Genomic DNA, 72,089 nt, shown 5'->3' with positions numbered 1-72,089 from the left:
TTCTTTTTCACTAGCATAAATTGAAACTACTGCCTCTACAGTGCAATATATTACATTAAAATGTAAACCAGATATAACTGAAGGGAATAAGAGGAAGGAAGAAAGGCCAGAAATCTGTGATATTAGCCAGGATGAATAAACTTGTTTTCAAATGTGTTTAATTCCTCTAGGCTTAAGTTACCATGTTTTAAAGCACCACTCATTTTCTTAAAGGTATTAGTTGGGGTACAGCACTGCGAGATAAAAGTAAGGTTGGATAAATCTGTGTCTGCAGCTCAGATCAACATCCGTTAAGCAAGAAGCTGCCTGTCATTGTGTCTGCTTTGTATGCCATCACTGTTGATCCCCGAGTGCAAGGATTCATGGCATTATCACAGCTTCCTTCTCTAGACCTAAATGCTGGCTTCAACACCATTTGGTTTTTTATTATTATATAGTAGGAAAATTGAATGACTCACACTGCCCACGCACACTGGCTCGTGCATTTGTACGCAGCGGTCAGAGCCAAGGGTTGTCTAAACGATACACAGAGTGATGCTTTGAAAATTCACGTTAAAATGAGATCCCCCTCTCATTTCTAAATTACTGTTCTTCCTACTTGCAAATGCATATGAAGCATCCACACTAGGAAATGAGCCTTTTTGCTATACCAGGGCTGATTATTCGAGTGAGGACTTTTTTTCCCCATCAAGCCATCAATTTAAAGAGAAATATATCCCTCTCTGTAGGATTTGTTGCTCTAGAAATGTATAGTGAAAACATCATAAAAAGGCTATTAATGACTATTGTTTAATTCTTCGGGGGATTAGAGTAATTTCTGTAAAATGCTATTACATTTTTATTGAACTTGTTCAGGTTTTTTAATAGATTTTAAGGCTAGAAGGGACCACTGAATCATTTAATCTGACCTCCTGTATTGCTGATAAAATAGCATCCAGTTAGTCCTGTCTTGAGCCCTTTGCATTTGTTTGAGTCACACACATCTTTCGGTTTCAGCTCATTCATTCTAAGGGATCCCTGGGTAGAATTGCCTTTCAAAAATATGGATGGAAGTCACATTTGAATTGGAAAGAAAGGAATCCTAGCTCTCCTTTCCCAAAGAGAAAAAAAAAGACAGAACTTTTAAGAAATACAGTTCCTGTAAAAAGTACTGCAAAACAGGGGAATATTGATTACCGAGATTCCTCTTAATAAGTAAAGCTATAAATAGCCAACTGTTGTCCCCAAAGCCTAAACAGCCTGTTCCCTGGCCTGAACTAATTTTAGTGACCTAATTAGATCACTGATTTTGAAACTTCCAGGTCTCAACACCTCTTGTATGTTTGAGGTATCTACTCTGGTATAAAATAAATTGCATCCCAGAAGTGCCCAGTTTTCTTCATTAATTAATGAAAGAAGGTGATTAGCTCAGCTACAGACAGATACATTTGGACAGATGAGTCTCATTCACAATGACTTGGTATTTAGCTGTCAAAAGAAACAAAAATTAGAAGACCATATAGCATTTCTCTGCTTCACATAAAGCTCACAGGATCTTCAATACAGTGAGTATGAGATCCTGGGGTAAGCTTCAAACATAACCTGTTAAAGGGGTCTGACAGGTATTGCTGTCCTGCCTAGAAGAGGAAGTCATCATGAGGAATAGGCTAAAACAGTTGCTTATTTCAGGTTTAGAAGCACCTAAGAAGTACTAATGAGAAAAATGCTTGTCCGTCGACAGACTTCTTAAAAACAAGAGTTCTGCAAGAAACAATTCTCTCTCAAGGTCTTGTCAGCATCTACACGCAGCCACGAAATGGTGGGGTCAGATGACATGGACTAAAAAGCCAACAATCCAACAATGACATACAGCACTGCATAGTCTTCATTATCCCCCACCTTTGCTCAAATCACAGCTGCACATGAGTGATGGCTGAGCCCACTGACTGTATCCCCAAACTCGTAATGAGCCACACATCACCACAAAGTATAAAAGATGCCATAAGTGGCAACGCCTTTGCTACTGTTAAGAAAAAAGTTGGGGAGAAGGGGAGGGCGAATCTACTGGCATCACCACCTGAGCCAAAAGTAGCTCATATTTGAAAAATGACTGCACAACCTGGAACTTGTGAGACACGGAGATTATGTTGGAGGCTCTGCAGCAGACTTCAAAAAGTTTATAGTCACTGTGCAATATCCTTTCTTTGACACTGCATGCCCACAGTATTTAGTTTAGGTTTGGATTTCTCATTCGCACCAAGCTCCCAAGGAGCCATATCCATCGCTAATGCTTTCTTTTATCTCTGATTGGTTAAAAGACTCCATCCTAAGCAAGTCCATCTTAGTTATATATGCCATCATTAACTCCCATCTGGATTGTAACAGTGCATTTTATTTGAACATGAAGCAATCAGACCTTCAGAGACACCTACTAGCTGATTACAGTGAACAAATTATATTACTTTCTCCACTGACTCCGCAAAATATTGAATTAAGCTCAAGATTGCAGTGTTTATATTCAAAGTACTCCCCGGACCTTGGAAAGCTCTGTCACAATGAAGCCTTACAGGGTAAGAAGAAAAGTTATTTGCCTGAGAAAGAACTGCCTTGTGATCCAGTGTGCAGCTCCTTAATCCCACAGGGCATCCCACCGCTTCCTCCAAGGTGTGTTTTATACCTATGTAAAAAAATTAAAGATTCTACAAAAACCAAAGCTCATGAGCAGCCCCACTGTTCCCCAGGGGTGAACTGGGAGAAAAAAAACCCAAGTGACAAACATTACTTGTGGCAGTAAATACTTTATGATTTTGATGGTAGTAAAACTGCTACTACAGTGGACGCATTCTAGATGTTGCCATCTCTGATAAAAATTGTCATGTTCAGATGGATTAATAATCATAGGAATTACAATAATTCTTCTGCCTTAGCTACATATTATTCAGCTATTCTTTTCCTGACTTTTATTGCAGTTCCAGCTATGGGGTGGACCAGAGAAAGTATATGCAAAGTAATCCCTTCTTCCCGTAATGAAATAAAAAGGCAATATATACTGTGACTAACTTGCTTCTATCAGAAGTCACAATTCTTCAGGCAGACACATGAAGGGCAGATTTTGCCCAGTATACCTCTGCTCAGGAAGGACTCACTTCTCCCCTTTCTCCGCCAGACCACTCCTGAGGTTTATTACTAACTGAAAGATTATATCTGTAATAATATTATTTTTCCACAAGGTAGTGCCCACCAGGAATAACAGATTAAATAGTGTTCTAGCTTAGACAATTGTTAACACACACCACATGAATTCTTTCCTGCCAGCTTCAATGATTCTGCCTGAGTGTTTACAGAGCCTGTTTCACAAAAGCGCTTACTTCCTTTGCAAGCCTTTCGCATATAGGAAACTGGGGGGGGGGGGGGGGGGGGGGGAGAGAGAGAGAGAAAAAATAATTTGCCCTACACATAAGGATGAAAAAAGACATAAAAAATTTACTGTCTGTAAGGGACTGGTACTAGTTGTGAATAGTGATTTTGGGGAGATCTCAGTGATTTGCAGGATCCTCTCCCCCAAGCATAGAATCTGTTTTGGGGGAGATTAAAATCCATGGGTTCTTCTTTAAAGGCTCACTTAAATAACCACCACTTCAAACAATTACTTCTTTCTTTCTCTCTTCATTAGTAATCCCCTCACATGCTCTTTGCTACAGTGTTGTTTCATCTTGTGTTTGTTTGTCCTAACTAATTTAGATATTAAGTCCTTGGTGACTGACAATGTGTCTATCTATGCAAAGCACACTTAAATAAATAAATTTAATAATAATTAATAATAAATATGCCAGCTGAAAGCTGTGCATCTGAGCTAGCAAGGACGACAGTGACATTGATGCGTTTGGTTTCAGGAGCAGTGCTTGCTGTTCCTCTGCCACGGCTCCTTGGGAAGCGCTGTTAATGGCTGCTGCACTCTGAGGGGTGCCAGGTCCCCCTCGCACAGTGCTCCCCATCGGAGAGTCACTCTGCCTTGACCCTCGTCACTCGCCAATTTGAAATCCAGCCTTCAGAGCTAACACTCTCCTAAAGGTGGGCAACATGACCATTACAATAGTCTAGGCCAACCATTTGATACGATGCAAAAAGCAGGCTGCAATGTCAAAATGGACACTCACTGAAATATTTCAACCTAGGTCTTGAACCCACTTCACAGGTGGGATTCAAGTCCAAGTCTTACTGCTTATTTCCCTGATTTTTTTTTGCTTCCTCATGAATGGAAAAAAAGATTCAGAAAATGAGGGCAAAGAGGTTTTCCTGATACAGGAGAAGAAGGGATGCAGACAGTGAAGCACAGCAAGGAGAAAGGTGAAGGCAAGGGAACACAGCAAGAAGGGGATGGCCCAAAGGGACCATTCAGAGGGAATCAGAGTATGTACACTCGGGTGAGAAACATGCAGGGTGTTCCTAGGATACGTAGCCTTACAGGATTTTAGTCACCTTACTATTAAAAGGGCTGCAGGTAGAAAGCTAGTTCCAGAATTAGTAATATATGTTTAGAGTAGCTGAAAAGGATAACACCTGTATCAGCAAAGCACCACTAGATAAAGAGAGGAAGAATGAGTAGGACATGAAGGCCAAATGAGATCTAAAATGTCTTTGGCTCTTTAATAAAGAAAGGCTTTTACCTGAGGTCTTTTTCATTTCCAGATAGAACAGACCAGCAATTTATATCATTTATTAGATAAACCAGAATCCATTCCTCAGTGGGTGACTAGAATATATGTTTGGATTCTTCCAAAAAATGATAAAGCAGTAGAAGGGGAAAGTACATGGACTCCCACGCTTTGAAGGTCAGCTACTTTACCCCAGAGCATCACATAGACATACCTGGCAAAAACAACTGACAAAGAAATTACAGGAGAATAAGGGACTTTCCAAAGGTCATTTTCTTGGATCTATTACCTCTTAAGTGCATTCTTAAAAGATTTCTTATAATCTTGATCCTGCTGTCCCCTTTGGTAGGTATCTCAAATTGGTGACCCTTAATTTTCTTTCTGTAATACCAAAGCTGTGCTTTAGTAGAGGTTCCCTAAAGCCCAAAATGGCTCATCAATCACTGGGGTTTCTGGTTGCTTTACATCAGAGTCTGCAGGTGTTTCACAGTGCATGTGAGCTAAGTCTGGCCTGTGAAGAGGTGAGTCCAGCTAAACAGTTTTCTTAGGCTTCAGAGAAAGAGCATTTAGGAACAGAAACAAAAGCTGGAAGCCACGGGGCAAATATTTTCAGTGTCTGCTACTCTTTGTGTGATATTCCTCTGCCTTCAGAAGTACAATTCTTAAAATTGTCTTGTATGGCTTCGATTCAATCTCTGAAGTGCATTTTTATAACAAAGAAATACTGTTACCGGGATCCAGTGTCATGGGAAACAAGATTCTCAGTTTATAGGGCATACACACACCTCCCTCTCCCGCTTGTAGCTACATAGCTCACTTTTCCCCCTGCAAAGATGACTTGTGGCACCAACAGCAAATTCTGACATGGAAAAATGATGTCGGAGAAGCATTTAATCTCTTTTCACCTGTTTTTTATGAACTCTAAGTCCTGGAAACAAGAACCATACCCATGTTACTAAATATCCCTACCAGCAATCCTATCTATGTACTACTGGCAAACCACTTCACTGTGATTCCTTCAAGCATATTTCTCCCATCCTGCAGTCTCAAGAGCCTGCCTAAGACACATGCTTATTCTCCTTTTTAGATCTCCAACACATTTGAGACATTGCTCCCAGGTCCAGAACACCTTCCCAGGGCATTGGATATATTTTTCTCTCATGTAGAATTAATATTCTTCATTATCTCCATCAAGAAAAAAATTGAAATCATCTAAAAGGACCTGCAGAAAGTGTTATTTTAGGCATGCACATTTGCAGGAAATTTCCAGGATTCAGGGGACTTCTTTGTAATGGGGGAAAACAGTAGGAAGAAAGACGCCTTTATCAACAATAATAGATAGACATTGCCCAAAAGCAGAGCCAAAAGCTGAAGATGCTATTATGTCATTTTCTGGTTAGGGTGTACAGGCATTTAATAGACCATAGCTTTATGCTTTGAGAAGATACAGTCATAGAGAAATTCTTTGCTTGGGATCCAATGCCTAAAGAAAGGGTTCCCATTTGTACAGTGTACAGAAAGTCTGAGTAGAAGTGTCTTGTGTAGCTCTTCCTGTCCCACCCTCATGTTACCACCAGCATAATAATATGACCATAATATCGACAACAGATCCCACTGATCTGCTTTGCAGGCATTACTTGCCAGGTGACTAGTGGCCCTTCGGCTCTTCTTTTAGCCCCTACCTCCTGTTCCCATGCCTCCCACATCCTCACCTCAGCATTGGGAAGTCACATATTCCTAAAAAGACGAGTATTTTCTGTCCCATTTTCACCCCAGCAGGACCAGCTCTATCCTCTGACCTAGAGGCCATGAAGGGAAGGCTGTAGACATTAGCAAACAAGGCCTGATAGTCTGCTTGTGGGCTCAAGGCATTCACTCTGCCTTGATAAAGGATTATATGGTACCACAAGGATGCACCCCCTTACTTTGGGACTTGCTTGGAGTCTCTGTCACTTGCCTGATGCACGTTGTAGTCCCTGGCCTGCCACGAAACACAAGAACCTGGAGTGGGATGCTATTTGAAAGGAAGATTTGAAAGGTAATAGCCACACTCAGCTCTCAAATGTATTTCTTCCATTCATGAACAGTATATAGAAAACCTACAAAAAACTAAATAACTTATTTTTTAAAAAGCTATTAGATATCACCAAACAAGGCATAGATTACTGGGTTTTAATGTCATATTTTTTTTTAAATAACAGTTAAATGTGAGCCTCCAAATGCATTTAAAAACTTAATTTTATATAACTGGAGCCCATTTAGATGTCCGTCCCCCCCAGCTTTTAACTATAGATTATGATGATGCTTCATATCTTGTACGACCAACATCTGTACAGTAACTGTTTTTTCAAGCTATCTATGGTATATCCATGTACATGGGATGAATAGAAACAGCCCACACACAGAAAAATAATGGATGTAAAAGCTAGATCACAAAAATAGGAGTTCATGTTTCTAAAACTGAGCAGCCCCAAACCTACCCAAGTACATGCTTAGCTTTGAGCACAAGCATGACTCAGTGGGTCCTAGCGGCTACACTGATACTGGTGAATAAAATGGACCAGGGCCTGTCCTCTGCTCTTGAGACCAATAATCACTGCACAGCCTGCATCAATATAGCTTAACTCTCTTCCCTGTAAAGCACAGGCTACGGTCAAACCCTGATAAACTCTGTCTGGGGGAGTACTTGGTGTCCTGGGCCTGCCAAGGACTATGCTGACCATTTGACAGCATGCAAACCCCCAGACTAGTGCTCAGGCCTCTACCATAGTAGCCTTATTCCATTTTCTAATATAAGCTATAAACTACAGTAGTGTAGTAGTATAGATGTGGCCACAGAAATTATGCAAGTTCTCAAATGTGATGGTGGGTGTACAAACACATGGAGCTGTTCACAATAGATCTTACACACCCCCGCAAGCGACTGGAAGAACCCCATGTACTGCCACAGAGGTTGATTTAAGCAATTAATTATGTTTTGTTTCTGTGCTTGATAGTGGTTAGGTCTGTTTTCAGGGGGAAAACTGCATTCTCCTGAATATTTAATGTTTTTAATTTATTTTCATTTCTATAATTAGTTGTAGGTGTCTCTTTACCTACATGTAACTAAAGGGGAAAAAAAGATATTAATTTCTGAATAAACTTACAACAGCTATTGTTTTAGTTTGAAAAACAAGGGAGTCTGAAATAGACTAATTAGATTTAAAAAATGCAATAAAAGGTGAAAAAGTCCAAACAGCAATAATGGAATTTTTCTGACAATCACAACTTGCAGTAAAATCTATTTTTAATGAGACAAAAAGTTAGGAAAAGAAAGCACACCAAAAAAAGAGTCTTAAGACCATTCTGCTAAGAAATTTGATTCTAACACTGCAACTGTCTTCTTCGCAGGCAAAAATCTGTCTTTAAAACATCTGCAGAGGGTTACAGAAATAAATCAACTGTAGCCAAAACAAAAGTTCTATAGTCAGTACCACAGTACCACCTTGTGGGGAAATAAAAATGGCCTCAGTATTGACTTCTTCCACTGCACAGTTTCAGGAAATACCCATCACATAAACATAAAATTGTAACTAAGACAAATGAAACAGACTCAGGCACCAGCAGCATATGCAATGCATGATTTCTTCCAGTGTCAAATTACTTTTTTTGAAGAATCCATGTTCCAGCCAAAATCTTTGAGAAGCCTAATGTAAAAACTTCCTGGAAGAAAAATGTCTCCTTTTACATTTGCTTGCATTCCTTTCTTGACTTCCATTTGCTGCAGATTTATTTCTCTAGTTACACTGACTCAAGAGAACAATTGCATCAGGCATGTCAAATTCCACTCCCACAAAATGCTTCATAAAGTTAAAGGCTATGACATAAACAAACTAATGCCAAGATCTTTGAGATGACTTTTTTTATTGCTTTTCTGTAACTGATGTAGAGATTAGAGACAGTAATATTCCTCAGTACTTTTGAAGAAATAAGGTTATCAAATCTTCTGATGCCCAAAGGGAACTATCACCTGCTTTTCTCCATTTCTTTCACACAGTGAAAGAAATTTGTATGATTAAGTAATTGCTGGCTGTCAGAAGAAACAGTCACCCAGTCGTCATGTTTTAAGAGCTCTATTAAATGCGATTTTCACACTTTCAAATATAAGTTCTTCCAGGCATCTCTGAATTTAACGCCCCTAATAAAGCAGAGTAACTAGTTCTTTCTTCCCTAAGTGGGTTGAGTGTTGGACACACCAACAGGCAGTCTTCCCTCTCTATTTTACCAATGGGCAGCACTCTTAACATTAGCTCTTCCTGACATTTCATTTTGGGGTATTCTTTGCTGGACACCAACAGTCGGGTCAAATTGGGATAAACGGTGCCAAAGCATGTATAACAGTCTTTAATATAATGTTATCAGGGGAGGGTGAGGAGTATTATTTTGGGAGATTTTTGCTTGGTTAGTGGTTGGAGGTTTTTTCCAATATAAAAATAAAGTTTAAACCTGTTTGCATTCATGCTGTGGAAAACCTTCCATTAATGGAAACAGTGCAGGATCAAACCCACAAGAAACAAAACAAATTGTATTCAGCTTTACTCTTCACACAAACCTAGGCTGTGAACTTAGACGTCGAGTTCAGGGGCTGGTCCACCTGCAGCTACTGGGTTTAGCTGGGTGAGGTCAGATCCCAATGCTAAGGTTCCTCTCACCTCACTTGAAGTAACCAGAAATTAGGCGATCAGTCCAATTGCCCGTACATACCTATCTAGTGTCATCTCGGATTCCACAGGATATGCTTCCTGGACCTTCAGCTTGTGACCTATGTCACATTTACCAGCCCCATGCAGAGGTCTCAGAAATCTTTAGGGGCCTCCAAAGTCACTAGATGGCCATGAGTGGGAAGCTGAATCAAGCCCTAGCTGTCTAACTGAGGTTTGTCATATAGGCTCCATCTACAGTCAGTAGAGAAAGAGACATATCCAACAGTAATTCACAACGTCCTAACATAAATGTCTATGACAGATGGGAAGAAATACCCTCTGAAGATGCCTATCCCTCCTTATTGACCAAGGAAGGCACTTGGAAACCAGATGTCTAACTCTCAGGTGATCACATTCTGCTGAGATGAATCCAAAACCTAATGTACAACAGACTATAGACCTTCTCCCTATTTTTGCATCCTGATAATAAACTCCAGGTTGCACACTGTATACACGATTTGGCTAACGTGATCTGAACTATACTGTATACATTGTGCCACAAGCCTCAGAAGAAGGATACCAAACAGTCAGCTCAGGTCCCACCATTAGCGGTGGCAGTGAGTGTGGCCTTCAGCAGCAGCCGTAGCAGCAGTTGTGGTCTGATTGCCAGGTAGTGTTCATATGCAGGAGCAAAGCCTCTGCACCCACCTGCTCTTTTAGGATCCCATGCTCTACAGACCCATCTTCTTTCTGTGCTCTCTTCCCAACGCAGGCAGCACCTCCTTTCTCCAAACACGCATTTCAATTGGCAAAAAGACTTCAAAACCAATGACTGCTGTGCGCTTCCCTCTCGCCATGCTCTCCACCTCCACAAGCCAACACCTTGAAGACACAGCCTCCCCTGAATTTCCCAAGTTCAATCTTCACATCCCTAGTGTCCATCAGGGTGGATCTGTCACACATGCCAGGAGTAGATATTGTTCTACAAAATGCAGAGCTATGGCTGCTGCCATCACCTGGCACATCTCTGCTTACTGTGCCACCAGCCATAGATGCTCCACAGACTGGGAGGTCAAGAGCGTTTCTCAGAAAGAATACACAAGTCTCAAAGTTACAGTTTCAGGCTGGCTGTGAATCTAGACATCAGCTATGTTTGGAGTTTTTCTCCACAATCATGAGATCTATGTATTTAATTTTTTTACAAAAGTTCATATTCCTTCCTCTTCAAAAGTAGGGGGCAGCAGATTTACATTCCCAAGAGGGCATAAGCCTCCATGCCTCATCAAAGTAAATGAATTAGATATAAGGAAGCAATTTTTTTATGATGAGAGTGGTGAAACACTGGAACAGGTTGCCCAGGGAGGTTGTAGATGCCCCAACCCTGGCAACATTCAGGGTCAGGTTGGTTGGGGTTCTGAGCTGCCTGGCCTAATTGAAGATGTCCCTGCTCACTGCAGGGGGGGTGGACTAGATGAGCTTTACGGGGCCCTTCCGACCCAAACCATTCTGTGATGATTCTATGCATTAGACAATGAAATGCCTTTGCGAATTTGATCTATCTGACTCCAGAAGGAAGTGATGTGGGCAGTGGTATTTTGTTGCATTTCAATGCAGACTCTTCCTAGATGCAAGAGGAGAAGAGCCGCAGAGTGCCATGTAGCCACAGCAGCAGCAAAGGGTCTTTGGAGCTGCACCTCCACTCCTCCATCACACGACACGAGGCAGTACAAGCTTCTCAACTTGACAAATTAGCCACTGATCAGAAACATTTGCACGCGGTGTTATTTTCAGCTTTTAAATTCCTTATCTTTAATGTTCTGGTTTAAGGCTTTTGCAAGAAAATCAAACCAAATTCTGTGCTGGACTGACCAACGGGAGATAGAAGAGAAGCAAGTATCGCTGCTAGAAGCCCTTCTTATCCAATAGTTCAGTCATTGTGCAACAGACCACCATCCACATCCTTCCTCTGCCTGAGGGGATTCAAACATTCATCTCCCAAAGATGTCATTAAATATTATTTTTAGGGCATTATAAATTCAGCGTTCTTCATCTTGTCTTGTTCCGCTTTGCATAAAATACTTAAAAATCAATCGAATCAAGGAGTAACTACACATTCTTTAGACTCCATCCTTTGCTCCAGTGAATGGCGGACCACATAGGGTGGGAGAGCATCAAGGGGAATGGCTGTGAGCACCTCCCACATAAAACATTCAGTGACTTCGGGGCTGGATTCTCCACTAGAAGGCAGCAAGTGTAGGTTAAAATTCTCTCAAATTTTAAAGAAATTGAGCCTTGAAGCAGGTAGTAAATTTATGAACTACTAGGTATGAAAAATAATACTGATTTTACATTCAGCACCTTGACCTTCACCGGGAAGAAATTCTCTAAAGTGTCATTAACATCTGCCCTACTGGTCTGATACCCAGAGATGGATATATTTGTGCTCACTGAAGAATGATACGCTTAGATACTAAAACTTGTTGAGGTTATGCCAAAAATTAGGCCTTAGCAAGTTAATTGGCTCAGCTATTACATTGATCTGGCTGCTGGAAGTAACGGCTACAGTAATGGCCTGAAGAACCACTGCCCTTTTGAAACACTCGGTTACTGACAGTGGTCAAGTACCACCTGACTGGAAGTTTCTAGGGGGGACAAGAAAATTTCTGGTCATTTGTCACTTTCAGCTTTACTGTGACTTTTGGTCCTATCTGATCTCATTTAATTGGGAGCATCATATGTCTTGCACTCCCAGTAAATCAGAAGACAATGTTCATATTTCATTACCGAACAAGTGATACAATGATATAAACCACTTACTTCCTCCTTCTGTAATTGTAGTTGCTTTATTCTTCCACTGGTGAGAACATGTTATCTTGATTAGATGATTTTGACAGACCGTTTTTTAAGACACCTTGTAAAAAAATACACCATCCTAATGACATATGGCAAAGCACATTAAAAAGAACCTGGTTAAGAGCCAGATCTTTGTGATTTGTATTCTACATTACAAAACACTGACTTTCAGCGTACTGCTTATATAACATGTGAATCGGGTATCAATTAGAAATATGACTATTTTGTGGCGTCTTTGGGTCCTCCACATGCATACACAGGCTGTTTGCCACACGCACATCCACAAGCAACCAGAAGGCAGAGCCATCCCCAAGGCACGCCTGCACACGGAACCAGGCTGGAGCTGCAGGTCTGCATTTGGCACTCGTGCCGTTGGCTATTGCGAAGAGCACAAGAATCAGGCTGCCACCTGCGGAGATGTTTCTAGCCTGCTAGCATATTTCCTAGAAACATGGAACAGCCCAGGTTGGAAGGCACCTCACAAGACCATCTGGTCCAACCTTGTGTGGGAAGGGGAGGCTAGATGAGATTAACCAGCACCCTGTTCAGTCACATCTTGAAAACCTCCAGAGATGGGGACTCCACCACATCCGTGGGGAGGTTGTTCCAGTCATTGATTGCTCTCACTGTAAAGTATTTCTTTCTTATATCAAGATGAAACCTCTCCGGGTGCAACTTGTACCCATCGTTCCTTGTCTTCTTCCTGTGGCTCTTTATAAAGAGGGAGCCTCCATCCTCTTTGTAGCCACTCTTTAAGCACTGGAATACTGTGATGAGGTTCTCTCCTGAACCTTCTCTTCTCCAGGGAGAAAAGACCTAAATCCTTCAGACTTTCCTCACAGGGCAGGTTCTCCATTTGACTTACAGCTCTACATGTTCCTTGTTTCTATCAGTTCTAGCTGGTATGAAACCAGACACTAAGCACACTGAGCACGTATTCCTGTTTCTCATTTAAATAGCAGAATAGATCTTCTAGAATAGAAAGACTTTGAAGACAAGTTCCTCATCCACTGAAGCCTCAGTGTACATGCGCTCAGGCTACATTCATTGTTATACTCATTATGTGATAAAAAGTCATGAACAGTCTCCCCTCCTACTTCCAGACTACTGCTCCAGCACTTTGTGGTACTCCACCCGCCTACGTGTCTTACGTAAAACATACAAGGCTGCCATCTCCCTTTTCTAATATTGTTTAAAAATCATACCTGCAAGAATTCCCTCCACTTGTTCCAGTTCACGAATGTGAAGCTTTAAAAGATGAAAAGAGATTGATATTCCTTCTCCAAGAAATAAAAAACAAAAATCCCCCCTCCCTTCAAACTTCACCTCATACTTCACAACAAGGCCTTAACTCACGTACTTCTATCAATATAATTTTTACTTCATCTGAAGAACATACCAGTTCATTTCAATATATACTCCTCTAAAGAAAGACCATGATAAGAGTTCATTATATTATTTACACCTTTAATAGCACTTGTTTGGCCAACATATGATTGGAAGAAACTTCCTTAGGCAACAAATACAGTATTATGCTCTCACAGAGAGTTAGGACAAATAAATGATTTAATTCATCAGGCACCATCCAGTGAAGCGACTTTTGCCCTGATGGCAAGAAACCTTTTTCAGGTTTCTAATCTGCATGCGTTAACAGGATTCGTGTCGAAAGAAGTTTCCTTTTGCTTCAACATCACTTTTCCATCAGTACTGTTTACCTCCCCAGTATCTTTATCTTTCCAATCTCTTTAAAAAGAGGCAACATATATCCTCTCTGTCTTTGCTTTGCAGGATTAAACATACCAAGTTGTTTTATTTTCCCTTCTGTGGTAAGCTGTCTCTTATCCTGACCATCTTGGTAGGTTTTCTCTGCAACTAGTTAGGCCTCAATTCATTTTTCTTGGAAAGCAGATAACCAACCCTGTAGAGACTTTCAGATGAGGTCTGCATACAGCTTTATTGAATATATCATACAGGATATATAAGCTTGCATTTTTTTCTAGGCGCATTATCTACAAAACTCATAATGCAAGTTGTATTCTTCTTTGTCTCTTCCCAATGAGGCTGTTATAGAATAACAAGACATTATGAGTTCTCAAATTAATTCATGAACTTGCACTCTAATATTTTAAATATTAGCCACTTTATTTCTCTTGTCCTTGGAGTCATCTAATTTTTCCCATTTGATATTCTTATCCTCCTCTCCATTAACTAGGCTGTCTAAACTTGTGTAACCAGAATCACTGTCACTCTCCTAATTCTCTTATCAAAATCATTAATGAAATTATTAAGATTAACAAGGTTGCTCTCAAAATTGAATCTTAAAAAAAAAAAAACTATTAGTAACTTCATTCCAATACTTCCTTTTTGATAGTCCCCATTGTCCTCTGACTACTCCCCCACTCTCCTTAGCCACTTTCAATTTTTTTAATGATTCTTATCGTGTCCAACTTAATTAATAATTTCCCACAAGGCAGTATATCAAATACAATCAAGATAGAATAGTTCTATCCATTCCCTTTGCCTAAAAATACCACATAATTTATCAAAAATGATCTTTCGTTAATCTGAGATAATCTACCTTTGATTAAAAAGATGTGACATTTCATTTCATTTACCTCCATGTATTATTCTCTCCACATTTTATTTTAAAGCCTACTGAGAGCAGACCAACACATACTTAGATGCCTGGATCAGTTTTTGCACCTTTCTAGAATACCTTTGCTACTTTATAGTTACCTGGTAACACTTCTGCCTTTCTCTAACACATCTTCTATCAGAAATTTCACATACCATGTCTTTCAGACCTCTCAGTTGAAGATAGGCCAGTCTATTGCCATCTGTCTCTCCTTCTCTGTTTGTTATATTCTTTAGTATCTTTTTCCCACTGGCCATTTAGTCAGTCATCCAACCCCAGCTGCTGATAGCTGCAACAGGGGAAACACGTTAGTTTGGTTTCAGGAGCGCATCTAGATTCTCTCTCACCTTTACTTTGCCCTTACTGCACAGTGGCTGCATTACATCTCTTTCTTAGCTCTCTTGGGAGTTTAGGCTGCTGGAAAACTTTGAGAGATCTAACATGCCTCAGATTAGGAGGCAAAATAAGGTTCAGAAACAATTGTGACCATTTGAGTTCCTCTAATGTTCATAGAAAAGAACTTCTTTTTACCAAAATGAATACAGTTCCTTGCATACAGTTGTGTTTGGTATTTAGCAAAGCAGCTCATGCATTTATTTTGCAAGGCTTTTTTTTTTTTTTTTTAATATATGTATTTTATTACAAATGATAAGGCACACCACAATTGAAGGAATTCATAGCTTTTTAGAAGACTTTACATAGTGTGAGGAAGTCTTCCCAAAAAGGGAAAGAAGTAGTAAGAAAGCATGAAGCGTGTTAGGGCTGCTATCTCAGTGTATTTGGGAGAAGACACCCTCATGCTGCTTTGCAGGAGTTTGCAAACCACTAATGCAAGACAGAATTGGTGAAATCATCGAGATTCACAGTGAAATTTGACACACAAAATTTTGCAACCTGCTCTTGGGAAACCTGAACACAAAGAGCCAAAGGAGCTACACGAGAAGAGCGGATTAGGCAACAACTCTGCCATGCTGAGCAACAGAAATCTTTCAGTATCGTCATGGTGATTTGTAGTCCGGAGATATTTTCACTGTACCTGCATTGGAAGAAGCGGGCTTCTCCAGGGTCCCTCCTGGCTGGGACCTGAATTTGTATGGCATGTGTTTCATGGTGTGCTCCACACTACTGGTCACCAGGGACCTGCTCTGGCCTCACCCTTGCAAGGCAATGTACAAGACAGTTCACCCACCAGTTCTTGTCACTCAGTCATCCAGGCTAATCCCTCTGCTTTTAATTCCTGCAGGTTTCCTACGAATAGCGTGCATCCAGACACCTTCCAACACACGTGAGATGAGGCTGACGACTCACAATCAGTTCTACAGCTGGTATCAAGGTCTTTAATCACACAGGGTTCCCACGAATATGAAGTGACATAACTTCATATTTACAAGACCATATTTAACAAGAAAAAAACAGTCAAGTCTTGTCAGAAGCCCAACTATTCCTGTGCTTAAAGCTAAAAGGGAACCTTTCTTGTTGTAAGTATGCCAGTTGTTGAGACCATCCAACAACTTCCACCACTACATTCTAGTATCATTCTTCCATTGCTTAAAATGAGATATTTTAACCAACTTAAAAAAATTTGCATATGCTGGAAATACAACACAAGTTGAAATCTTCTGAGAGAAGACATCACTTAGCTTTTTTCTAAACTAAGTTAAAGAAGAATAATGCTGGTTTGCTTCTCTTAAAAAACTCCTACAACTGTTACGTGGAGTAACTTTAAGGGAGCTGGACAGAGGGTAGCCAGGATAATATATCTGCACCTTTGTCTGTACTCATGAAAATGTGCCCAAATTCTAAGCTGCAAGATTCTGTATATGTTGGATAAATTCTAGCTAAGATATCTAGATGTTTGGACTAAGTCTCAGGTCTGTTAAGTTGGCCCTGGAAACTTAATTTATATTTCGCATAAGACCTACTGCCTAATCTTTTGAAAAAATATAGCTCTTAAACCTGCTCTATGACAGGAGCTCCGCAGCAGTTACCTCAGGTTTGAGCATTTGTGTGTGCTCTGACCACAGCATCCTGAGAATTCCAACCATCTTTAAGTGCACACCTTCCCAGAAGTGTAACCTCTTTGTGATGTTAGAGACAGGTGAGTGAGACCCAGAACGTGGGCTTCCCAGGTTCTACGTTTTTCTCCTTAACACAAAAGCCACTTTCCTCCCAGATAAACACAGCCTGTGCAGGATGCAACTCTTCTTTTCCTTCACCCTTCAAATGTGTTTGTTGAATAAATATTTAAAATGTCCTATTTTGGGGGTGTACAAGTTATACCCAGTCCCCAACACACAGCTAATTAAGACTGTGTCAATCAGAAAACAAAAAGAAGTAACATCACAATTACCACACCCTTAAAACCCTACCTGATCTTCAAAACAGTGACATTTTGATAATGATGATGACTCTGCCTTCACAAAGAGAGAACTCATTATTTTTGAGATACATATTTCTACATCAATTTCTGAAAGGAAATGAACCCTACAAGCAAATATAATTGGAATGCTCTCCTCTGCGCTCTTAATTCTCATCAACAAAAAAAAAATAAAGGTAACAGAAAAATCTCACCACTAACATATAAAAGACTGCAACTGTCACTTGCCTGATATATATCCTCAAGAGAGGTCTGTGAAGCCTAACAAAAAGACAAATATTCAGTTATTTTTACTAGAGATCACCAACTGCCACCTAAAGGACCACCAACTCCCTAGCCCACTTTCCAAAAAGCACTGAGGTAGTTCACCTTCCCCAGTGCAGAGCATATGTGTCCAAATAAAATATTTTTTTTAAAGTTTCAAGTTCAGAATTCTGCCCGACACCACGCTCAGGATTGCAACTAGGTACCAAGACCAGCAGTGACAGATTTTCACACATCCTTTTTTTTCATTCACTCCTGTTCCTTGGTTTGGGTTGACTTTATGTGTTTGCTGTCTTGAATCCCAGTCTTAAAAGTGTTTAGAGAACTGAAGCAATTCATCCAGCACTACGAATTTATCTGAGAGGAGTCTGGTTTTGATCTGATGTGCACCTTCTCAATACCTCAGAAATCCATATTCTTCAACTTCCAAAAACCAATAGATTGCACACTCAGCAGCTGAGACAGTAGCAGCTGCTTATACAAAAGTGATACACTTTCCTTTAAGATGTTGTCAGGTCCAGGTACAAACATGATACTTTGTGACTCCATGTCACAGTATGATCAAGATGTGTACTAATGGCGGCTTTCATTAAAACAAAACTTTAATGCACCTCTGGATATATGCCGGTGCTAGATCTGAATCATCCGGAGACTAGGTCTCTGGAGAGCACCAGGGTCAATATGAACTTCCAAACCTGTGTACAACCTGAAAAACTAGGGGCTCTGAATAATCCCATTGCTGGATGAAGAAGATATCAGTCAGATTTTGTGGTACCTGGAACCCTCCCGTGTCTAGCAAAAGCCTCTTTAGATCCTTCTAGACCAAGCCACATCAGAAAATCAAAAAGCAACAGGAACTCAACCCATTGAGGGTACGAGTCTGCTCCTCACGTGCACACAGATGGCTTGCACGATGTAATCGCACCAACCCAACCTGTTCAGGAGGCTAGTTTCAACTTGCATGCAACACAGTCTGCCCGTACATGCACTACGTCCGCTTGTCTGGGATTTCTGGATTGCTAGACATCTCGAAATCCTGGACAAATTACTAAAGCTGACAGAAAAGGGCAAGAGGGGAGCAAACAGCCCAAAGTGACAGCCTGTCACAAGGCGCAGTAGCTCTGACAGAGGCACTTTCGCTTTAGTTTTTCTAACAACAGCTGAGCCATCGTGACAGTAGGTCACTGCCCATATTCATCCTTGATCCTCTCTCTCCTAGTTAATTGCTTAAGCGGCTTTCTCAGGCTAGCTCTGTAAACCAGCTCTATCTCCCATTTACGAGACTTCACTGTGAGGGACAGACATTCACTAGCATTTTAGCAGAGGAAGATGTAGGAAAGCTTACCAGATCACTAAAATGACATACTATTAATAGTATTGTACAATAACATAACTTTTTCTATATAGCCCTGAGGCTAAACATATCAAAACGAAGCACAGCTGTTTCAGTGAAACACAGCAGCTACATCCACTCATCCCAGCACCGATTCCACACTGTGCGTCACCCTGAAGCCTCAGCCTGGGAGATTTACCACCGAAACACTGATGCGCGGCTCCAGCCAAAAGCAGAAGCAGGCGCTCGCTGTTGGAAGAGCGGGACGAGATTCCCATTAGCTTGGGACTGGAGAGGGAGCGGTTAAGGTATACGTTCACTCCCGAGTCCCCTTATCGCTATGTGTTTACATCACTCGCTTAATTACCCCCTGCTCCCCAGCCATCCTCCTACACACACGCTCCCCCCCCCCCCACCTCCGCCCGAGAGCACAGCCCAGCCAACGCTGCGCTTCTGCCTTCAGAGAACGACATCCCGGGACGCACGTCCCCCATACGCACACCTCTTCCCCTGGGGAAAAACTACACGTGTTCGGAAAGGGTATAAAAATCCGGCACTCGAGGCGCGCTGCCCCGCACCCGCACGGCGGTAACGCGCGGCAGGCCCGGGCCCGGGCCGGGCCTAGGCCTCGGCCTCGGCCTCTGCCCCCGCCGGAGCAGCGGCGCCCCGGGGCGGGGCGCGCCGGGCCTGGCAGCTGCCCGCAGCCCGGAGAGGTCCGCCCGCCCGCCCGCCCCTGTCCCCTCCAGCCGCGGCCGAGACCCGCCGCCGAGACGGCGACGCCGGCGCTACCCGCCCCGGCTGCCGGCGGCGCCGGCCGTAGGCGGCAGGAAGAGGAAGCGGGGCCGGCGCCGGCGCCGCGGCGGCTCCCCCTGGCGGAGGCGGGCGGCGGGGCGGGGCGGGGCGGGGGCGGGGCCGCCGCCTCACCGCCAGGCCGTGGCCCCGCCGCGGCCGCCCGAGCAGCAGCCGCTGCCGGCGCGTTTCCCCTTCCCGCCCCCTCCCTCGGCGCTGCCTCTCGCCCGCCTCCCCGGCCGGGGCAGCAGGAAGCGGCTCTGATGTCAGCGCCGGCGGCCGCGGCGCGGCTCTGAGCGGCTCCCCCGACCCCGCCGCGGCCCCCCCCCGACCCCGCCGCCGCCGCCGCCGGGGCTGGCGGAGGCGGCCAGCTTCGGCCCCGGGGGCGCCCCCTCCTCTCCGCCGGGGACGCGCGGCCGAGGCGGCTCCCGGGCTCGGCAGAGGCCGCGGGCCTAGGGCGGGCGGCGCGGCGCTCCGCGGGGGTGCGGGAGGGCGCGGGATGCGGAGCGGCGCCGCCGCCGCCGCCTTCGCCGGCGGGGCCGCCGCCCGCCGCCGCTGAGGCCCGCGGCCGCCGCGGATGCGTCCTCGCCCCGCGCGGCGGCCCAGGCGGCGCCTCGGCCAGGCCCTCGCCGACCCGCGCCCGCGCGGAGGGCGGGAGCCGCCGCCGCGCCCCGCGTAGCCCCGGCCCAGGCCCTCGGCCGCCCGGCGCCGGGCCGCCCGCCCCCGGCCTGCCCTGGCCTCTCCTCCCCCAGGCGAAAGAGGAGGCATGTCCGCTGCCGCCTCCGCTGAAATGATTGAAACCCCCCCGGTCCTCAACTTCGAAGAAATCGACTACAAAGAGATCGAGGTGGAAGAGGTGAGTGCGGGCCCCGCCGCCGGCTGGCCTCTCCCCACACACACGCGTCCCCGCTCCCCGGGCGCGGCCTGCCGGCGGGCCGGGAGAGAACCGGGCTGGCCCCCGCGGGCCGCCGGGGTTGCCGTCCCGCCGCAGGCGGAAGGGGCCGCGGGGGCTCCCTGGGTCAGCCGGGACACCCCCCCACACCGCAGTGTACCTGCGCCGGGGGCTGTTGGCTTCTCCGCTGGATGCTGCAGCGGCTGGCACCGGAGGACAAAGGCGGTGTGGCTGGGAGCGGAGGTGCCAGCTTACTTCTGCCAACCCTGGTGCTGTGCTGGGGAGGAGGGGGGGGGGGGTACTTAAGCGGGGTAGATTTGCTCAGGACTCGCAAGTTTCGCCGCCCATTTTGCCACCCAGCTTTAGTACGGGCGGCAAACGCCGTTGTCAAACGCTGTCACAAGGGGCAACTGTTAATTCTGATGTTCCTTTCGGATCTCTGCTTCTGTATGCCGCCGCCACTTGCTCCACCTGCCACCGAACCGAACTGCCGTATATATAATCATCGTACCGGTGTTAATTATTTGCTAAATTTACAGCTCTGTTAGCAGTAAGGACGTACAGATCTCTCTTCACTCTTTTGTCTTAACGTGGGCTAGGGATGTTGCACTCGTGGATCTGTAACGTTTCACTTCTGACCTGTGCGTGTTACCCAGGAACTGACATTCGGTTGTGGTGTAACGTAGCTGGAAGCAAGTATTTCCCCTTCTTCTGTAGAAAGTTATATAGTGAAATGATGTTACTTAAGTTCTTTGAGGCTGGAATGCGATGGATAAGGTACAGAATTTCATATGTACCTTTCGTCTGTCTGGATTTCCTGTAAAAGTAGGATGGGTGTGATCTAGGATAGCTAACGTGCTTTATTAAGGAGCTCAGTAGTATGTATATACCACAGTGTTGTTTAACTCTTAGAATCGCACAAAAATATTGCCACTGTTAGATTTTTTTTTTTTTTTTCTTCCTCCCCTGCTAACGTCTCTACAGGACTGAAGTTGCTTCATGCAGATCTGTGCTGAATTTGATGGGGCCAGCTTGGACCTAGCAGACACCCAAGACTGTTGAAAACAGTCCTTGTGCTTTTATTCATAGATTAACGTCTTTCTCTTTCAGTAATAATTACCCTCCTTTTCTTAAAAAGTTTATGCGGAAGTGAATTTAGTTTTGTGTAGTAGCTTTTATAGATATGACAACCAGTGTCTCACGTTTTTAAAGTGGTTTGCTAGCTACTGGTTTGTTCGTAATTATTATGGTGGGCTCACATGGCCTGGGAGAGTTCACAGAACATAAAACCTGCAGTGTTTTCTTAGAACACCAGGGCACTTTCTGCTGTATTCAGGTAGTGTTGTGGTAACTTTGGCTTTCACCATAGCAGACACTGGAAATTCTCAGAAGATGGCATCTTCCAAAAGATTCCCTTTTCCCCTTTCTCTGAACGTGGCAATCATGAAGATTTTTGACTCTGTAAGTCTAATAGTTCCTCTTTCCTTTATGCATTTAACGTTCTGAAGTGAGAAAATTTTACGGTGTTTGGGAACTGAAAGTATTTTCGCATTTGATAATATACTGATGTTTTTGCAACACTTACTAATGGACAGGAATCAAATCGTCTGCTTTGGGAGAAATGGCTTTTCTTGCCCAAAGAAGAAAATAAAGTTGATAGGAATTTATCCATCATAAAAAGGCGTCCTGTGATGGCTCCTAGAAGTGAGTAGCACATCTCATATGTTACACATAGCACTTTGAATTAATAAAATGCTATACAAATCTTTAATCTTCACGACACCCTGGGGAAGGCTGTTAGCAAGGATTATATCGCTATTTTACATGTAGGAAATGTGGAGCTGCATAGTGTATAATTGGTGTAACTAGAATTTATCATTCTAAGGGTTAGTGTTCAGAGCTTGTACGTACCTGCCTAGCACCCGCAGAGACAGGACTACATGCAGAAAAGTGTATGTAGAGACGATGCCTAAGCAGTAATTTGTGCTTTATTTAATGTAGTTGTTGCATTATCCACAAAGTAGTATCTCTGTTGGAGATGACAAAACTCATGTGATGTAAACAGGGCGAGCTCTCCTAAAGTCACCTCTCTGTGAGAAAATCTGATGAAGATGACGGCTGGTGTAGCATTTTGAGTTACGCTCAGTGTACCTGTCCTACCAGAAATTCTTACAGGCAGTGGGGATACCGTAGTGCTGAACACGGTCTAAATGCCATTGCACAGAGGAAGAAATAAGATCTACTTTACGATAATACAGGTGAATTAGAGACCATACTTAGATGTTGCTTTTCTCAACTGTGGGTATTGACCTCTTACTCAGGATGCAGTTTCAGCACAAATAGTAAACTTTGCAGTCATAACAAAACATACATTGTTACTGAGGATTTTCTGTGCTCTCGCTTCAGGCTCAGAAGTTTTCAAGAATTTTCAAATGGCTGTAAGGACTCAAAATGGTCAGATCTTAATATGCTTGGCAAACTTCACATGTTTCAAAATGGAGTGTCAACAGATCTACACTGGGAACTCAAATGAATGCTTGTATAATCATAGCTTTGCTGTTGTATTATCAAGGCTGTCTTGTCAGCAGATAGCAGTCCCACTCTGCCACTGGTTTATTAATAGATATTGAAGTTCTGGAATACTTGCAGGCCCTGAGTCCTTGCTAATAAATGTGAGATCTATAAGTGTGCTTTCGTTTAGGTTTGGCTGAACTCTACTGGATAATACCAAGAATATACCATATTTTGTTTTAGCTACCACACACATGACTAACTGTACTGTAGTGTTACTTCCCACCAACATGTCAAACGTGTCTCCAACTTCAAACTGCCTTTTCATTATTTAAAGTGCTTAGATTGAAGTAAAATATAGAGATAATTATTATGAATGAGTTGGAGTCAAATCAAAATTGATGTAACACAGTGGGAGTATCTGCAAAACTAGATGGGGAAAAAAACTTAAAACTTGGGTTCAACAGAAATGTTCCCTACTTTACCATGCAAATTTTGGGCTGTGATAATGTCCCCTCTTAAGTTTTCAGGTAGTAGATGGACAAATCATTAGAAACTGAATAAATAAAACTACAGAATTTATCTGAAAACTTAATGTAACTGAAATCAAGTCAACAATAGCCTAATAGCCCTATTTTAAAATCTCATGTTTAAATCTAGCCGAAATACTGCTGTCTCTTCTTCCCAGAGGTGCTTTCACATCTAAGCAATCAACAGACCTTGGTTTTGAATTGTTCTGGCAATCTGCTCCCTGCCACTCTTTCCTGAAAATCCCACAGCCCTTCCTCCATCATGTAACTTGATAACAGTCCCATACATGACCAAAACGCAGACCTCTTCATCACATGATGTGTGTATGCCTTGGATCGCACAGCCAAAGGATGCGTGTCTGGTCATGTATGCTGTGGCCCTGCCCAGTCACTGTCTGATGTAGCCAGGCTGAAAACCTGTGCTGTATTTGCATGGTTGCAAGTTACTGTCAAACAGTCTGAAAGTGTAAATTAGTTGGAAACTGTTGTTTAACGGTCTGCTGGTATACTGTAGTATCCACTGAAGTTTATTTTCAGCAGTCTATTTGGGCAACAGCAGTTAATTCTAACAGGATTTAGGGTAATGTTTTCTTTAAGATGAACAGGTAAGCTTTCTAAATATTTATTTTAAAAAACCTACTTAAGGTGCCAGCAGCTAAGGAGATGCAATTTATGGCATGTTCACCTACCTTAGACGTTTTTGAAAGAGTTGAATAATGTCATTTACTGTCTGAGAAGCGTGCTGAGAACTGCATGTGTTCCTTGCAGTTATGGAGCAGAGTAGCTCAGAGACGAGAGAATGAGGGATACAGCAAGACAACTGAGTTCTGCTCCCCTTTATAGTAGTTAACTTTTTAAAAGTTAATGAGATGCAGTGACTGATTATGTCCCTTACACTACAAGGTAAAGCGGATTTGCATGAGCTCCTGCTGAACATGGAGTTGTTACTACCTCCATTGTTTTTATCTCCTGGGGGATTCTGTCCGATTGTAGAACACCAATCTGCAAAATTGGAAGAAGTTTAGATGACAACCACAGGTGTGATCTGAGATGTGAACAATATTCTTGGATATCTGACATGAGTATGAAAAGTTTGGTTCTCAAGAGCCAAGGGTGGTAGTTAGGAATCTCTTTGAAGTCAGTCGCATCTACAGTTTCTCAGCCTTTTTCAGAAAGTAAGCCTTCAAGGTGCAAAGCTGGGCATCCAGAAGCAAAGGCAAAAAAAATTAGTACATGCTGAAAACGTACACCAGAATTTTCTGTGATTTTACTCTAAATACATTTCTGATATAATTCAAATCACCATTTAAATTTTGTTTAGTGATACCAGTGGAAGATTCTCTTCATTCATCTACATAAGAAAATAGCTGAAGTGTCAGCTGGAGTGTGAGTTTATGGTGGAAGTTACACAACACCAATTTCATGTGGATGAAATTTAGGGTGCTGTAAATGTTAGGAGGTGGCTAATAAGCTAGTTAAACTGTTAATGTAAGACTTTACACTTATTTCTACACATGCAGATTTATTTAATGAATCAATTTGCATCCTGTAAAATAAACTTCTATTTTACTCTCCTAAAGAATGCATGGGAAAGAAACCTCACAGGTTGTTCTATTCCAGCGATGAAAGCAAGACGCACGTTTGAGATACTAATAAAGTTCCGTGTCTAATGCAGCAGCTAAGGTCACAACTGACAGTGTAACTGCTATCAGGAATTGGGGGCGGGAGGAAGGCCTGTCCCAAAGCAAAAACTGAAAACAGCAGAAAAAGCTTCACGTGTCCCTTATTTATCCCACCCAGTGGATTCTAGCAGTATTTTACTGACTGCAGAATGATTATTTGTTTTTCAAAGACCAGTAATTTTAGACTGTGCCAGCCCAGCAAGCCCAACTCAAGTTGGAGCACTTTACCCCAAGTGCCTCATTTCACAGCATTTTGCGTATGAAACTAGAATCTCCTGTCTGGGGTGCTGGAACAGGACAAACTGATTCATACTAGAACATCAGACAAGTGTTTTGTTAATGTGTTTAAATTATTGGTAATTAAAATGAGTTCAGTTCTTGAGACAGATGCGTAAAAGGCTATCAGCATGTAAAAAGCTGGAATTAAAGTATAACCTGATTAGCTGTTATCTTTGCTTGAGATGCACACATTTCTTAGAATGACTGAGCTATCAAAATGCAAAGAGGGTTGGTTGCGTGTTCAGAGCAAAGGAAGAATTTCTGGAAACACCCATAATTTTAGGAACATATGTGATGGTACTTTGATTCTCCATAAACATGTTCTGAAAAAGTTGAAAAGAGAATGATATCTTAAAACGGAACTAAATTCAGAGAGCCGTGTCACTAAATAATAACTGTACAGTGTTGTTCAGCTCTAACAGATGATGCCCTAAATATGAACCAACTATATTAGTTTGTGGCAAGCAGATGTTATGTGTATTTATTAAGAATGTAAGTTGATTTTTAATAACTGATCTTTTTCATTAAGAAATATCTTTTTCTTACAATGTTTTGCATAACTTTAAAGTTGAAACTTGGAAACTAAATCTAAACTAAGTTACTTAGTTCACTTAAAATTAGTGGGATTGCTTATGGGGAGTTTTGGGGGGTGGGGGCTAGGAAGGGGGGAGTGATTTGGGGGTTTGGGTTTTTTCATTGCTGTGTGAATCCCAGAAAGTGAAAGCAACATTTAGAATTGGGTTGAGCACTTGTACAAATAAACTTAACCAGTCAAAGAACATAGCTGTAAGAATTGGCAGATCTGAACTCCTTCCTAAAAGTACTGCCAGGGTATTGGCCACAGTTATTTGTGGCACGGGGCCGATTCGCTTCAACCTGCTTAATAAAGCATAGCACACACAGAGGAACCAAAGTTGGAATTTGAGGCTGGTTGAATGAATGATAGAAAATGTAGGCATATATTTTTAGGGGCTGTAAACTGTTGTTCATGGCTGCTTTTGGCACTTTTTTTTTTTTTTTAATCTGTATGCTTTCTATGTGTCATATGGGCAGATGTGTGAAAGTGTCTAAAAGCATTAGTATGCTTTGTTGGTACTGCTGGAACTGTGGTAGATAGAAAGTAGAAGCAACTAAATTTTAAAATGTGTTTCTGTTTTTACAAAGCATTGTAGAACATCTTTTTTTTCTTCCCCTTCCGTCTTGCATTGTGTCTGAAGCTTGAGAGATCCAAAAGTTCAGTTTGCATAAACCTTTCATTTGCAAATATACCAGTAACCAAAGGGACATAGATATTAAAGACAATTTAGAGACTGCTGTTTGTTTGGAAGCACAGATTTTGTTGGTGTTGTGTTGGGTTTTTTAACTGCTTGTCTTCCCAAAATCGTAAACAAAAATGTCATGTAGATACTGCAAATTATGAAGACAATTCTCCAAAGAATACTACATTTGCTAACCAGGGAGCTATTATATTTTATTGCTCTCTTACATATCCAGCAAGGTTTTTTTAGAAAGAAAAGCATTAGGTATCCAGCATGCAGAGCTAACTAACATGGAAACTTCATGGACAGAGATGAAAACTTTGTTTCTTTATATTTTTGAGTGAATAGAAAACCTGTGCAGTTAACACAAAGTTGAAATTAATTCTTCCAAAGTTTTGACATTTGACAGGGGAATAGGGTGCATCTGAATAAACAGAGATGCATTTTTCTTGTTTTACTTGGGCAGGGGGGGTTATTGGTCACATCCCTTAGGGTGAAATACATCCTTGAGAGCTTAACATATCTGCAATCTCTATTTCCTGCATGATTTCTAGTCTACATACTTACCAGTCAGTATAGTCTACATACTTACAAGTCAGTATCATGTATCTTTGTTTATGTACAGCATTTGATTCTATTTGTACGCAGAGGTAATGTTTGTTCCAGGGAGCTTGCGTGGTTCATATTCTTTAAATAAGACTCCAAATACATTATCTGGAAAACATGCAAACGGTACACTCTTTCACCATGTCGCTTTGTCGCACAGTAAAACATAGCTTTTTACTGGTATGAATTTCATAGGGAGAGGAATAAATTTGTATATACTTTTCAATCTTTAAAGCTCTTTAAGCATTTCTACCAGTTTAAACTGTGTCGGTGTCATGTACTAACCGAGTGGTTCTTAACAAACTTAATTCTATTATGTGGAAAAGTAGAAGCACTGGTGTTCTATTTCTAAACGTGTCATGCCCTATATTTTCCTTTTTTCTCCTAGAAGATATTTAGAGAGATAAAGTCTTTTACCAAAAGAATGTGTTTATTTTTAGATCGTTTTCCAAACATACACAGTGCTACAGATCAACTTCTGTTTATTGATTTGTTGTGTCAATAATTCCATTAACTGTGCTTCATATAATTCAGAATATGCACTACTGCCCAAACATATGGTGTGGCACCAACAGCAGGGGACAAGAAGGAATGAGCGTGAAGAAACTAAAGTTCAGGCAGCGCCTCCCTCCTGTGCTATTAAGTTACTTAGTTCCAGCACACGGTATTGAAGGAAACTACATAGTATTTAAACTGTTCTGACAAATTCTAATACCTACTCCTTTAAAGTATAAGTTCAGTGAAATCTTGAAGGAAGAAAATGAAGTGTAAGTGGAATCCACCACAAGCTTCATTCTGTCGATTGTAAAGGATGTTTTTATGATGAGTAAGATATTTTTTCCAGATTAAGTAGGAAAGACATACTGGGCTTTCACATATGGTAAACTTCAAATTTGTATCAGATCCGTCATTGCTTCTGACGGTTGCTCCTTTCGTATGCTGTCCAAGAGGCTGAGCTGCTTTAATGGAGGATCAGCTCTTCTCTGTTTTCCCTGTATCCTAGGTAAATATTCAGTGCATTCGTGTCCTCTTCTCAAGTTCAACCCTCTGCCTAAGCAGGCACCAAGTCACTGATAAATTGTTATGAAACCTTGACTGCATAGACATTTATCAAACTCTTTTCACCAACCATAAAATTTATATATCGGATGGTCTTTCACAGCCTTCTCTTATGTAATTTAGATTACCTGGTAAGCTCTTCCTGTTGGTGCCTGACACTGATTTTTTTAAATTTTTTTTAATTATTTTTTTTATTTCCCCCACCCCAGTCATTATCAGGACTTCATAAAGTGCATCTGATTCATGGAATTTATTCCACTTTTCATCTAGAGCCCAAGTATTGTGACATTCATGGCACGATGTAAAGCATCACATTGGGTGGTACACTTGTTTATCTTAGTTTCTTCATTGAATAGAAATGTTATATAAAATACAGCAAAATTAAAAAATTAGTAGTTTCTCTAGTATGTGAACTGGAAACACATGTACCAATTCTTGGTATTAAACTTGCAGATAGTTATGGATTTATCTTGAGGGGAACAGTATGCAGTTGTATTGGCTTATGGGCTGAATTTGACCATGTGTAATCAAATGCAAGAGATACTTGGGTGTTCTTTTTTCTGTTATACATGTAATTTTATTTTTATATACATGTGAAAAATAAATATATTTAATATATAGCATATGTAGTATGTATTACATAATCATAATATTAAAACTATATCTGCAATACATATATTTGTACATATGGACATACACAAGTCTTTTCAGTGAGGAAAGATATGACTAGCCAAAAAAAGTAAGCCTGATCTGTCACAAACTGTTGTAAATTATTCGGGCTAAGTGGAAAAAAAAAAAAAAAAGTTCAACTTGCTTCATTAAATTTTATCAGATGTATCTGAGACCAATCTTTTAACTGACATATATGCGCTGTTTTCAAATAGCAATTTTTTTTTTTTTCCCATGTTACTGAATTGAATGTGACAGAGCCATAGTCAAAAACCATGACAGAGTGTGAGAAGAGGTATACTGAGAAAAGGAGCCTTCTAAAAGGAGTCTCACTCAGCCTTGTGCCATAAGGCCAGCTGTATCCAGCTAGGAGAAATCATTACGTGCACACTTCCTTTTCCTAAAGTGAAGAGTTCTTCCCAGTTACTTCACCAGTCTGGGTTCCTTCACGCTGTAGGGGTGCAGCAGACCTTGCGTTGCTGCTCCCAGTGCAGTTCGTCCTGCCCGAGTTGCTCTGTGGCATCCTTCTCTCGGTAACTGTCTGTCATCAGTACTTCTCGGGAGTGAGCAGGCTGCTATCTGAGTTACGTGTGCTTGCACAGTGGGTGATTTCCATGTGCTCAGTAAGTCAGCACTTCTGTGAAATGCAGGCTTAATGGCGTGCGCACAGACCGATGAGATTTTTCTTAAACTGTAGGTCTGGTTACGCGCTGTGCGAGGTGAGTAGAGGGGTTGTAATGGACAACTCTGTTGTGCCAGTAGAAGAAGGTGGGGGTCCTGCCAACCCCAAGACATTGGACGATTTTATTCAAAACGTGGTCTGAGAGAGAATAGGAAATACCAAGGGAGACTATTTGGGACTTTCAGGTCTTCAGGTGATTCACTGTTTCCAATTTGTTCAGATGTACTATTTTCATAGGCTGCTTGACTATCATTCATATAGGTTGGTGTTTCCAATCTCGGTCATGGACTGCCAGAAAATAGTTGGTGTGCGTTATTATATCAAGAGTAGAGTCAAGGCCCTATACTGTAGCTGGGGGAGGAGGTGACAATCAGCAAGTCCCTTTTTACATGGGGCAGAATGGGACACGTTCTGTGGATCTGCTGTGGATACCTTGTGGTAGACTCAGTCTATGAACCACTGTTGTGGAGGGTAAAGGTGAGAAACCAGGAATTCCTGGAAGGGTAAGTGTGTGCTGTAATGTAAAAGAGAATACTTCTTTGTGTGTATTAAGGAAACCAGAAGAGGAAAATGCTGATGATCACCACTGCTGGGCAGCTGTCTCTCATATCCATATGTAACCTTTCAAAAATATTGAGCATACTTCCCCTTTTCTCATCTTCTTAATGCAAAATTTTGATTATTTTTTAATTATATTTCTCCCCTCTTCAAATCGGGCCCTTGATTCCAGACTTTCTCATATTCATCATGAAAGTTTAGCAGGTCTTGAGCTGTGCACCTGCAGCCTTTTCCACCCCATTCTCAGGGGAAATCAGCTTCACTATTTATTTATTTATGATGAAATCATGTAGCGAGAACCTAACCCAAGTATGGTTTACATAAATGATAGTCAGTTTGCTTTGAGATGGAGCCTTGACAAGAAGTACAGTCTGGTGCTTGTACATTCCTGGCTACCAAGTTGCCTTCTCTGGATCAGCACTCTTAATTTATGTTCTGGATTATTACTGGGGGGGGGGGCATCTAAAAAAAGAAAAAAGGAAAGTAAAATTATTAAATGTTATTTCCTCAAAGGATGAGCATTCAGGCAGCAGGCAGTTTGCATTGTTTCAGCATTGGGAATGTGTAGTTATTCACTATCTCCTACAAATCACACTTTTCTCTTAAGAAATCATCCTGTTAAGGAGTGAATTCACTAGTGAACCTATAAGAATTGGTGTGCTGTTTATAATGTGGATCTAATATTATGTTTGAACATTTTGTGGGTCCTTTAATTATGATGCATCTCTGTATTTTAATTTTAAATATTCCTTCCCATCCCCTTTTCTGTTTTTTGGGAAGTGTGTTTTTCCATCCAAAATAATATTCTTTTGTGTGCATTACCCATTGGAGGAAGACAGAAAAATTAAATTCTGCCATAATAAACTGCTATGATAATCACATTTGTAAATGCTTCTAGTCTACCTTCTCCTTACTTCCCTTCCTTTCCCTTCTCTTCTCGTTCACCTCCCAAAAAAGTGTTTATTTCATTAGAAGTGTCTGCTTTGTTCCTCAGGATACATATGATATTACTTGAAATCAAGGACTAGAAAGACAAGCACGGAATGCTGTTAAAACCAACAGTGAAGAAAGGCTGCTAGGGCCAAATACAGAATCTGAGACCCCCCCTACCTAGCCCCTTGTTTGTTCTCTCGTCGCCATCCTTCTCATCTGCCCTGCGTTGCATTTTTTGGAGTTGGAGGAGCTCCTATCCCTTAGCTTCTTCTGTGCCTTTGTGTGCCTTCCATTTCTTCCTCCTCTTCTCTCCACCTTTCTCTTTGGCATATGTGTAACAACTTGCTTGTCTGTGCTTTCTTGTAGCAGCTAGAGTCACTTTTGGGTGACACGCTAGTTTCAACTTTACATTGCATATGCATGTTTTGTTATTTCTGTATGTTGCCATTTTTCCCCTGAAGAACACAATTAGAAAGTGAAATTTCAATTTACCATAGTTTGTAACTCACCAGTAACTGAAAGTGACCTCATAGTAAAAGGACACTTCTCTCTATCTTGCTTTCATTTGCATGCTTGGTTTCAAAGAACTACTCCAAATAATGGTGGTGGTAGGGCTTCTTCACACCAAAAGTAAGAGGATTCTTGAATAATGCAGTATGCAGAAGCTGCTGCTACTGCTTCTGTAAAGTTACAGTGAAGAGTTATGACTCTTGTCTGGTTTTGTATATTTTTAGACAATGTTAATTCCAAATAAACTAGAAAGCAGACTTCAACAAAAACAGAAAGCATAGTTTATACAGACACTGTGCTTATTTGGAGGACTTTCAGGAGAATTTGCTACTCTCACACTATTGAGCCACCTGTGAGAAAATGAAAGGGTAACTTTGAGCACATTGAACACCTCATCCTGACTTCATCATAGTCCTGTGCAATTGTTTGCATATGCATTTAAATTTCAGAAGTTTGAATTCCTGTTACTAGCAAGAATTAACAAATACCAGCAGATAGATATCATTTCACTGGTCAAATCTATAAAAATAAATTTGCCATCATTCCCCTAATTTTCTTCTGAGCAAATCTTGTTTGAAATAATTAAGATCATACTTTTCTAGAATACTGTTACTGCATGTTGAAATATTTTTATATGTGTTTTCCAGTTCTTCTGTGAGGAAGCTTAGCTAAGGACCAGTTATGCTTTGATGGCATAATATTAAATTGCTGCTGCAAAACTTCATTCTGCATGTCTTCAATTTTCTAAGTTAAATTTCTTTTCTGTTTGTGAAGTCCTGCGCAGCAAATGAAACCAGTTCAAGTTTTAACTCAAGTGTTTTGTATTTTGTTCTAGGTTGTTGGAAGAGGAGCTTTTGGTGTGGTGTGCAAGGCAAAATGGCGAGCTAAAGATGTAGCCATTAAACAAATAGAAAGTGAATCTGAAAGAAAAGCCTTCATTGTAGAGGTACAGTAAGTTTGCTGGAAAATATGGGTTTTGATAGAGCTTGTTTTCTTAAAATCATGGGTACATTTAGTGTACTAAAAGCTATGTCTGTATTACAAGGTAAATGCAGCCTGTGGTATCCAGTATAAGCCTGGACTCCTTGTCTTGCAGAACAGGACATCTGTCAGACCACATTGCAGCTCCTTTAGTTCACTTTCCATAAAAACTGGAAGCAAGGAGGAGAAAGGAGGGGGCACAGTTGGGGAAACACCAGTGTCTAGATTCTGTCCCAGTGTCGAGTTGGGGTGCAGCTTGAAATACCCACCAAAATCTTAGAGCTGATTAACACTTCCAGGGACTACAGCATAAGTTCTTCAAAGGATCAGGTCCATACTTGAAACAGTTTCTTAAGTTTTTTTAGCAGTTCTAATAACTTGGGTTTTTTTCTTAGACATCAATTTATTATTACTGTGTAACTCATTTAAGGGCAATCACTCTTTCCGTTCAGTGTCTACTTCTTCGGAAAGATCTTGAGTAGTTCAGATAAACTGATAAACTTCCAAAGATACATAACATTTTCTAGAATCAAAAGTTAGTCATGTAATTTAAATGAGATATTTTGTGACATGCTGCTTAGTATTTAGTCAGTAAGAATCTAGGATGTTCAAGATATACAAAATATGCTAAAAATAAATCTCTTAATTTTGGAACTAAAAATTTGACACACTGAACATTTAAAGGAAGCCTATTTGTAATAAGCCCCTCTGTATAAATATTTACATATTTACATGTTGTTCATTACCATGGAAAGTTTTTAATGTTATTAATCTGAGTCTAGTTTAATATTGAGTAGATCTGATCAGTCTCTTAGCATTTTTGTGTTCAAAAGAGATCTGAGAAGATAATGCCAGAAGTACTTCAGTAATTACTGGGATTCAGGAAACCCTACACAGTGCAAGCATCAGTTGTAATACTTCGTTCTGTTTTTTTAGAACTTCTGAAGTGTACAGAAAACGTAACATTGTCTCCCTAGACAATGAACAGCATAAGCTGTCCCCGAAGTCTGTATAAAGGGAAAAAAAAAACCTCCTTTTTCCTTCCCTTCTACTACCTCCTGATAAAGAAAAATTCAGTGCAAAATAGTCTGATTGCCAGTTAGTGCAAGCAGTGGTAGGTTCTTGGAACTATGTCACATTAATATTAAACTGGCTGGCTTATTTTATAGGGTTGTGGGGTTTTGCCTTTTTTTTTTTTTAAGAACAGTAATCTTCTATATTGTGAATAAAGCCAATATGATTCAGAGTGTTTATGTAGTCAGACAATTGAGATTCCAAAATTGTAGGCTCTAGGAAGAGCACCGAACCTATAGAGGTCGTAGTTGCACAGTGCTTATGACTTGAGTGATTTTACTACACCGTGAAAAAAATACTTTCTTTAAATTTAATTTCCTCAAAATTTCTTTGAAAATACAGTTCCAGTTAGACACAAACCTAATTAAATAAGTTAAAATGCAAACAGGGCCATCAGTCTTGTGATTCCTAAAATCACCATTTAGGGTTATGCAGACAGAAAATTGTAATTGCTATTGTGGTTTATGAATTATAGATGTGAAAATAAAGCATTAGCCTTTTTTTTCCCATGGTTTGAAATGAAGTGTGATTTGTATTGCAGCTTCGACAACTGTCACGAGTAAACCATCCCAATATTGTCAAGTTGTATGGAGCCTGTCTAAACCCAGTAAGTTATAGCTTTGTCAGTATGACAAAAAGTGACTAGCTTAACGTATGTAAGCATCAGTGCACAAAATGAGTATTTTATATACAAAAATGTGTATTTTATATATATTGTATGTTTTAGCCATAATAAGGAAGTATACAGATATGTAGGTTGGTTGATATTTTCAGGTTTTTGTTTTTTCTTTCCCCTGCTATGAGAAATAAATTCTTTCAAGAAAACCTCAAAGCTCTTTCTTAACACCGATTATACTTCAGTTTGTCAGAATGGCATCTGGTGTATTACATATGTAGTCATTCATATCTACAGTCCTATTAATTGCAAATCTGCAATATGAAAAGAAAATACATTAGCAACACATGATTCATAGCTTGTAAATCAGTTCCTATTCTCATGTATGCAATTTTCAGGATTTGCTTTCTTTCTGCCACAGCTGCAAACAGTCCCACAAATTCTCAAAGCAGAAAAGCAAGTACTGTGACAGGACAGATGTATCCTTAGCTAATTCTAGTATGGGCTATTTAATTGGTTAAAATAATGCTGCATCCCTTTTTTCTTAGTACTAGTGAAATTCTTTTGACATGGTGTCCTGGTTTCAGCTGGGATAGAGTTAACTGTCTTTCTAGTAGCTGGTACAGTGCTATGTCTTGGGTTCAGTATGAGAAGAATGTTGATAACACCCTGATGTTTTCAGTTGTTGCTAAGTAGTGTTTAGTCTAAAGTCAAGGATTTTTCAGCTGCTCATGCCCAGCCAGTATGAAAGCTAGAGGGGCACAAGGAGTTGGCACAGGACACAGCCAGGGCAGCTGACCCAAACTGGCCAACGGTGTATTCCATACCATGGGACGTCCCATCTAGTTTAGGAACTGGGAAGGGGGAGTGGGGAATCGCCACTTGGGGACTGGCGGGGTGTCGGTCAGCAGGTGGTGAGGAATTGCCCTGAGCATCATTTGTACATTCCAATCCTTTTATTACTACTGTTGTCATTTTATTAGTGTTATCATTATTAGTTTCTTCTTTTCTGTTCTATTAAACCGTTCTTATCTCAACCCATGAGTTTTACTTCTTTTCCTGATTTTTCTCCCCCATCCCACTGTGGGGGGGGAAGTGAGTGAGCGGCTGTGTGGTGCTTAGTTGCTGGCTGGGGTTAAACCATGACACATGGTATTTAAAATTTTTGTAAGCCACAAAAAAAAAAAAAGGCAAATGAATTGCAGTTTGAAGACAGCATTTGCTTTTCAAGACTGGGGGGAGGGAGGTCATTCTCTTGTTTCCTAACTTACAGTGGGAACTAAGTATAAAACTGATTTCTGTTTCTTAAATATGTACCATTCAGACTGACTCTTTACCTCATAGATAAATTTTCCATTAGCTTAGGTACGCAGACGTTGCAGTTCCTCTCAAAGAACTTTCCTTTCAGTTTACAAAAGCTGTTTTCCGCCCCTACGTTTAAAACATCCCTATTTTTTGTCCCCTCCCCCCCCCAAAGGTGTGTCTTGTTATGGAGTATGCTGAAGGAGGTTCTCTATACAATGGTGAGTATCATTTCAACATAGTGTCTTCTGGAGCTGAAGTGCTAGTGTTAGGGCAAACATGATCTAAAATATAAAGTTGTTTCGTACATGCATCTCCATCCTTGGAGATACTCAGAAGCCACCTGGACACAGTCCTGGGCAACCAGCTGTAGGTGGCCTCCTTGACCTTGCGTGGTAGACCTCCAGAGGTCCTTTCCAACCCCAACCATTCTGTGGTTCTTTGAAATTCTTAAAATAATTTTAAGGAGAAAGGAGTGTGCTTTTAAAAACCACTTTTCAGCCCACTGGTTTGTTTCTTGATATTAGTTTGTTACACTTTATAGAAGTAATTTCAGGTTTTCCAGTGGAACATCTGAAAGGATTGTTCCTTACCTTGTAAATTCCCTGAGCATTTGTTTAACATATACTTTACCAGGGATAGCTGAGAACAAGCAACACCTTTCATATTGAATTTTAACATCAAAAATTATGAAAGCCATACTAAAAAAAATGGAAAATATTTTGACATTTCCATTTTTTTAACAGTCTGCAGAAGGATATTTTCAGTTGTGGTAATGAGGCATTGATAATGACTTAGATTCCATAGAGCTTTCTGGCTGGTATGTTGTTAACTCTGTTGTATCTGTTGTAATATGCAATAAAGTTCTTTTTAGTTTGTGCCTCTGTTTTCCAGTGCTGCATGGTGCTGAACCTCTGCCTCATTATACTGCTGCACATGCCATGAGTTGGTGTTTACAGTGTTCCCAAGGAGTGGCATATCTCCACAGTATGAAACCAAAGGCTCTAATTCACAGAGACCTGAAACCACCAAAGTAGGTTTATGGCTCATATTTCATATTTTCTTAAAATTGGAATTTAAGATAATTTGTAGTAATTTCATTATATTTGAAAGAAATACCTTTAATTCATACTAACTTTATTGGATGCACTGTATTCTAAATGAAAGCTCTGCATTTGAAACTTCAGTTACAGAATGATGGTGCATAGTACAGGAAATTAACTGTACTCAGTTACTTTCTGTTAACTGGAAAAACATCCTGCTCCTGCCCTGCGTCATGGAAGAGGGTTTTGTTAGGGATGTGGCTTCTAATCAGAGGCATTTAAAATGCTCCAATTCTACAATGGGTTGTGCTATTCAGTAAGAGAACATTATGTGGGAGGTTGGTTGGTTGCTTAGTTTTAACATCATATTTAATCTGATACATCAGAGCTCTTTCCCCACATAGCCATCCTCCTCTTCCACCACCCCTGCCAGAATCTCCCATCACTTTCCACTGAAACAAAAATGGATAGTTTTCTGCCCAGTCAGTTTGTTATCTGACTCATTTCACAACTTCAGATCTGGCTCCACAGATTAGGTGGAAACAGATTAGGGGATCAGCAGGATCATCCCCTTTTGGTGGTAGCCTGCAGTTACTACCAGATAAAATTATAATGTGAAGCCACACTTTAAATCTTGAATTCTTTCTTGTATCCCCAGTCTTGATTTAGAGAGCTGTTAACATGTAACTTCGAGTGCTTTCATTTAAATAAATAGCTACATTGACTGACATTAATGGGAGTCTTGATCGTTCTTCTTTTCGTAAAATTTTTACAGCACTTTGTTTTCAACCTCTGGCATCTGAAAGACTAATTTTGTCAATATATGCTTACTAGTTTGTTATGGCTAAAGATATTTATTTAAAATTAGCATGTAGAAATATTAATAAATTATAATATATATTTGATTATTTATAAATATTTCTTATGTTCAGATTAGGCAAAAGTGACTTTACTTATTTCTCAAATTATAAAACTGAAGCACTAAGAAGCAAAGCCTTAGATACTCAACTGTATTAGAATGATAGTTGTTGGGGTAAAAAAAATCAGTGGTTTATTACCAGAGTATTTCATCCTGCAATTTTAATTTATTTTTTTTTCTTTGACAGTTTGCTCTTGGTAGCTGGGGGGACAGTTCTAAAAATCTGTGATTTTGGTACAGCTTGTGATATTCAAACACACATGACCAACAATAAGGGAAGTGCTGCTTGGATGGCACCTGAAGTTTTTGAAGGTAACAATAATTTACAGTGTCAATATTATGTGTTCTTTCCAGGGATACAACTGTGAATAAATTTGGTGTAGGAAGTAAGAGCATCATGTAATCTTACTTTATGTCAGTCAGTGTATTAAAGTTTGAGGTAACAGCTGAAAGAGTCTTGGCAGAAGTCTAACATTTATTTAAATACCTGTATGATTGTATATTGCCAAATAATTATGCGGAGTTTCCAAAACCAGCACAGAACTGACTCTGTTGTGTTGGTATTAGACCGTTAATTACATGCAGATGTGGAACCTTTATTTGTGTCATTGCTGAGATTTACATAAGGAGTACCTTTAGACAGCCGCTGTTTCTTATTTTATAAGTAAAACACAGGCAGAGGGCTATTTCCCCAGGATTATTCTGTTTCTGAGATTAAGTAATTTCAAACTCTTCTGACATTTAAATACACTGTCATTTCATTCACTCCCTATTCTGATCAGCTTTTATCTTTAGAATTTCCCTGTTAGTATCTCCAAGTTGAACATAATTGCCTTCATTTTCAATCCCCCCACTTTCTTGTTAACTCCATTTTTGTCTGCTCTTTGCGTAATCTAGAGATTTGATGTACTTCCTCTTTCCTACATACTGAGGAACTGGTTATTAATTAAGTAGGAACAAGCTATTTCTTGGAGTGTAGCTGGGGAAGACAGATGATACTTGATAATTAGATAGGTATGATTATTGCTGCATGATTATCAGAGAAACAATCCAGTCAATATTAGATTGCAGATTAAACACCTTTTAGCCAGTCGGTGCCTTAAATTATCATTGTGATTAGCAGAGTGGTCTGGAGAAGTCATCTTCCTGCTTTAGGAAGCAGGTGTCGTGGCCTTCATATATTTGGCAAGTGCCTATGTGCAGCAGTGGTTTCCCAGATTCTGGATCCAAGTGGCCTCTTTTCTTTTACTGTCCTTATTCCAGAGAGAAGCAGCAAATTATATATGCCCATATATAGTTTTAGGAGGTGTTTCCTCCCAAACACCACCTTTGGAGCTTTTGTTTTGAAGGTACCATTTTCTCCTGCATATTGCTTAGAGGAGCCACTCAAGGATGATCTGTTTCACTCTGGTGCCTAAAAATTTTCCATTATGTCACTTTATATAGAGGCACCTACTCCATTTCTTTAATTCTAGCTAGGAATGCTTCTTTTCTTAACATTTTTTAATTATTAAATGAAATTGTATAAATGAGAGAGAACTTCTTCTTCTAGACATAATCAGTTGGACAATCAGTGTTAAGGTAGATTTTTTTGAGTGAAAAATATTTATCTAAAATGGATTTTGAAATTAGTATATTGTAGTAGGGATTTCCAGTGCATATCTTAATTCCTCTGGTGCATGAATTCAGCAAGGCAAAACAAAGAAATTTTGTATTGCAAATTTGTTGTTGGACAGCAGCAGAAGCCTTCAGTTTACAGTTGGTTTTATGTACTTTTGTCTGAAAGCATTTACTGATAATGACAAAAATCTTTATACAAGAACAAGTATCAAGGAAAGAAAGGAATCTAGTAGCCTCTATGATGCGGCATATCAAATTACTCTTGAAACAGTCATTAAACTACTAAAATAATCAAGTCAAATGTCAAAATTGTTAAAAATTTATTTGCTTATGCTACTGCATCAGAATTCAACAATGGAATAAATGCTAATATTATTTTAGTACTGTTCTAGTACTAGCATTTTTAGATGAGAATAAAGGCACAAGAAGTATCTCTTGTAGGTGGCAGAGTGCTCACTGAAGTAGTTGCCCTAATATTAAGATTTTCCCCCTATTTTAAACATTAGGACACCTAAAACCTTGTGCAGATCAAACAACCTAAATGACAATAATACCAATTTGATCGGGGTAAGGTGAAAGAGAGCAAGTGCTCTAATCTCAGAACTCCCTTTAGAAGAAACTATTTTAAAATTGCTTTGGGATGATTGGATAAATCGAGGAATGATTGTGGCTATCCTACCTTGGTCTTGTTACATAATGAAACAATACAAAATACTCTCGCTTCTTTTGGACTCTCAGTTTTCAGAATTAGTCGAAGATTTCTCAGCCACAAAACAGAATTAACACTACTTCCCTGTCATGGGCTGTGTGTCACAGAAATGCAGTGGCTGCATCGATGAGAGAGATTATTTTGCTTCCCTTAGCAATCTGCCATTGTTTACAGATACTTTTTTCCCAGCATCTTTGAAAATAAGCTGACTGATAAAGTTATTTTGTCGTTCCCCTTCAGTAACTTTTGAACTCGTTAGCCACATTCAGCTACTTTGATACAGGTGTAAAGAGTTTTGGAGACGCCAGGCTTTTCAAGAGTTTTGTAAAATCGGTAGCTGTGAGAAGTCCGAACTAGTGCCGTCACTTAGAGAGGACTTGCGGTTCGTGCTGCAGCCTGTCTCATGTCTGCCTTGCAAACTGGCTGGTCTGCAAGCCCTGGCCTGAGAACGCGCTGCTTTCCTTGCACAGTTTGTCAGAGGTGTGGGGGCAGAGGAGGATGGCTCATAGGCAGAGTGGAGGCTATTGCAACTGGGTGCTATATGATGGGTATCCACATGGAAATAGGCTTCTTTAATTTCGCTTTTATGAAATGATCTGTCTCAGTGATGCTTTCTGATTACATATTAACAAAAAAATCTCTTGGCCACTTGATGTCAGTTTTGATCCTTGTTTGAAGACAGATGAGCAATTCTCTATCACTTATATTCATGCATTTATTATCATGTCATTAGCTATTCACATTTCTTTTTAGTACTTGCATGAGTTATGGTTACAGAGCATACATTCCTTCTTTGCAGTCTCTGAATATTTTTATTCATTATTCTATATCACCTATGTGTCTCTGCACCTTTATCAGGAGTCTTGGAAATATGGAACTTGCAGTCAAAGAACTTCAATTAAGTAATGACATGACAAAAAGAGTAAGAATAATAACAGGGAGCAAATAAGATGGTGAGGAACTGAGGAATCTGCTGATTTCTTCATGTGGTAACTTAGTAGTTTTGCTAGAAACCTGTAATTAATAAGGAGCAATGGATATGACAAATGTTATTGGCTGGCATATTGCCACTAATATGGAAGAAGTGAGTTGAGGAAGAATATTTAGAGGAAGCAAGCATAGTCAGTTAAATCCTGCATGCAAGAGATCTTTGAAACTTAACGTTTGCGGTTTATATTATATACTATAAATATTATATAAGAAAACAGACGCGTTTTATCATTTCAGGATGACTCCAAGTGAAAAGGATTGATTTCCAGAGAGAGGCATTCCTAACGATCCTACTGTCAAATTATTTCAGACTTAAGTTAGTGTGAATCAGCCAGCTTTAGAAAACTGTTTTTTCTCAGTAAAACAAATGTGAAGTGAAAGAAAGCATATAGGGCTATTTATCAGCTCAAACTGTACTTCTTTTTAATGTGTTATATAGAAAAGAGACAAATTACATTGATGGCTTTCTTCCAGGTAGCAATTACAGTGAAAAATGTGACGTTTTCAGCTGGGGTATTATTCTCTGGGAGGTAATCACCCGTAGGAAACCTTTTGATGAGATTGGTGGTCCAGCTTTCCGCATAATGTGGGCAGTTCACAATGGTGAGTTGAAAATACTTTATTGTATTTGAAGTTGTGGACTTGACCTATAAATTTGCTAAACACTTGTAACTGTGCAGCTTTAAACTACTAGTTTTTCTGTTTTATACTTCATTAAATATGCTTTTTTTGTCACAAAGACTTACTAGTTAGACACTGCCACATTTGTGTAGTGTGGGTTTTGTGTTACTTCGCTGCTACAGTGCTTGCATTTCCTGCTACATGTAACTAGTGTATGAACAAACAAGGGAAGAGCCATGTTCTTTTTGTTATGACACTCCATTTTAAAAGTGATCTCAATCATCTGCTACAAAAAAACCCAGAACCCCTCTGTCTGGATGAATTTTATTAGCCAAGTTGTCTCTTCTTCTTTTTTTTTTTTTTTCTTAAGTGGGAATCTACAGTAAATGTGTGAGTTTAAGTAACTTGACCTGTCTTTAGAAATGCTAGAAACTGTCAAACTCCTGCAGGACCATTAGGCATTAAAAATGTTACTTTGGTTTTCATCTGGTTTATTTGTTGTTGTCGTTGTTCTGCTGTTCGAATTGTTTTACCTTTATATCTAGGTATGTGCAGTCATGGAGCGGGATTCTACTGTGCTAGGTACTACACAGAACAGATTCTCAGGAGCTTAGAATATAAACAGGAGACAATGGTTGGATTGAAATGGACAAAAGAAAGCAGTAGTACAACATTGGTCAGAATAATAGACTGTAGTATCTTCATGCTAGTGGTGTAACTCTTCTAACAGTGTAGGTTTAGGTACCATGGCAAAGCAGAGTTTTAAGAAGAATTAAGTAATGATAGTGAAGTAGTTCAGTGAATGTCTGCCAAGAGTTTCTGCCATTTGTGAAAGACAACATCAAAGAAAGCATGAACTTGTTTGGAAGATGTAATTAACAAACAAGCAACGAAGGCCAGCACTCTGCCTGAGTGTCATTGCTTCAGTACTAAATGATAGAAGCTTAGGTGAGCACAGTCATCCTATTCGACGAAGAGAAAGGGGCAGACAGTGATAGAATGGATGAGCATTGTAGTCATAATAATGCCCAAAGATAGATGTTTGTAAATGGCATTTTTGAATGAAGAGAGATTCTCTGTTTCAGTTTTTCAAGGACACGAGTCATTGAGATTAGGAGTCATGAGTGCCTTGCATAAAAGCTTTAACGGTAAAAGTAAGCATAAATGTAATAGTCAAATCAGAAAGCCTTGGTAAGGTGTGAGAGTATCCTTTAAGGGAAGAAAAATTCCCTATCTGTCCCTACTTTTGCTTTAAAAACTTCTCTTTTTTTTAATTTTTCTCTTCCCCCCCCCCCCCCCCCTTTTCTTCTTTTCCTTCTTAAGAAGGAAGTGTTAGTGTGCTTCGTCTCACTTGAAACCATTGTAACACCCTTACTTCATGTATTACTTGTTATGGTTAATACATTTTTAAATACTTGCTGCTTTCTTTGCAAAATGTCACTACATCTCCTGTATTAAACACAACTGGATGTCCATTAATTGTAGTCATTGGTGAAATAGTAAAAAGAGTAGAACTTGAACCAAAAACCAGCTGAATACTTACACAACAGTTGAAGTAAAATACGTAATTAAAAATGTGTATAGGCCATGAAAAAGTCACCCAAAATTGGTACTTACAGTGCTTAATAATTTTTCAGGAAGTGCTTAAGAGAAAAATCAGCCCTCAAAAATACTTTTTTTTTTTCCTTTCTTGCCCACCCCACCCCACCCCCGCCCCGTGAGTACAGCATTAGAAATCAAAGGCTGTTACTGCTTGCTTCCTAATTTGGTCTAGAGCTTTATTCTTCAGAAAGTGTTAACACATTCATTAGCCATTGTAATATGTTATACTTGGTCAGTCACTGAATATATTCAAACTGCTACCGAATGAAAAGTTTAATTTTCCTTCTACTTGTTTGTATGTAATTCTATGTCCTGCAAAGGAACTTTTTTTGTCAGTTTTTTGTTTGTAAGAGAGAAGATTAAGTACAGGCCAGTTCTTTCAGACTACAATTAATTATACGTTTTCCTGTATTTATTTAGCAAAATACCAGAGAGAGATCAGTCGCTGTCAGTTATCTTATTGTCTGCTTAACAAATAAAGGGTTTTTTCTAATTTCCATTATAGGTACTCGGCCACCACTGATCAAAAACTTACCTAAACCAATTGAGAGTTTAATGACCCGTTGTTGGTCCAAGGATCCCTCACAACGACCATCCATGGAGGAAATTGTTAAAATAATGACACACTTGATGCGGGTATAAAAATTTATTTTAGTGTCTTAATTATTTCTTAACCTGTTAAGTTGGGAAATTGAATTATAAAAGGTATGCCTTTTATCACACTCCAAAGGCAGGCTTGCATGTTTTCTCTCTCCTTCTCTCTCTTCTTGATAAAAATTATCAAATTATTACAACAGAGAAGGGAAATCATTCTTCTTCTTATGGGAGAGGCATACTAATTCATAACAGATTTGGGGAAATAAATAAAATAGTCATAGATGTATCTAATGTATTACTAAAAATAATTGCATTTATTTCTCTTCTAAATAAATTGTTATAAACATAATATATTTATAAATTATTTTATGAGGTACTATTTAAATAATTTTAAAACAATTAATTACTTTGTCAAATCATTGCTGTTTTTTCACAGTACTTTCCGGGAGCTGATGAACCTCTGCAGTATCCTTGCCAGTATTCAGATGAAGGCCAAAGCAACTCTGCCACTAGTACAGGTACGCTTGTATAAATAAGAGAAAAGAACAGCAACATGAAATGATGCAGGTGGATTATAAAGCACATTCTCGTACTGATTTTGAACTCAAATTGGGAAAGGTAACCTTTCCAAAATCTTAAGCCTTGGCAGGAATCTTTTTTTTTTGTTAAGACTTCATACCACGTTATATTTGGTGTTCTCAGCCAAATGGTTTTGCTGAAGTGTACCTCTAACAGAGTACAAGCATATAATAAAAGCTGTCTCCAAATGTCCAGCTTTAACGTCTTCTCCTTTTTTTCCTCATGAAGGTTGCTAGCAATTGACACTCTTTCACTCAAGTGTAATGTTTAAGAGTTGGCATTTTTAAATTTCTGACTATTCTGGAAAGCTGCACCTGCTTTCAGTTATGATCTCCACAATTTAAACTTGCAGGTTTTTTATGTTAAGATGCAGTAAATACAGTAATTTAAATGAAGTTTGAGGAAATAACTAGAAAGGTGAATGGAACAAAATGTGGGCTAGGCTTTCAGGTAGTCTTGCCTTCAGAGAAATCCTTTTAATAATAAAAAAAAAAGATAATTGGTGTTCTCATTCTTTAGAGTACAGTTTTCCCACTTCAGTTGTTTTTAATCTCAGGTGTCTTCACCTTCCACTGCTTTGTTCGTTTGTTTTCTATCTCCAAACAAATTGCTGTTATTTCGGATAAAGTTTCCTTGGCTACTTTGCAACTTAGTGATGTGTATATTACAAAATCTTTTCAGCTGTAGCATTGTACTGACTTTATTAGCTGTTCTCCACTCCTCAGCACAGGATTTTAAGATACAATTTATCACTTTAAACTGTGAACATAAAATGTCTGTTATTTTTCAGGTATTTGTGCTCCTCTGTGGTTAATGATGGACTTTGTCATTAATTGTGAATGAGGTTGCTGGTTGTGTTGTTAATATAACATCTATCCCAACAATTTCTCAGGAAGCTAAAGATCGACTTCAGAATGTCATCATAGTAGTTAGTTGTGTATTCTGTCTTTTTCACTCCTTTTTGCTTCTTGCATTAATGGATCTGTTGCAATCTTGCAGCTTGGCTTTCATTAAAAGTTTTCAAAAGTGTAGCTTTAAAGCAAAGTTAGGCTTCTGAGAATGCTCAAGTGAAGAGATGCATTTCAGTATTTTTAATGGAAATTCTCAAATGTTTTTCCTTGTTGCTGATTTCTAGGTTCATTCATGGACATCACTTCTACAAACACAAGTAACAAGAGTGATGCTAACATGGAACCAAGTGACTTCCAAGGAGCTTCTACCAATGACACTATTAAACGTTTAGAGTCAAAATTGGCACAGCAAATGAAAAATACAGCCAAGCAACCGGTAAGCCAATGTGTGCAATTTTGAACCATAATAATGAAATGGACAAAGATGGACAAAAGTGTTGTAACTGCTACGAAACATTAGTGTCTTCTTTCAAAAACAGTATAAAATTGGAGCCAGTTAGTTATTGAAAAGAACATGAAAGGGGATGGAAGAATATTGAATTATTTCAAAAAGGTAAACTGGAAGGCTCTAATAAGATCTCCAATGAAATTAAAAAAAAAAAATCATTTTATTTAAAGGGACTCATTAGGCTAAAAAAATTTATATTTGAAAATCACTGCCTTAATTTAGAACTGAAATGTTAGTATACCATAAAAGGATTAAACATCTATGTGAATTTTGAAAATACTATGTTTTACTTCAAGCAGATGAAAAAATACAAAGATTCTCTTGTGACAATATTGGCCTAATTTACTGAATTTTTATCTATATAAAGTTACATTATTTTGAAAGTTACAAATATTTGGTACTTGTATGCCAATAATAGCTAAGTTATTACCATTTATTGAATTACAAATTTTAAATTGTCACTTTTAAAAGGCACATTATAGAAATGTATTTTAACCTACATACTGTGCATATCATGGAGAGGCTTCTGCAGAATTTTTTTTCTTTTTAAAAATGTGACTGTTGAAACAGGGTGATCCTGGCCGTTTGAGCTTACCCCCATCTCGTGGGAGCAGCGTGGAGAGCTTATCAGATGTTCGCGCGCGACCACAGTCAGCCCTTGTTTCAGGAGAAGCCAAAAGGATGAGTGCTGACATGTCTGAAATAGAAGCAAGAATAGCTTCCATCACAGGTAAAATTATAGGATGTTTGGGAGATAGACTAAGGAATTGGAAGGAAGGAAAGGTGGAAGGAAGATGTAAAACATGCGTAGTCGTACGAAAGGTTAATACCACTAGCCGTATGAAAATGCTTTAACTTTCCATGTAGTCTTTATTGTCCTGTATTAATTGTGGGGGGAAAATGGCTTCATTCACAGTTGTACGCTCAAGAAAGTTGAGTAATTTAATTGAGTACTTTTAAGGTTGTGGAAGAGACTACTTTTGTTGAATTAGACTTTTACCTTTTTAAGAAATCATTATGAGACACCTAAATATCAGTCTCATTCCAAATGCACAACTTTCTCCTTTGCATCTGAAATAATGTTATTCCATCTCTAGTAGCATAATTATTTCTAAAATAACATTTCCTTCAAGTTTATTCCTACAATATTTTGAAATTAAGAGGAGGGTTTAAAGTTCAGCATGTTACCAAGTAAGTTTTAAAATCCACTGTGACAGATTTCAGAAAGAGAAACATAGTTAGATTTTATTCATCAGATTAACAAAGCATTGGTGTCTTTTGGGGTTTTTTTTTTTAGAAGAAAAAAAAAAAGCTACAGGTGTTTTGCCAGGTTTGCTTCAGGTAGCTATAAACTGTTGTGTCTAAACACTGAATCCTTGAGTGAATTGGAGTTTATGTGTAAGTATAAATACATAATTTTATGGTGAAAGCAATCTTTATTCTTCCCAGAAGAGCGAATTAATAAAAATGTGTATACTTGGAAAACACTTTCTTGTCTCTTTTCTTCATCAAAGATATTATTTATTAATCTGTGCAAAATTCAGGTTTTAAGTTTCGTATGTGAAACTTTTTTTATTATGGTATATAATCACAGATTTAAATAATCAGACAAAATTACTTTGGTTAGTCCAGGGTTATTCAGCTGTTCTAGTATTTTTCTACCAATCTGAAAATTAGGGTAATAGAGTAGCTGTAATTAATAAGTAAATACGCATCATGTTCTGGCTTTCTTGTGCACCATGACTATTTCATTTTTGTTCTTCATTGTATTATGATTACTCTAGGATCTTGTTTTACTAAATACTGAAGTTACTCATGAAATAATATTTATCTTGCCCTAAACACTTTTTAGTTTTATGTTCTTATTTTAAAGCCTTATTCCAAGATTTGTCTTTTGTATTGTCAGTCTTTGACTGGATGATTGTGTAGCACATCTCACCCTGAGTATCTCTACAGGTTTCCTAACACAGAAGGCAGCTGTGTACTTACCTGATAATAACAATATGCTGGTTTTATTTTAAAATACGTCAGGACTCACTTTGGTCACTGACACTCTAAAGTCAATTTAAGTTTTTGACATTAGTGGAGATAACCTGGCCCTCCTTTGTGTGAGGTTTTTAATTTTCCTGTTCTCTCTTCCTTAAGTACATTGCTCTGAATAGTAATTATTATTTCAGAATATTCTAAGATTGTTGTTGTTGTTGTTGTTGTCATGACTGTAGGGTTTCTTTTTCTTGAAACAAAAGTATATATTGAACGTACTAGGTTTGGGGTTTGTTTTTTTTTAAGAAATTACTTCAGGCAGTAGTGGACTAGTAGAAATGAGGTCAAGCCCATCTGACTAACTTTTTCAAAAAAGAGCTGAAACAGCCCTGTATTGGTTTTGCTTTGTTTTTTAATCCTGTTAAGTTTATGACAGCAATAATATGCTATGAACCTAAAAAAATTGTGTGGCTGGGTGAGAATTGGGCTGTTGTTAAGAGTAAATCAGGTCAAGAATTATTTAATCTTCTTGTTTCATCTATTGGTAGATTAAGTGTAAGAGTAAATCGCATAAAGCACATCACCACTACTTACTAAGTTTGAGATATATATGCTGCAATGTTCTAGCCTTAGGAGATAGATGTATTCAGACTTTCCTTTAAATGGGAACTATTTATCTTAAACTACACAAGTAGTAAAACAAAAATAGTATGATTAGATTTTATTCCATAGTATATGTTTCTTGAACATCATTTAAAAATGAAAAGGTTGGTAGTGATACCCAGTTTGCAAAACAAAAAATCTTCACTAATAGGACAGAAGAATGGAAGGCAGGAATGATTGTCAAATGTAACAAGAGTAAGCATTTTTTCAGAGACAGATGAGATTTCCTTTAAAAGGAGGTGATTTAAAGAAACAGAAGTACACAACTATTAATCTTGTTTATAAAATAGTTTGTACCCAGCACTAAAGAGAAAATGTTAAGTATGTTCAGGTTATCAAGAATTTATTCTGAATATACAGGTGATCTGAAATAAATTGTTCTCTGTTTCAATAATTACATTTGGTTTTCCCTTCCTTGTTGCCATGCTGCTTTCTGTGTTTGACTTTTGCGTTGCTAACTATAACTAATTACACGGTGTTGTAATGACAGCTAGTTCTGCATTTTTTGCTTTTTAACAGTTGCTTTACTATGTGTAAGCATGAGTGGAAGGCAATGCAGTTTATTCTGCATGACACATTTTTGCATGAACTATAGTTTAACCAAGTTTATGAAAAATGCAATATTAGGAATTTAATAATTTTGCTATTGCCATTTTAGTGTTTTGCATGTGTATTGTATATGTGTATTTTTTCAGCCTATTCCAAGCCTAAACGAGGCCATCGTAAAACTGCTTCATTTGGCAACATTCTGGATGTCCCTGAGATCATCATACCAGGTATCGCAGACCAGGTGAACGGGTCAATTGGTTAAGATGCCGGAATAATGATCAGACTGCTAAAAATACTTCTTGCTCCAGTTGCTCTAGGGCAGAACTAGAAATTATCCCAATAATTTTTGTAATATCTCTGTAAAGAGGGACATGATATTTTAGTACAAAATTACTTTTATCAGTAAATGATTTGATCTTCTAGTTCAAATTTACTTTTCTTGATAAAGGATTCTTTCCTTTATGATCTGATGTTCAGAGTCTTCTTATAGAGCAAAACTATATATGCAGTCTTTTATTACAATACCTCATTTGGTGAAAATGCACTTAAGTTGAAAAATTCCTGTCTAGGTAATTATCTTGCCCCAATCTTTGTTGTGTTTGAGCACTCATTTTTAATCTAATCAAATATTAGTAGAACAAAAAACTTAAGTACATTACATACAGAACTTCAAATCCACGTGATACTTGTGATTAAAAAAATTAACGCTTAATCCATGTAATTCTTCTATGTGACTACAGTTTTCTAGAGCTAAAATGTGTCTGCACGAGGTATTTGTTGTGTTTAAGTTAATGCAAACTAAAATTATTAGGAAAGGCTTCTGACAGGAAGAAAATCAGTATAATCAGGCACCATAGCTGGTAACTTCAGTTGGGACTTTAATGAATAATTCTAATCTATCTCAAGTCTATATTTAGTTAGCAGCATATCGTTTTCCTTTCCCATTCCTTTTTTGGCAATCAAAGTGGATTTCTTTCTTTCGTTTTATACTTCTCAAAGCCTAAAAACAAGTATAATCAATCCCAAACTGTGATAGGTATACCATTAGCGGTGTGCAAGTTGCTTCAAAATGATTTGTCAGAGGCAGGAGATGCAATTAATAGCATCTACTGCTAATGTAGAGATCCATTAAAAACTGTGGACACCCCCACTCTAAGTTTGTGTCATCTGAGGAAGTTTCCTGGTAAATCTTGACATTGTTTGGTATTTTAAAGTTGAATGCAAAAGATAATTTTGTACAAAAGTTTCTTTCAAATAACTTTATTGAAGTTTACATATAAAAATACAGAATGTCAAAAAGTAGATTCCAAAGAACAATAGCACTACCCATGGAAAGAAAACCTATTTGGCATTGAGGCTAAGAAGTCAGCAACAAAGTTTACTAGCATAGCTTTCCACTGTCATTTTCAAATGGTCCTGGCCTGCCATAACATAAATGAAGTCCTGAGAGAGCAAGGAAAGAGCAAGTGAAGAGAACTGTCAAGTTTTGCGATGTCAACATGTGATGAGAGCCTGGTAAATAAGCTCTAGATCCCGAGTGCCTCTTGTCTGCACACTGTCTGCGTGTAACAGCACTGAAGCTTCCATGAAACCTTGAAACTTCTAGAGAACAATTAAAAAGTCAGTGAAATAAAATGCTGTGTTGTTTTCACAAAATAGATTGTACCAGTCTATTGGTTTTACTTATTTAGGCAGAGGAAGTAGATATTCTTCACCTAGACTATGTTAATTGAACTTGACAGGATGGGAATTCCGAGCTGAATTTGGAAAAGATATGAGAGAAATTGCAACCGGTAGAAAAGAAAGAAGGTATAGGATTGGTCCAAGCATATTAATGAATTCTCTCAAAATTTACTCTTAAGGTATGTAAGTCTTAGATAAGCGATAATGAAATTCACTGTTAATGCTTTATCAGAAGCAACTATTCATAAAGAGGAGGATTAGAGTATCACATAGGGTGAATTTTATTGTGACTGGGGGGAAAAAATAGAAATAGGGTAAAAGCCAGGGCCACACACTGTGGGTCATATACTAGCAACAATTTCTTTTAATAAGATGACATGGGACCATAGCAGATGCATGCAGATTAATCCCAGATAGCATAAAGCCATAGATGTAATGCAGTTGTGAAAAACTGAAATCTCAGGGTTCATTTCCAGGAAAGATAAGGAAGCACTAACACTATTTACAGGCCCTTGTTGGGGTTTAACATACTGTTCTGGGCAGCCATATAAAAGAAACATATGTGCATTCTGAAATAATAGTAAGAAAAGCTACTAGGATGGTATGGAGAGTATAAAGGAGAATCTGAAAGCGTGGGGGGTTTAGCCCACAAAATGAAAGCTGAGAAATGAGTAATTATTTTCTATAGATGGATCTGCAGCTAAGGACTAGGAAGAGAGAACTACTTAAGCTAAAAGACAGTATTGGCACTATGGAAAAAAAAAGATGTGAATTGTCTGCAAATAAGTCTGGGCTGTATATCAAAAGTTTTCTGGTTGTCAGAACAGCTTTTCTGTAAGAATCCCAAGGCCAGAAATAAAGAGATTAATAGATGACAGGGATGTGATCATCTGCCCCGTAAACTAATTATATTTGGCTGTATACTTAAAGCAGTTATTCAAAGGTACCTTGCTCAGTTAGTCTTTTTTTAAAGACAATATAACATGGTCTATTTCTCACCTCTTTCCTTTCCGTACCCTCTCAGCACAAGGCTTTCAGTCCTGGCCTCTTAACACACTTTTCCCCTCCTCGTTATATTTCCAAGACCCCCGAACTGGCACCTCCATCTCAATCCCACCCCATTACGTTCCTCAGCACTTCTGCCACGTACCCAGCTCCTCCGAAGTTCCCTGGACGTGTCGGTGGGGCGGGCAGCCTCTCTCCGTCCTTGGGCAGCGCGAGTGCCGCCCCAGTCTGTGCTGCTGCCCGGAGTTCTGCTGAGCCCATGGGGAAGCAGCTGCTTTCCAGAGAGGGGAGGCACCACGCAGGCATGTTACCGTGAGTCAGCTGCTTTGGGGCAGGGCTATTTTAGAAGTATGAGTACTACATCTGCTGTCATTGGGGTTTTTCATAATGTGTTGCCTCAGCTGCTTTTCAGCCATGAACTGATTATGCTACTGAGGTCATAAAACACAAATTTTTATCGGTTGAAGGTGCAATGTTGGCAGAAGTGGAAGTTTTTCATATAAATTTGCTATTCTTTCTAAGTGGGTTTAAATAAGGGCAAATAGAACTTTCTTTCATTTAAGATGCTATTTGGTGTTACTAGCTTACAAAACTTAGAAACTGAAAAGTGGATCAACTAATTCCTTTTTCGTGTAACAACTTCGCAAATGAATTTTCAGTGGTGGTATCCTGCAACCAGATAGCCAAGTGAAGTACCAGTATTTTTATATTTTTTTTTCAGTTTATAGTACATGTAATATATAGTATAGATAATAAACAACAACATTTTATTATTTTTTAGATATATGAAAAATAAAAACCCTAGTAAGTACAAAAGGCTTAAGTAGCTATGTGTTTAAAGAAACAAAAAAAAATCTAAGTATAATTTGTAATATGATCAAAAAAAATAATCAGAACACCTTTTGGATACAAACCAGTCAAGCAGCATCTAGCAGACATACCTTCAAGTACGGACTTCGCTGGCAACGTTAGACATCTCATGCATATAGCATGCATGCATTTGGCTTTGTAATGTTGGCATCTGAAACTTCCCACAGCATTAAGATTTTTATAGCATTGACACTGCATAAATGATTACTCAGGATAGACATATTTTGTTGAGTGTCTTTAGAAAGTGGATAGGAAATAGAGATGCTTTAGGTCTGTAACTTTTCCATCTACTTTTAAAACGAATATAAGCCAGAAATCCCACACGTGTCTCCCCAGATCACTTCATTCTTCTGGAATTCAGATCAATGTTTTAACTTCTTTAAAATGTCTTCTAGTACTGTTACATTCACTGATCATCCTGCACTGTGAGAGAGGTTTGGGTCTTGTAGGTGTGTAAGGAAAAGAGAGTACTGTGTGCAAATAAGAAAGTGTAAAAGGAGACGCAAGTATCTGCTAAAGGGCAGGGAGAAGAGTTCATAGCTGGTCTGGATATTTGGCTGGAGGGGGAAGGGTGATCAAAAGCCTTAATAAGCTGTAGAATTTGTTTTTGCTGGAGTATGTGGGGCAGGACACGATGGAAGTTTCCTTTTTCATTTAATTTTAGAAAATAAAACAACAGTATGTGAAATGGGTTTTTTGAGGCCAGGAACTATGTTTGTGATGGCTGATTTTGGTCTTAAAATTCTGTAAACGACTGAAATACTGACATAGTGCATCAAGCTACTGTACATTAACTTCTGTGCATTTACAGATCTCTTAGTTTTTGTAATGAGAAAAATTAGTTTTAAATGGATGTAGAGTTAAAAACAAGATCAAAACTGTGAGAGGAAAGCATAGAGGAGTAGCAGTGATCATTTCAAACAAATATTATATGTTGTATATTTTTCAATTGAAATTTGTCTTGAATCTGGAGCAATAAGTATTTGTTGATTCGTAGTCTGTTTCTGCTTTGTCTAAGCTATTTGCCAGATGTCTGCAGTAGTTATACTAATTAAAATGGCATTGCCTAGTAGAGCTTGCTCTTCCCTCATGCTACTAACTTGAAGATATTTCATTTAAAGGTGTTCATTTATTACCGCACAGTAGTTTTGGCCCCTTTTTCTCTCCCCAAGGCATTTTCTTTTCTTTCTTGCACCCCGCCCTGATTATTTTAATGTTTTGGCAGCCATGTTCTAATATTTCAGCAACACATGTGCCAGGTTCTTTAAATTCACAAATGTTGCTAATCTGAAATGAGAATTTCAGATATTTTTGCAAGCCTATTTCAGCTAAGCTAATTTTATAACAGTGTTGTTGAATGAAATGTGCACATAATTTTGTATCAGTCGTGGGTGGATCGCCCATATCTTGAATATTGAGATGAGCTGTGGCAGCCACATGAAGTATCCACAGCATAGAATTCTATTAATTGTATAGTTTTGTTTGCTAAATGATTAGGCAGTGAAAAAATTCACTGCAAATGAATGAGTTCAGAAATTTTGACAGATTTGTCATTCACACGATCTCTAATGTTGAAGTATTAAACGTAATATAGCCATTGTTCCTTAGGTAAGTATATACCTTCCTGAATTTCAGAAGCAAAAGATCAAGACCACAAAAAAAGTTGCAATTCAAATTTATTTGTAGTCAGAGCACAGAATATATTCCCATTCTAGAATCCTTCTTTATTTTCTTATATGCTTGTTTCTCATAATACTTTCTATAAATTTCAGACTATAAAATGTCATGACAAATTGGTAAAGTGACACTGAGAATTTTGTATTGCTGTTTTGTGGTAACGTGTTCCTACATGTAATAGTTCCTATATTTAAAAATTTAATATATGATACCAGGAAATGTATTAATTAATATTAAATAGTCTTGCATTTTGGTAGTAACTGTTGCAAATCAAAACACCTGTCGAGGCAGGCTGTGGAGCCATATGGAAATGATGCTGAATGAGAAGTATCTAAAAGGTTAAAAAGTGCGACGCCTCTTCCAGGGCTTTGAGTGAGCTGGGTTGGCTGTTGCGCGCAGGGTCGCTGGGCAAGGGGCTGCCAGGGCTGCAGGACATGTTTCAGACGCTCCCCTCCAGTAGAAAAGTTACGTAATGCAGAGCTAAGAGCAAGAATTTTGAGCATTGTCAGCTGTTACTCAGGACGTTTTGGTGTTTCCTTTTGGACAGCTGACCTGCTCTCAAGAGGCAATATAAACAATCACCCTAATAAAAATCAAAGTAGCCAGGGAGATTCCGTTGCATAATCTCCTCTTATTTTTACGGAGTCTTTGTTTCCTGGAAATGCCTTTGATTGTGTGTCAGTGTTAAAATTTAAACTGTTTTATGTAGCTGTCACTGGTGGATAATTGCTAACAGGTGGAAGGAGAAGAGGAAAAGATTACAGCATTGTGCTCAGTAGGTTGATGGTGAGATGTGATTTAGCTGAACGGTCCCCTTTTCACACTTCTCAGAGCATGAGAATAGGACATAGTTGCGTTCATCCGAAGGAGACAAAGACCAGAAGGAAGCGCTTTCGCTTCTTAATTTTCATGAGGGGAGCGGCGCGCGGGCAGAAGTCCTTGCCGTGTTCCTTGAGCACGCCAAAGAGCAACAGGTTAAAGCTGGCAGCCTGTTATCTTCGCGGTCTAGCCTTTAGAAATCCCCATAACGTAACGCACTTGAAATAGATGTCGTCATCAGCTCCTGCCCCGAGCACTAAGCCTGACCAAATACATGTGACAGAAGATGGTGGAGTAGAGTGCAGCAGCTATTCATGTGGTAGGAGTGGTTATTGTATTAGGGTATACTTTTTGTTGACAGGCCAGCATGTTTTGAGTTAAAATTCTGCAGCTGTCTCTCTCTCCCCCTCTCTCACTTTCTCTCTGTGGATTTGTACAAATTCCAAGCTCCTCTGCAACAGTCGCACCCTTCTTATTTTGTTCTGAATAGATTTCACTGGTTTGTTTTTGTTTTGTTTTTTTTCCCAGCAGGAAACGGACAGCAGAGGCGCAGATCCATTCAAGATCTTAGTGTTGCTGGAACAGAGTCCAGTCAGGTAACGTCTTTCTAGTCTCTTCTTTATCTTTCAGTAAAGTCAACGCCGAATCTATACAGGGAAACTGGTCTGGAAGTCTTCACCTTTGATGCTTTCGTAGAAATGATGTGGAAGTTTGGCAGACTGTAGTGTCATTTGTACTGCATTTAAATGAGGTTCCACAAGGGTAATCTATGAATGAGCTCTAGATGAGAAGTGTTTTCTGTATAGCTCATGCAGCATTTATCATTTTTATGTGCACATAGTTTTCGTGTACCACTTAATTTGGCTGAGGGCAGATGTTAGGCAGGAAAGCCTTTTCACCTCTCTAGATGTAGAAAACAATTCTAATTACCACATAAGACTGTCTGAAGCAGTTATACGTACATTAGACTCACTTTTTTGCATAAAAATAAAAAGTATGTGCATCAGTATTATAAATGTATTTATTATCAGTCTCTGAACCCTGAATAGTAACTTACAGTAGCATCTCTCCATTTCTTGTGAAAGGTTTACAGGAGGGTGCTGTCACAAAGTTTTGTTTAAAAACAGACTATCTCGATAAGATATTTTATAATAACATAGCTTCTTATCTGGTATTGTAAGTGCCATGGTAATAGACACAGTGGTATGCTACATTAAATTGAAATTAAACTAAGAACAAATTAAACTAAAAACATATAAAATGAGAAAAGTACAGCTAATGCTTCATTCAGAAGTGTTTATTTTGTGTTTTTAATTGCTTCATTGTTTGTTTCAGTAATTCACAAAGGCTATTTGGTCATTAGTGTGAATTGGCAATTGTGATATCCCTACTATTCTTTGGATGTGGGAAACTGGAGCTTAGCATATTCATTGGGTTAATCAGGTTTCCATCCTAAACAACCTACTGCAATAATGTAAAATAGGGGGTAGTTTGGGGGGTGTATAGTTATCAGGGAAATCAACATTTGATCATTCTTTAATTCTGTAGAGTGTGATAGCCACAGAAACCTCATCAATCCCCCAGGTATTATTAGTAGAATTTACTATGTACATCTATCAGAAAATAACAAATTAGTCTTAAATACATTTTAATATCTTCAGAGAAGATGGGTTTGTTAGAAATTAATCTGCAAAATTTAGTAAAGAAATAGATTTGCCTATTCAGTTAGCTGTAGAACTACAAATTATGAAAGACTTGGGGGGGGAAATTAAGTGACAGTACATCAGTTATCCCACATTGCACTGATTGATATATGAATATATTTAATTATAGCTTTTTTTTTTTTACTTAAAATTTTTCATTCTGTTCATTTTAATGAATGGTTAATATTTAAAAATATAGAATTTCAGCATTTACTTCATATCTTAATAACTACTATAATAATCTTGCTTTGAAAGCTGCTCTGCTGCTTATATGGATGTTCTAGCTAAGTGACTGGGAGGATACAGAAAAGTGTTTTTGTTTACCTCACCAATTTCGGATGAGGGTCTGTAGAAGTACCAGTATCACATTTTACTTTCTTGCTTCTGAGAGTGTACATATTGGAAATCTAAGTGGAAGAATTACAGTTATCTGCTTCTATCTTGTGGTTTGGGGCAACTTTATAATAATACCTGGAAAACATAATATATTAACAGGCATGAAAAATGCACTTTGGAAGACATTTTTGCACTGTCCGTACAAACGAATAATGAATTTTCACCCCATTTCTGGTTGAGAAGAGATAGCATTAGTTTCAGCATACTTTTCTGACTTTTGACATAGGTATGCTTGTATATTTTTTTAAAAAATAAATTGGAAAACAATGAAGAAAGCAAGCACAATGTAATTACGGCAGAAGACTTAAGATTACTCTTTATGGGTTTCTATAGCTCTGGACCTCACTGCCTTGAATTTTTATTAAAAATCCCAAACTGCTATCCATATAAGCAATCTACTAGCCAAAGCAGAAAAAACATCTGTGACTAGCATAGCTCTGGTCAGTTTATCATCTCTCCCCATATGCACCATACCATATATAGGTTATCCTTTCTAATGTGAAAATCCCCTTCCCCCTCCTTTCATTGCAAACATCCTTCTTCCCTGCATTCCATTCTGCTTTACGCCCACCCTGCGGCACAGCCTTCTTCACCGAGCAGTCATGGCACTGCGTGCCTCCGCTCCCGCACCCAGCCCTTGTAAGCCCCTATCCCGCTCAAAATTGAAGGATTGCCACGGTGCTGCTTTTCCTTTTTTTTAACTATTTGACTGACACACTAAAGCTGATCAGAAGGTTTTTTTATTAAACGTGTGTTTCCTGAAAATTGCCACTGTGTCAATAGAAAATTATTCTGTTTTTTTCAGTCAGGAAGGTTTGTCCAATTCAGAATGGGATTTTTGTTAAGGTGGAGGAAAACACTGGACTTTACAATAATAAATATACCAAAGCTTGGGGTGCTTACCGGAGAGGGTAGACCAAGACTCTTGTCTCCCTGTTTAACTGCTGGTCTGTTTTAATCTGACCTTCTTGTATGTTTTTGTGATTGTATGTATATTTTATTTCCGCGTACTGTTAGAAGAATTTTTTGTGTGGTTTGTATGGCTGATTACTATTTTTATGTTGTTGAGACATTTAAGGCGTTTTCCAGTATTGCTCTTACTGATGTTATCAACAGCACAGTAATAGTGCTTTGCAGATGATTTTGCTACTCAACTGACCCTTTTACATCAACAGTTTAGATAGGAAAATATGCTAAGCCAAAGGTTTTCTGTCATTGGATCAGCTGTTAGAGTGGTTTGGTGTTGAGAACCTGTGTTCAATTTTTCACAGATTTCTCAAGTGCTTGGTGACCTTAGGCTGGACCTCACTCCAAGTGACGTGAGCAGCACTGATGCAGCCCTCTCTGTACAGTCAAATGCTACATTTCCATTTGCTTCCATCCATATACTATGATGCTCTATTCATTTTTCCACATAAATTTTTTTGCACTGGATTGTTTCTTCTGCCTTTCCATTTCCCTGTAACAGGCATTTTAAAACATCATATAGTGCTGTCTCTCCAGCACTACTGCTCTTGCCTGAACACCTTTGTAACACAGAAACAGATGTGCAGACTCTGAACTGCAGCCATAAAAACCTGTGGCAGCTTGAAGGAACACAGTGATCCTGCTATTTACACTGAATAGAGTCCTTACAGAATTCGATATTTTATACAGATACTGAGAAACATATTTTGCATAATCACTCAAGAACTGCAGGCTGTGGTCAGATGCCTAGTCAGGTGGCCGCGTCCTTGCCTGTGTATCTTTTATTGGGTTGGTTGTTTTGGTATATCATCCTTCACAATGCTATTGTAATATCAAAACTACCTAAATAACTGTTGCTGGGCCTTCATAACTCCTACAGTTTACTTTCAAGGGGGAAAAATAATTTAATATATTAAAACCATATACTGTATTGAACAGTTGAAAAGCAAGATCAGAATGTACATGCCCGCATGCATGCAAGCTAAGTGTGATAATTTGGGGGAACTGATATTGTACAGATGAATCATTCTATCCGTGAGATTGTGAAATTCGTCACGGATACACATTTTTTTTCTCCCCTTTCACAGCGAGATAAAATCCACAGATGAGGAGACAGGGTTAGTAATGATGATTTCTTTAAATTGGGTTGCCCATTTAAATTAAACTTGAGGGGGGCATTATTCCTCAGAGCACACCAGCTTTTCAAGACTGCAGATCTTTGAGAAATGGAAGCTAAGAACCTAAAAATGCCATGTGGTTTTCGCCACCTGGCAAAGACGAGTTGAGAGTAGCCTGATAACAAGTTTGTTGAGCGTACTGAGATACCTGGAGGAAGGAAGGATGAAAAGATACCTGTGAAAGGGCAGCAGAAACTGATTGCTGAAGAACAGTCACTGCCTTACCTGTCAGAGGGGCTGCTGTCCAGGCAGCCTAAAGCATCTCAGTCACTCAACACACACTCAAATGCTGTAAATCTAACAGGTGTTCAGTTTTGGGAACTTCCCTGGGACTTTTCGATGCTTTTTAGATATGCTTTAGATAAGAATCCTTCATTTCTATCTCTACTAATTTTGTCTAAATAATGTTATCAAGGAAATGGTCTTTTTTCTGTTGATGGATCAAAACAATCTGGTACAGCAAGCAATTTAGTACAGCATTGAGAACTTACTGTAACTAGAGTACATCTCAGGTGCCCTTTGCTATCAACTGTAGATAACTCAAATCTATTTTTGCTTAGACACTGTTAAAAGTGCTTTCTCTGTCTTCTGACCTTTCACATGAGCAGAGTGTGCTTATCATTCATATTTGAGGACAGTGACAGCAAGCAGCAAGCTCGACAACTTAAACCTTGCTTAATGTCAACAAATACTCCAACGCAAAAGTGTTTTCAAAATCTCTGATGCCATCCGTCATCCTGATAATATCATCCATCAGATTATGTCTACAATAGTTTATTGCCTTGTTTCTGGCTACTAACGTAAAACACTAAATGGTTAATAAAATTTGCAAGAGAAACATAATGCAGTTGAAATAATAGATATTTCAGTGTGTAGAATCTTGTTACTCTTTGGACTGTTACCTTACTGAAATCCTAGCTTTTAAGATAGGATATTTGGAAATCAGAGTCATAAAGAAATACAGTTCCCGGGTAATGCATATTTCAGTACTTCTTTTGAAAAATAGAGACATTTAATTATTTCATTATAAATACACCATACTGAAAATAGTTGTATTTTAATAGCTTGTTTTCTTTTTACTTCATTTTTTTTCCTGCAAAACCCGCTGGGGTTTATAGTCTTAAGTCCTTTACTGTGTTACTTTTATGTCAGTGAGGGGGTGTATGAAATACAAGAATATATATTGTAAATAATAATTCTGAAAAAGAAGCTCAGTAGAATAATGAGGTCTGTAGTATGTTTTTGCGCTTTGGTGAACAAAAGGATTGGAGGAGTCATGCTGTATATAATGGAACTTCCTAAAGACTTCTGGTTTAGTTCTTAATTTGCTTTGTGAGAGAGAATACACTCATTTTTTAATTGTTTTGCTTTAATTGATTGATCCTTTTGGGTTAAACACTTTTTTCATGTTTTCTGAAGATGGATCGCATAACCTCTGAGTTAACATAAGAACCACAAGAAAACTGTAGATTAACACAGCGCAGTAGTTACTAAGCTGCATTCCTTTAGTTGAATGTCGTTCCGTTCATTGATTAAACATTGGAAACAAACTTTTATATTTCCTCCTTATGTTACAGAGCTGCTAGATTTCACTGAATGGTGGTGTGAAAATTACTTGACATAGTGTCATGCTTTTATATAAAGATATTGAATACATTGTTCAGCACTGCTTTTTATTATGCTGAATAGCCAAATTATATCCATTTCTTTTTATATAGGGAAGATGGAGTAGAAATGGGGATGAAATTATGCCTGCAATGCATGTAAAGTTTATCAAACTATCTGGAGATCTTTCAGGGTAAAAGCTTAGGGAGGAGGATATTTGGGAGGATTATAATAAGTTCAGATTTCTTCACACTTTTTTTAATAATGTTTTTTAAAATGAACCCTTCAAGAAAATCTTTTGTTAACTTTTCTTGTCATTTTATTTTGTTTTACTTTATCATTTCAGGAGAGTAGAAACAGCAGTAGATCATCTAGTCCTAGTGTGAGAATGATCACTACCTCGGGACCAACCTCTGAAAAGCCAACTCGTAATCCATGGACACCTGATGATGCAGGTAATCCTTTGTTCATTAGTTAACTTTTTGCCTATAAAAAATATAAAATATTTATTTGATTACTCAGTGCCTAGACATTAACAAAAGTAAGCAGTGAAAGTCACAGTCCATTTTACTTCTGCTTAAATTAAATCATTACATTACTGCTTTGTTTTGCACACTGGCTTTAAGAACTTTTTTATATAGAGATTATATTAAGTTACATAAACCTGTAAGCATTTTGCTTGTAAGATAGTACTGTACATATGCAGTGATAGTAGCATATAATGCAGATCTTTCAGCACCAGTTTTTGACTGTAGTGTGGTTTGGGGGAATTAGGGAAATAGACATCTTGGAGCATTTCAGTCTTGTGCATTTGAATTATGAATGCGCAGTTAAAGCTTTCATTGCTCTGACTTTTGGAATGAAATGTTATGTAGGTGAGTATCAGCTAAAATACGTTAATTCTATTTTTTATCTGTGCTGTAATTTTGCTTATGCAGAATGTACATGTGCACACAATCTTTCTGTTTTTAAATGAACTAACATAAGTCTGTCTGCAGAAGTGTAAATACTTCTACTGTAGCAACACTGTTCTTTTGTTATGGAATAGGATTAAGAATGAACATAATTTAGTAGTTGCATTCAATTTTAAAAGTCACAATGCACTCCATTATGAAAAGAACCAGTACTGGACTGCATGAAAGCAATGGATCCCCACAAATTCCTTTTTAAAACATAAATAAGAATTACATTTTGTTACCAAAATGTACGTGTTGAATCTTAAATGTAGTCTCGAGCTGGTACCTCATAGTGCCTCAAATTCTGAAATCTTTTTCTTGTGATCTGTTCCATCTTTGGCTGATCAGACTCTTTCATTCTGTTGCTGTACCCAACAGCAAAACGGAAACTCACATGTGGACTGACTCTTGCACAAGCGCATATATATATATATATATGTGTGTGTGTGTGTATATATGCATGCTTGTATTTTACCAAATATAAGGTGATTCTGTATGTAAGATGTGTACTTTTTTTCCCCCATTTTAGTGGGAGGAGGGCAATATACTCTCTTATTTTGCTTCTTATTTTTTTCTTCTTTCTGTCCATTGTCGCTTTGCCTGATCACACGCTGTGCATTGTCACTCATAATCTCCCAAAGCTCTTTCCCACTGCCACAGCCCACCCTGTGCCCTCTTTTGTGTAGCATGGGTCCTGAGTTGCTTTAGGCAGTGAGCACTTACGGGAATTGCTGCCTCACACAGAAGCAAGCTCTTACCCAATCAATAGTTCATTGGGTACTGAAAGTTGCTGATCATGTGCCAGTGCAAAGGCAGTTTGTCCCAAGTCTTTGGCCATAAATTCAGCACAGCACTAGAGCTAAAAGTCAGGCCTGTTTTCTAGCACACAGAAATCCCTCACCTTATACTCAGGTAAATACAGAATGTACCACATGTATATTTTTTCTTTTTAGGTTTATACAGTCCATGAACAAAGAATTTTTTTAATTTCTAAAGGGAGAAATAATTGTAGTGTTTTGTAAAAGAGGGTATGTTTTTCAGTTCATGAGGCAAAACGGTAAAATGAGGATGCAGCCGAATCTGGTCAGTCACAGGAAAATTTCTAGTTCTGTGACAGTGATGTAATCTGAAGTATTTTGCGTGTATCGATATATTTGAAACATTGCAATAATTCCTTTGTTGTAGCAGTATTCCTTATATGGCAATAGTCTGATGTAGGGAAGGACTTTTTTTATTGTTCTCATTTAAGATACTGTGGTGATTAAGTTGGTTTTAGGGTTGTTTTCTTTTTATTTATTTTTTTATTTTTTTTTACCACCTTCCAGTTTCCTTACAAGCATACACTTAACCACTTTTTCTCCATTCCCACCCTCTTATTTCTGTTTCCTTTTGAAGCTGCTCTTGGAGATAGCATAGTCTTTGAGGGCAACACCTTAGTTTCTCTACCACGACTACTCTGTGGCAGGTGCTTTTGGGGTATGGGTAAGCAGCCCCTTTTTTTTCCCACCTACCCTCCTCCATATAATCCTCTAGTAGCAACAATGCAGCTATAAAATCAGTAGTTTCTCCATGTGTCTTTACTCCTATGTCTCTTAAAGCTTAACAGTAACCTTTGTGATCCCCAGATTGCGGGCTACCAAAAGATAGGATGTATAAGAATTCAGAAACATGTTAAATCTGGAATGAAAGCACGAGAGAAATCCAGAGTAATTGCAGCGTAAGAAGAGAGCAGCCAGGCCCAGGAGATAGATTGGTTATTGGGTTCCTTGCTACCTACAAAGTATCTCTACAGAGCAGAGAAGATGCCCTAGAGCATGTTGTGAGGAAGATACTTACAGACCTCACTGGGAGCAGATTTCAAAACTGAGCAGGAGGTTGTGCTTATTTTATTCTGGCAGAGCTGGTTTGCACAGCTTCTAATTTTAAAATCATTAGATGCATGGGCTGGCTGATCCTTCATAAACAAGAATGAAATGGCAATTTTTTTATAAATAGAGAATGTGATTGCAAACTGTACAAAAATAGTATTTTTAAAATCTGTATGCTGTTACATGGCTTCTATAAGTGTAGGATGATAACCTTAATCTTTATTTCTTCTTGGTGTGATAGACCATACTTTTGAAGTTCATAACTTTATCAGAAAAACAAAATGATTCATCTGCCTTGGGATTGGAACGCTGCTATTTCCATTTGCCTTTCCACATTCAGATTGTGTATTGTGAAATTATTTAGAATTCTTGTTTTTGTCCTATAAGAATAGAATTAACTGAAAATACATGAAAATTTTCTTGGTATTGTTACAGAGACCAATGGGTCAGATAACTCCATCCCAATGGCATATCTTACATTAGATCATCAGTTACAGGTAATAAATATATGCTTTATTAGATTGTTTATCTTGCATTTCATTCTAATGTGTGAATTTTGGGCTGCAAAATACAGTGCCACATATTTACCTGTGTTTATATTCTGTCTAACTTTTGACCAAGGCTAAAAAAATATATTATGTAATCTGAGATTGGTTGACTCGGATTTGATCAAGCTATTAAAAACAAGCCCTGGGAAACATGATCCCTGATACCGAATGTAAGCTGAGTTTGACTGTCAAAATAAGACATTATTTGCTTGAGTGTTACCGAGTTAAATTGTCGTATTCACTTTATTTGTTGTGTGTGGGATTAAACACTACTTTGATTTTTGTGATAGAGAGAGTGTCATACTAATAACTGCAGATTTGAGGTTTGAGTCAACTTTGACATCAGTGCAGTAACATTTTTCAGGGCATGGTTTAACGCTTATTTTTAAAAGCTTACTGTTTTTTAAAAGACGTTATAAATACACTGCAGAGACATTCTAACACACCATATACTAAGATATCAGTTCATTAGTTTTTAACATGTCTGATTTATTTTCAGCCTCTAGCACCATGCCCAAACTCCAAAGAATCTATGGCTGTGTTTGAACAGCACTGCAAAATGGCACAAGAATATATGAAAGTTCAGACAGAAATTGCATTGCTGTTGCAGAGGAAGTAAGTGAAACGTGTTTAACGTTTTCTGTTCTTTTGTCTGTTTCTTTTACACGAAGTCTGTTATCTGTGACTGTTATTTCTGGCTTTATGAAGTTACATTTCATAGGGCATAATTATTTTCCAGCCTTACTCTCAGAAGTATTGAGCTGCTCAGTACAGGTGAGATATTTAGAGCAGGTACCTGAAAGTTTTAATCATTATCAAGACTCTTCTTCTGGGCAAGTCCTCCTTTAAAGTGTGTGGCACATAGGTGTATGTAGTATACTAGTAATGTTTGCATCATCTTAAATGAAAGACCTGGACTGTTGAGGATGAGGAACCTTGGAATTTTACTTACAATGCTGTCCAGTAAAAGACTTTCAATTGTAATTTGTAGACAATCACTTGGATAATGGATTATAGAATTTTGAGTAATATGTCAGTGTTACTCATTTTGCAGTTAGTTTTTATCTTACATCTGACTTTTGCAGATCATTGCATTTACAACACTTTTATCAACACACATCTTGTGGTTTTCTGCCAGGGATCTAGGACCTAATGCTTAAAAGCTGTTATATATGTTCTTATCCTTGTGCACTAGAAATAAACTCTTTCCTCTTACATAGTGTATACATATAAGTGAAGCAACTGTATGTATTGTTGGATTAGGGCCAAAATTATTGCTGATTTAGAACTTCAGTTTGCTATAAGTTCTGTTGTGTTCTGCTTCTCATCGCTCATTTCCTGATGCTGGGGAGCAGTTCTGAGAGGCCATCTGTACTCCCATATAGCTCGGCCAAGCAACCACCTTGTTACCCACCAGTTGTCTGAGTCACTGCAGGCAGGCGGTTGTTAATGAGGAGCTTGCCTTGGTGTTTGAGGAATAGTTAGTGAGAACAATGTGTGTATAAACCTTTTGGACATTAGAAATAGCATACAGAAAGGGGGGAAAAAAGCTACTGTAAGATTGACCTCCTGTCATCTATTCACTTGTGGCTTAGCATCCTGAGAACAATTTTTTTTCAAGCGCAGCTAGAATTTTTAGACTTCATGAGGAGATACTGAAGCTAGCATGAAGATCTTAATTTTGGCTTTATTTCTGTTGTCCCTAAGGGTCAATAAATTATATAAAAATGTGTTTCTGTTTAGAAACTGTTAATTCTGTAACTTTAGATTCCTACTTTATCTTTTTTTCTAGGAAGTTTGCGTACACTTTTCTCCCAAACTGTTTTTTCTTAGAACAGAATTGCGCATAGGTGTGAAAACAAAAAATGGTATTGTGATTGATGAATTTAATGCTGGTTAAGGTAGTGATTAGTTCAACCTTTATAGAATGATTAAGTTTTCTTTAACTGTAATTACAAACCATATGGCAACAATTAATTAACGTGAACTTTCTCCTCCACTATTTTGTTTCTAAAATATTGCTGGCAGCTTGCCTTCTTGTCACCTCATAAACAAATAGTAAAACAAACTGCTACATCAGTTTTGCAGGATAATTTATAGCAAGTTTATCAATGTGTGTGTTCCTCTAAAATTGTTGCTAAAAAACAAATTGAACACTTATAGCATAAATTAAGTGAAATGACAGTTACTGAAATAATTGGCTTAATTCTACTTTTCCACTGCTTTAAGAAGTTCTAGTCCAAATAGAAAACAGCTACTAAAAAGTTACCAAAATTATTGCCATTTTTTCTATTGAGTTGCCTTTTGAGTTTTTAAATGTACATTCAGTTAAGCAAAATTAGAGTTGAATATATTTATGAAATTCTGTGTAGATCCTTAGATGTTTTACTGTGACCTGTAGAACTACATCTGAAAGACATTATATAAAGGACAATTTTAGAGATTGAGGCTATGGCTTGCAGCTCTTTTAAAGTTTAAATGTGGATTTGATTTGGAAGAGAATTTTTCCCCAGACTAGAGTAAAGAGTAAGATTTCTTTGGGGCAACATTTTTTTCTTTTTCCCCACAAAATATCACCAGCCATGAGTTCAGACTGATAATCAAATACTGATTTGAAACATGTGAAGTCATCTACACACAAATAGAAGTAGATTATAAATGGCAATTACTTTTCTTTTCTTTTTTTTTTTTTATTTTAGACAAGAACTAATAGCAGAACTGGACCAGGATGAAAAAGACCAGCAAAACACATCCCGTCTGGTACAAGAACATAAAAAGCTGTTAGATGAAAACAAAAGTCTCTCCACTTACTATCAGCAATGCAAAAAACAATTAGAGGTCATCAGAAATCAGCAACAGAAACGGCCAGGCACATCATGATCTCCTGGGACCTTTCAAATGAAAAATATGCACAGAAAAGACTGATTTTTTTTTAATTATTATTATTATTGTTATTATTATCCCTTATTATGACAACTCATGAGTGTTAGCTTCTTGGTGTGATCTGTATTTGTCTGCTACACTTAACATCATTTAATTTTCTTTTTCCTATGGTGGACATCCAGTTCAACAGGTTAATCAAATAAGGTGAGAAAACAGTGACTTGAATTAACCAACAGCCCTCAATTTAAAGTAAGAACAGTGGCTGTATGCATGCTCCTTGTGTGAAGGCTAGCCTAACAAGTTGTAAAGTGGCTGCTAAATTGTAAGATCTTGGTTTTAGTTTTTGGTGTTACCTCGATAAGAGCGAAACAAAAACTTTCCTGTTTAAGAATGGTTTTGTTCCAGTGTCTCATCTCAAACTATTAATATGACAGTTATTTTCAGGACTTAAACATGCACCAAGCTGCAGAGGTGATGTTGGCTGACCAGAATAATTCATGATGCATTAGCGATGCCTTTTACCTGTAGATGTAGTGTATTTTCTCCACGTGCAAAATGGTAGGCAAACTGATGCCAGCATCCTTGGTTCAGTGCTTGATAGCCCTGCATTTTGACTAATATATTTCTTGTAATCTTGCATTCATAAAATATTTGAAGTAAAAGGCTGTATTTTCTTTACTTTCTTGGGGGGAATGACATGCAGTTTCATTTAGTTACTGGGCAAAACTTATGAAGGTGATTCACTGGGCAAAGTTGGTCCCTTGTATAAAAGAGAGAGAAAGAATCAGTGTGTTTTAAACCTTTAAAGCTTTTGTTCCTGTAGCATCTTTGGAAGGAAATTCAGAAAGCAAATTAATACAAAACTTTAAATACTTGGTCCCTTTATACCACTTCTTGGATTTTTTTATTATTTTTTTTTGTTACAACCTAAATGCTTTTCAACAAATACCATAAATGTAAATAAGTTTGGTTTAGATATGGAGACAATGGGTTGGGGAAATGAATTTATTTTAAATAGCAAATCATGAAATGGAGTTGAGTATGCAAATAGCAGAAGCTATTAAGAAAATGAGGGAAATGTCTTAGATCTCCATCAGGAATCTCAGTTATTCCACTCACTTGAACATAGTTCAAAGGAAGTCCACCACAGAATGCCTGCTGCCTTTGTGACTGAAGAGTTGCATTTAATGAACAGAATATGTAATGATCAGTGTCATTATTTACCATTATTACATGGGAGAAAATAACTACTTGTTTACATTGCAGATTGATTATTTGGATTATGAATTGACTTTTAACTGGTACAAAAATGAGGCACTTCAAAATATAATGAGAAATTATTCCTTACATAAGCTCTTGGTATACTCAGTTGTGGGCAGGGTTTTAATAACACTCTTTCGAAAAAGGAAGACAGAAAATTGAAGTTTAGCTCCTGAGCCATCAAAATAGAAGTAATCTGAAATTTGACTTATGCTTATTTCAAATGAATAATTTTTCATAAAAGCCCATGAGCAGAACTTGGAAAAACATTAAGGGTAAAAACCTCACAGTATTTTCTCTTCCCCTTCCTGCCTACCTGATAAAAAACATTAACACTGTTGTGCTTATCTGTGAATAACAAAGATGACAAACAGTTTACTGAACAGTGTCATCCTGTCTTGAAAATAAATCTATTGTTAGTGAACCTTTGGGAGTTAGAAACCTTTCCCTCATTTTATTTAAATAAAGGAAGGGTTATCATTCCCAAAAACCTTAGCAGATAATTTGATTAGTTAGCTGAAACTGATATTGGGATCAACTTAAGGGCACACATATTTATAGCAAAATGTAATTGGCAGAGAAAATAACTGTAGTATTAGGAATAGCACAAGTTATCCAAAGCATTGCTGTTAACATACATCTGTCCATCTACAAAAATGGACACACTCGGTGATCAGCAGCTTACTTAACATATGCTGAAGCATGAAGTAGAACAGCATAAATACTAATGCTCAACTTCAGATGCATGGTTGGTAATTACATACACAAAATCATTTCCCAGGACAGTTTTTACCGTTTGCCTTGTCATAAAACAGATACGCTCAAGGTAAATCAGTATTGTATATGAAAAGTCACTTTATGGTAGAGTTGGAATATGAAAGTGAATGCAATGCTAACTTAATGGTACATAATACAGAAGTCTGTTCTAACAGTAGCTTATGACTTTTCAGCGTTTATGTTAAAAAGGGTCTCAGATGGCAAAATAAGTACTGTGCTACCATGCACTGTTGAACTCGGCTCCATTCAATAGTTAGGTTATATTGCTCTTGTAATTTTCAAAGCGAATTTGGAGTTTGACCTTTTGCCTTGAAACTGTCCCTTTCTTAATTCCACCAAAAATTTAAAAAGTATTTGCCCAGATTTCTCAGTGAAGTGTTCTGTGTGGCAAAATCTGTGTATCGTTAAAAAAAAAAACAACCTGTAAGGGTAGAATATAGTGGTTTGGGCTAAGAAGAGTTTAACAGCTTAACTTTCAGTGACCTTTATTATTTTCATAAGACTCTTGTTTTAAAGTTGTTTACAAATGTACCTTTATTTTTCTCTTTAACTATCTGGAATATTCAGGAATTTTTTCATGTACTCTTTTGTCCAGTTAAAGCTGTTCCTCTAGTAACGGAGGTGAAACATCTAGTTTTGTCTGGGCACTGCCTTCTCAGAAAAGGTAATGGGCTCTGCTTTTTGTTACAGTATGTGTTCTGTAAGATGTTGTGTAATTGAAAGTATGCTTCTGTACACTGTGCAGTTCTGCCAAAAATGGCTTTTTTTAGGCTTTTGGGGTTTTTTTCTGATGAGAAGTTAAAGATTGTAATTCAAAACTTGTACATAAAATGGTGAATGATTTCATATGATTCAGAAATGAGCAGTGTGGCTTTCTGCTACAGGGTTTTATTGCGTTGTCAGGAATCTAATTAATAAAAGCTGAGAGACTTCCACAAACATGTAGTAATGCCCCAACACTTGCCAGGGCATCCTTGATCTCTGATGGAATCCCACACAGGGTGGGGGATAATCATCATGCAGTTGTTCCCACCGCCGAAAGAAAATTCTTCTGCTATTAGCTCTTCCCTTCCTGTGTGCAGAAGTAGGGTGTAGGATGAATAGTCCTACTCATAACTGAGTATCAAGATATTTTAAGAATGCGACATCTTTCATACGGATGTTCTGCAAAAAGATAAGCACTCGTCTTTTGTTTCTCGCTTTGGACAAATTCCATTCCCTGGAACTTCTCTATTTTGTTCATAATGGATTTTACTGCTTGAGAGTTTCCGTTACCATACCACAGACAGAGACAACCCATTAACTGTCTCTTTGCCCATGAAGAAAACACAATCGTGCTTCAGAGCTGTTCTGAGCTGCCTTGAACAATTCAGCTGTTTCAGGTGCCCTGCTCAAACCTGCGGGAAAGCTTGAAAGGACGAGGGCAAAGAAAGGTGCGGCACACTCAGCCTCAGCTCAACACTCAAACTCAACACTCAAAATACAGATTTCCCTGTGGTGAACTGGTTGAAGAAGAGGATCTTATGAAAGTAAGCCTGTGTACCTGTATATGCACACATATACACACTGTTATGTACTTACGTATATAGGTGTAGAGAGCTGCATATATCAAATCATAATTGATAGATGTCTTTTTATTTCCAAAATCTGAGCTTTCTGTAGTTAGCTTTTATTTACTTTAATAATGTCACTTAGATGAGTGGCGCTCTAAGCCTGTGAGGATCATGTTCTGTAGAGGCAGACAAATACAGGCCTGTGTATGTGAGAGTGCATCGGTTATTTTCTGTGCCCGTGTAACCCTTTTCTACTTCTTGCAGGGACAATTCAGATCTCCCACCGCACTTGGACAGATTTGCTACAAATGTTTTGACTTTGAACATACATCCTGACTCTGGTCACGGAGAGGTGCTTAATGAAAGAGCAAAAGTGAATTTAGACAGAATACTTTGAATTTTTAATTATTAATGAAATACTGTCTTAAAATACTTAGAGCACTGCTAATCCTAGGGCTTTAACCTAAACAAGCATTAATGAAAAAAAGGCTTTTATTCATAGCTGTGTGCTTTAAACTAAGTAGCTAAAAATCTGAGATACTCCAAAGGATGAAATAGGCTTGTGTTCACATAATTACACATGCTTTGTCGATACCCCCCTTCTAACTTGGATAGAGGCAGCCCAGCTACTCTTAGCTTGGGAACTGTTGCCTTTTACGGATGGAAAGAGAGGAGCAGATCGATGCATTATGAGAAGTTAAAAGCATATCCAGGCTTGTGAAGCAAAAGGCACTGGGAGACGCAGACCTGGAAGCGGGTGGAGTGGAGCCCCTGCCTCCTGGGTGTGAGACCCCAGCTCTTCGCCAGTGCTGGGGGAGACGGGGGGTGGCCCAGCACACCCCGACTGCGGGTCCCTCACTGTGTGCAGGCCGCGGCCGCGAGTTTTGGCTTCCCTCGGACCTCTTCCCCCCCTTAAGCAGTGCGTGCTCCCTGCGTAAATAGGGGTCGGCTAATGCTGGCACGCATACTGGTGGAAATGCAACGGTCTTCCCTTTTCCCGGCCATGCTTTTCCCTCCCACTGGTGTTGAATGGGAGAGGCTGTGGAGCAGCTGCACGTGGGCTGCTCTCCTGTGGTATTTAGGCAGAGGACCAAGGAGTGACTTATGTTCGTATAACCTGTGGGCACGGCGTGTGGGATGGGACGTGATTTTAGCTTGTAGCAGAAGATGAGAAAAAAATCCCTAGTCGTAGGAGACTTCACATGGGGAGGTGGATATGCCCAAGAGCTCTATCTGAGTCTGTTCCTCTCCTTTTTCACGAGGAGCAGCAAGGTGGACTTCACCTGTCGGGCCACCTTTGAGCAATGTGCAAAGCCACCGTGGCTATCGTGGGAGCTCCTGCAGGGTGAAAAGAGGGGTGGCCAAAGAGCTGCTTAAGGAAAGGAGAGCTGTTTGCAC

General features: G+C 38.7%; 1 protein-coding gene across 9 annotated transcripts; it reads left to right on the top strand.

The window, feature by feature from the left end:
* The first annotated feature begins 20,230 nt into the window (after positions 1-20,230).
* MAP3K7 (mitogen-activated protein kinase kinase kinase 7) lies at positions 20,231-69,558 on the top strand. Of its 9 annotated transcripts, none has more exons than XM_049818343.1 (18): positions 20,231-20,423; positions 32,573-32,683; positions 34,334-34,399; positions 35,886-35,931; positions 36,605-36,743; positions 37,860-37,984; positions 41,466-41,594; positions 43,720-43,850; positions 44,248-44,329; positions 45,526-45,677; positions 46,320-46,479; positions 49,091-49,171; positions 55,530-55,594; positions 61,193-61,301; positions 63,198-63,284; positions 64,106-64,167; positions 64,718-64,833; positions 66,918-69,558. In XM_049818343.1, exons 1-18 carry the CDS (start codon positions 20,334-20,336, stop codon positions 67,096-67,098), a joined length of 1,932 nt encoding a protein of 643 aa, XP_049674300.1. In that variant the 5' UTR covers positions 20,231-20,333; the 3' UTR covers positions 67,099-69,558. The 9 variants fall into 9 exon arrangements, with proteins under 9 accessions (XP_049674300.1, XP_049674299.1, XP_049674302.1 ...); XM_049818342.1 differs by having other exon boundaries at positions 55,527-55,594; XM_049818345.1 differs by lacking the exon at positions 49,091-49,171.
* Positions 69,559-72,089: the final 2,531 nt, after the last annotated feature.

Source organism: Accipiter gentilis, chromosome 15, assembly GCF_929443795.1.
Source record: "Accipiter gentilis chromosome 15, bAccGen1.1, whole genome shotgun sequence".
Lineage (NCBI taxonomy): Eukaryota > Metazoa > Chordata > Aves > Accipitriformes > Accipitridae > Astur > Astur gentilis.
The sequence above is the reverse complement of the archived record's forward strand: the minus strand, read 5'-3'. Positions and strand labels throughout refer to the sequence as shown.

Excerpts from the sequence above, each read along its gene's own strand:
- MAP3K7 (XM_049818342.1), top strand. The coding sequence starts at position 20,334 with ATGTCCGCTGCCGCCTCCGCTGAAATGATTGAAACCCCCCCGGTCCTC. Across the intron at positions 37,985-41,465 it reads GGCACCTGAAGTTTTTGAAG|GTAGCAATTACAGTGAAAAA; the intron begins GTAACAATAATT and ends GCTTTCTTCCAG. Across the intron at positions 46,480-49,090 it reads AAGAATAGCTTCCATCACAG|CCTATTCCAAGCCTAAACGA; the intron begins GTAAAATTATAG and ends GTATTTTTTCAG.